General features: G+C 41.5%; 1 pseudogene; it reads right to left on the bottom strand.

Annotated features, from left to right (window-relative positions):
* Nucleotides 1-38,503: 38,503 nt before the first annotated feature.
* LOC136381858 (ubiquitin-conjugating enzyme E2 C-like) lies at nt 38,504-47,349 on the bottom strand (annotated as a pseudogene).
* Nucleotides 47,350-72,089: the final 24,740 nt, after the last annotated feature.

Genomic DNA, 72,089 nt, shown 5'->3' with positions numbered 1-72,089 from the left:
AGTTATATTCAGTGGGACACTTGAATTCATGTAAATACAATAAATTAAAAATTAGTAAAAGTTAAAAAAAATGCCACGTTTATAGCTGCTTCCTTTCACAGTGAGCTCCCAAGAGAAAAAGATTTTAAAAGTCATTGACTGCGGAGACCTGAAGATGGCAGTGGAGTAGGCAGATGCACAAACTCCCAGCTCACACCACCGAACTGGATTCTAAACTAATTTATGAACAATCAGCGTGAAAAACCAAATCTGGACTACAAGAACAGCTTTCAAAAATCAAGGAGCAAAGAAGCCACAACAAAACTGGTAGGGAGCGCCAGAATCTCCCCTGCTTACAAGAACGAGGGGGTGGGGGTGAGGCTGGGCTCTCATTCCAAAGAAAAGAGCAGTAAATACTGCTCACAGCCACTTGCCTGGTGACCAGGGAACAAGGTGTGTTGAAAGGGCAGGCTTGTCTTCCAAAAAGAAAGGAGAAAGAGATAGACGGATGGTGACGGGAAGAGGAATATAGGTGATGACATAAAAAGCTGACTCATTCAGTGCTGGAGGCGGCCATAACTGCGGGAGGGATGGATCCTTCCACAAAGCAAAATACAAAAGTACTTCCAGGTCACAGAGATACAGACATCTCTCCAGCTCCAATCAGTGCAACAAGACACAGCTTAAAACAAGAAGTGGGGAAGAGGGGCAGTAACTCAGGTCTCCATGGAGATCTGAGATACACCTCCCCCTACTGAAGCTGAGAAAGCAACCCGCCCCCAGAGAGATTAACTGGCAGAAGAAGACTTCAGAGCCTCAGGTCACACCCACCGCATTCCTGGATACAGTTTCAAATAAGCCCCCTGCTGAGATCAGCAAACAAGACAATCACCTGTTAAGAAAACAAACAAATCAAGACCTCAAAGTGGCCCAAATCCAAAAGTGGATTACAAATAATAGCTGATGCCAACCCAAGAACTTAGAAACAACACAAGTAAAAATGAGAGGCAGACAACACCAAGCCTAGACTCAACCAGCTCTACAAAGAAAACACCCAGGCACAATGAGAAGACAAAGAAGTGCAATCCAAATGAAACCACAAGAGACCTTCAGGAGGTGAACTGAGTGATATGGAAATAATCAAACTTCTGGATGCAGAGTTTAAAATAATAGTTGTAAGGATGCTTAGGGATCTTAGAACAACAATAGATGGTCATCACGAACACCTAAATAAAAAAATAGCAAGTATAAAAAAAGATATCGAAATATTAAAAAAGAATCAGTCAAAGATGAAAAATACAATATCAGAAATGAAGACCACAATGGAAGGAATTAAAAACAGGATGGATAGAACTGAGGATCAAATCAGCGAGTTGGAGGACAACTGGAATGAAGGCATGAAAGCAGAGAAGAAAAAAGAAAAGAGACTCAAAAAGTCTGAGGAAACTCTTAGAGAGCTCTGTGATAACATAAAGAGAAATAACATCCGCATCATAAGGGTTCCTGAAGAAGAAGAGAAAGAACAAGGGATAGAGGCTTTGTTCAATCATATCATAGCTGAAAACTTCCCAAAATTAATGAAGCAGAAACTCTCACAAATTCAAGAAGCACAGAGAACTCCACTAAAAAGGAACCCAAAGAAACCTACACCAAGACACATCATAATTAAAATACCAGAGCTAAGTGATAAAAAGAAAATATTAAAAGCTGTAAGAGAAAAAAAGGCTATCACTTACAAAGGAGCCCCCATAAGGATGACATCAGACTTCTCAACAGAAACACTTGAAGCCAGAAGGGAATGGCAAGAAATAATCAAAGTAATGCAAAACAAGAACCTACAACCAAGACTACTTTATCCAGCAAGGCTATCATTTAAAATTGAAGGAGAAATAAAAACTTTCCCAGACAAAAAAAAAAAAACTCAAGGAATTCATTACAACCAAACCAATGCTGCAGGAAATGTTAAGGGGCATGGTATAAACAGATCTAAGTAAGAAAAGAATATAGCAAAAGAGGAATACAGCTTTATAGAATAAAATGGCAATAAACAACTAAATGTCAATAATAACCTTAAATGTAATGGATTAAATGATCCAATCAAAAGACATTGGGTAGCAGCATGGATAAGAAAACAGGACCCGTACATATGCTGTTTACAAGAGACACACCTTAAAACAAAAGATGCACATAGGTTGAAGGTAAAAGGATAGAAAAAAACATTTCATGCAAATGGAAATGAAAAAAAAGCTGGGGTAGCAATACTTATATCAGACAAAATGGACTTTAAAACAAAGAATATAGTAAGAGATAAAGAAGGCCACTACATAATGATAAAGGGAGCAAGCTAACAGGAAGATATAACTATTATAAATATCTACGCACCTAATATAGGAGCACATAAATATATAAAGCAGACTTTGATGGATATAAAGAGCAAGATAAACAGCAACACTATAATAGTAGGGGATTTTAATACACCACTAACATCACTAGATAGATACTCAAGAAAGAAAATTAACAAAGAAACAGCAGACTTAAAGAACACACTAGATCAACTCGATTTAACAGATATCTACAGAACCTTTCACCCTAAAACAGCAAAATATACATTCTTTTCAAGTGCTCATTCTACATTCTCTAGGATAGACCACATGTTAGGGCACAAAAGTGGTCTCAACAAATTTAAGAAGATTGAAATCATGTCAAACACTTTCTCTGATCACAATGGCATGAAACTAGAAATCATCTACAACAGAAAATCTCAAAAATTCTCAAACACATGGAACTAAATAGCAGGTTGTTAAATAATGAATCGATTAAAAATGAGATCAAAGAAAAAATAAAAAATTTCTAGAAACGAATGATAACGAGCATACAACAACTCAAAATTTATGGGACATAGCAAAAGCAGTCCTGAGAGGGAAGTTGATAGCAGTACAGGCACACTTTAAGAAGCTAGAAAAAGCTCAAATAAACAACTTAACACTGCATCTAAAAGAACTAGAAAAAGAACAGCAAACAAAGCCTAAATGTAGTAGAAGGAAGGAAATTATAAAGATCAGAGCAGAAATAAATGACATAGAGACTAAAGAAACAATACAGAGGAGCAATGAAACTAGGAGCTGGTTTTTTGAAAAGGTAAACAAGATTGATGAACCTTTAACTAGACTCACCAAGAAAAAGAGAGAGAGGTCTCAAATAAATAAAATTAGAAATGAGAGGGGAGAAATAACAAATGACACAACAGAAATACAAAGGATTGTAAGAAAATACTATGAAGAACTGTATTCCAAAAACTAGACAACCTAGATGAAATGGACAAATTCCTTGAAACATACAATCTTCCAAGAATCAGTCTCCAAGAATCAGAAAACCTAACCAGACCAATTATACCAAATGAGATCAAAACAGTTATCAAAAAACTCCCAACAAAGAAAATACTGGGCCAGATGGCTTCACAAGTGAATTCTACCAACTGTACAAAAAAGAACTAACTCCTATTCTTCTCAACCTATTTCAAAAAATTCAAGAGGAAGGAAGACTTCCAAGCTCCTTTTATGAGGCGAGCATAATTCTGATTCCAAAACCAGGCAGACAACACAAAAAAAGAAAATTATAGGCCAATATCCCTGATGAATATAGATGCTAAAATCCTCAACAAAATATTAGCAAACTGGATCCAACAACATATGGAAAAAATCATACACCACGATCAAGTGGGATTTATTCTGGGGAGGCAAGGCTGGTACAATATTCGCAAATCTATCAATGTTATTCATCACATAAATGAAAGGAAGGAGAAAAACCACATGATAATTTCAATAGATGCAGAAAAAGCATTTGATAAAATCCAGCACCCATTCATGATCAAAACTCTCAGCAAAGTGGGAATACAGGGAACATACCTCAACATGATAAAAGCCATCTATGACAAACCCACAGCCAACATCATACTCAATGGGCAAAAATTAAAAGCAATCCCTTTAAGATCAGGAACAAGGCAGGGGTGCCCCCTTTCACCACTCATATTCAACATAGTCCTGGAAGTCCTAACCACAGCAATCAGACAAGAAGAAGAAATAAACGGCATCTAAATTGGAAATGAAGAAATAAAACTATCATTATTTGCAGATGATATGATATTGTATACAGCAGGGGTCCCCAAACTATGGCCCGCAGGCCGCATGCGGCCCCCTGAGGCCATTTATCCGGCTCCCGCCTCACACCTGGAAGGGGCACCTCTTTCATTGGTGGTCAGTGAGAGGAGCAGAGTTCCCATTGAAATACTGGTCAGTTTGTTGATTTAAGATTACTTGTTCTCTATTTTAAATATTGTATTCATTCCCATTTTGTTTTTTTACTTTAAAATAAGATATGTGTAGTGTGCATAGGGATTTGTTCATAGTTTTTTTATAGTCCGGCCTTCCAACAGTCTGAGGGAGGGTGACCTGGCCCCCCTGTGTAAAAAGTTTGGGGACCCCTGGTATACAGAAAACCCTAAAGTCGCAGTAAAAAAACTACTGGACCTGATAAATGAATTCAGCAAGGTGGCAGGATATAAGATTAATACTCAGAAATCAGAGGCATTTTTATACACTAATAATGAACTGTCAGAAAGAGAAATTAAGGAATCAATCCCCTTTACCATTGCAACCAAAAAAATAAAGTACCTAGGAATAAATTTAACCAGGGAGATTAAAGACTTGTACTCAGAAAATTATAAAACATTGATAAAAGAAATCAGGGACAATACAAACAAGTGTAAGCATATACCATGCTCATGGTTAGGAAGAATAAACATCATTAAAATGTCTATGTTACCTAACGCAGTTTATAAATTCAATGCAATATCGATTAAAATACCAATGACTTACTTCAAAGATATAGAACACATATTCCAAAAATTTATATGGAACCAAAAGAGAACAGGAATAGCCTCAGCAATCTTGAAAAGAAAGAATAAAGTGGGAGGTATCACACTTTCAGATATCAAGTTATACTACAAGGCCATTTTACTCAAAACAGCCTGATACTGGCATAAGAACAGACACATAGATCAATGGAACAGAACTGAGAACCCAGAAATAAACCCACACTTTTATTGGACAACTGATATTAGACAAAGGAGGTAAGAGCATACATTGGAGTAAAGACAGCCTCTTCAACAAATGGTGTTGGGAAAATTGGACAGCTTCCTGCAAAAAAAATAAAACTAGACCACCAACTTACACCATTCACAAAAATAAACTCAAAATGGATAAAAGACTTAAATGTAAGTCGTGAAACCATAAGCATCTTAAAAGAAAACATAGGCAGTAAGCTCTCTGACACCTCTCTCAGCAATATATTTGCCGATTTGTCTCCATAGGCAAGTGAAATAAAAGACAGGATAAACAAATGGAACTTTATCAAACTAAAAAGCTTCTGCACAGCTATAGAGAATAAGAACAGAATATAAGGACAAACTACACAATGGGAGAATATATTTGACAATGCCTCTGATAAGGAATTAATAACCAAAATTTATAAAGAACTTGTAAAATTTAATACCAGGAAGACCAACAATTCAATCCAAAAATGGGCAAAAGTAATGAATAGACACTTCTACAAAGAGGACATACAGATGGCCAAAGGCATATGAAAAAATGCTCAACATCACTAATCATTAGAGAAATGCAAATTAAAACCACAATGAGTTATCACCTCACACCAGTCAGAATGGCGCTCATCAACAAAACAACACAGAAAAAGTGCTGGCGAGGGTGTGGAGAAAAGGAAACCCTCCTGCACTGCTGGTGGGAATGCAGACTGGTGCAGCCACTGTGGAAAACAGTATGGAGATTCCTCAAGAAATTAAAAATCGAACTGCCTTTTGACCCAGCTATACCACTGTTAGAAATATACCCCAAGAACACCATAGCACTGTATGAAAAGAAGAAATGCACTCCCATGTTTATGGCAGCATTGTTCACAATAGTGAAGATCTGAAAACAGCCCAAGTGTCCATCAGTGGACGAGTCTATTAAAAAGCTTTGGTTAATATATACTATGGAATACTACTCAGCCATAAGAAATGATGACATCGGATGATTTACAACAACATGCATGGACCTTGATGACATTATACTGAGCGAAATAAGTAAATCAGAAATAACTAAGAACTCTATGATTCTATACATAGGTGGGACATAAAAATGAGACTCAGAGACATGGACAAGAGTGTGGGGGTTACAGCATGGGGGAGAGGAGAGGGAGGGGGCTGGAGGAGGGGAGGGGCACAAAGAAAATCAGAAGGTGACGGAAGACAATTGGACTTTGGGCGTTGGGAATGCAGCATAATCAAATGTCAAAATAACCTAGAGATGTTTTCTCTGAACATATGTACCCTGATTTACCAATGTCACCCCATTAAAATTAATTAAAAAAAATAATTTGTCTCACTGCTAATTCAGGCAGTTAGAAGAATATTATAAGGATGCTAATTCTGCTTCTCAGGCCACATCCTGCAAAAGGGGCCCCAAGAAAACTGGTGATTTGGCTCCTCTGATTTTGCCAATTGGATTTAAAAAAATAGACCAGGAATGCCCCAAAATGAAACTAACAATAAATGGGCATAAATTTAAAGGACTTTTAGATACTGGAGCTGATGTATCTGTTATTGCTAAGCTACATTGGCCTCCTTCCTGGCCCATTCATGCAGCAGCCACAGAATTACAAGGGATAGGACAGAGTGAATCCCCTCAACAAAGTTCTAGTTTTTTACATTGGGAAAATTAAGAAGGTCATTCTGGATTTTTTAAGCCTTATGTGCTCCCTGGATGGCCAGTTAATTTGTGGGGTAGAGATTTTTTGAAAAATACGGGAGCATTGCTTGTCAGTCTTAATGGTCTAGTAGTACTCAGATTCTTGATCAGGGATTTTTGCCCACTAAGATACTAGGGAAAGAACAGTGAGGAATTCTCACCCCCATAGAAGTGGCACCCAATACCAGAAGGTGTGGATTAGGATATCAAAATTTAGCATAGGGGCCCTGGCCGGTTGGCTCAGCCGTAGAGCATCGGCCTGGTGTGCGGGGGACCCGGGTTCAATTCCCGGTCAGGGCACATAGGAGAAGCGCCCATTTGCTGCTCCACCCCCCCCCTCCTTCCTCTCTGTCTCTCTCTTCCCCTCCCGCAGCCAAGGCTCCATTGGAGCAAAGATGGCCCGGGTGCTGGGGATGGCTCCTTGGCCTCTGCCCCAGGCGCTAGAGTGGCTCTAGTCGTGGAAGAGCGACACCCCAGAGGGGCAGAGCATCGCCCCTGGTGGGCAGAGCGTCGCCCCTGGTGGGCATGCCAGGTGGATCCCGGTCGGGCGCATGCGAGAGTCTGTCTGACTGTCTCTCCCCGTTTCCAGCTTCAGAAAAATACAAAAAAAAAAAAAAAAAATTTAGCATAAGGGCCTTGGTAGCTCCTGCTACCCCAATAATGCATTGTGCAGACCCAATTACTTGGAAATCAGATAATCCTGTATGGGTAGACCAATGGCCTCTTCCTCAGGAGAAACTTAGGGCAGATGCTCAATTGGTACAAGAGCAGCAACAGCTGGACACATTGAACCATCTAATAGCCCATGGAATACACTTCCATATTTTGATCTTGTCACCTCCTGGATTATCAAGGGGCATAGGCGACCCTTACAGTTTATAGGTTTTGAGCCTCAAAATTATTGTTGTTCCTTTTTTCAAAGGATCAACAACAATGGCTCTGGGAAACTTCCACTAAATGGCAAATCGCTTTTGCAAATCAATGGACAACTTTATACTGAAACAGTCAACTTAAAATCAGCTCAAAGACTAGAATTATATGCCATTATCATGGCTTTTCAGCATTTGCCATATTCCTCCTTTAATCTATATATAGACAGCAAATATTTACTTATGGTTGTTTTCACTATAAAGACTGCTGTCTTAGGGACAACTGCTGATGAACTATTTCAGCAGTTCCTCCTTCTTCAAAGACTTGTATGTCAACATAGAGCTCCATGTTTTATAGGACATACTCGAGCTCACTCCATGCTCCCTGGAGCTTTAGCAGAAGGGAATGCCATTGTTGATCAAGTTACCCAAAAGAAAATTATTTGGAGCAACCAAGACAGATCGAGCAATTCAGTTTTATACTATTCATCACCAGAACGCTGCAGCCCTGTGTAAACAGTTTCAACTTTCTTGGGAAGCAGCACAGCAGATTGGTAAATCCTGTCCAAGGGGTCCTATACTACAATCTGTCCCTTCATTTGGAGTTAACCCTAAAGGACTCCTACCAGGACAACTTTGGCAAATGGATGTTACTCATATACCTTCATTTGGCAAACAGTCCTATGTCCATGTTATAGTGCATACCTATTCTGGATTTATAGTAACCTCTGTCAGAACAGGAAAGGCTGCTAAGCATGTTATAGTTCATTGTCTGTATGCATTTTTCTATTATTGGATTTCCTAAACTAGTCAAACTGACAATGCTCCTGCATATGTAGCAAAGCATTTACTGTATTTTGTCAAACCTTTCAAATTATGGGTATTTCTTACAAATCGTTAAAGTCAAGGTATTATTAAAGTGTACCCAGCAAATATATTAAGGTCAATTTAAAAAAATTTAAAAGGGGGGAGTCATATCCTAGAACTCCTATGGATCTACCATATCATGCTTTTTACTTTAAAAATTTAAAATTTCTTTTGAATGCTGATGAACAGGATCACCAAATCTTTTTCTCCTGCAAATTTCTACCTTCTTTTATTTGATCCAGCTAATAACACTGTTTTGTCTTTTTCCAAATAGCTCCAGATATACGGAAAAGGTTTATATAGGCAGATGGGGATCCTCAAACCCCTCAGTGAGATCTTCTGAGCATGGCTTTTAAGGTACCAAGAGGCAGAAAAGGTCCAATAGAGAGCAGGTGAACTACCAGTTTTTAGGATACGCCCTCAAAGGCTTCAACGCCCCAAAGGGGTCTCATAGGATTCCGTCTGGGTCCTGCTTCAATAGTGAATAGGAAGGTCATTGAGCAAAGGCTTACATGCCTTTGCTGTGAGGAAAAAGGGACACTGGAAGGTAGGCTTCCCCCTCGCTCCTCTAAGGGAGGGTTCAGTCTCTTCCAGCCCTGCTCCAGCCACCTATGACCTAACCTAGCCCAGAATGCTGGGGTTTGCCACTGAAGGCTGAAGGTGCCCAGGGCCATCAGCCCCATCTATGACATTGTGGACGAGCCTAGAATATTTCTTCCAAGAAGCAGGTAAACTGATCTCACTTGCACAAGAGCCACTTAACTATGTCTTGCCTGAATAGTCAGGATTTTTATTCTTCCCTCGAAGATCTCTGTTGTGGGTGTTGATAGTCCTATTTTCAGCTGCTTTGTTTAATATATAATGTTTCCTTTATTCCTCCTACCTCAATGCCCCACTCATATTTCAGGCTGGAACCTACTCCTAATTTAGAGCTCTCTTTCCCCATTTTTTCAACTTCTATTATGAATTTACCTTTGCCACCCAGCTTAGTGTATCCCAAGGTTCTCTATACCATGCCACAGTCGCAGAGCTCCAGGGAAAAGCAACCTGGTCTCATCTCTCCAGGCAAAGGAGAACAGAAGCTCCATCTCCACACATGCTGCAAATGGCTTTTCCAGTCTACCTGAATCATTACCAGCTAGAAGCAGCAGTCACTGGGACTTGGACATGAGCTGCAAAGTATAGAATTGTGACAATTCCAGTGCCATGGGGATTTTTCCTAAATGTGGACTTTTCCTGGACTCCTGCTCCTTGTGACAGCTCCTAACAGACTGAACTGGGGTTGGGTTGCATTTTCAGGGATTTGGAATGGTGTTGGTGCCAACTTGGACTTGGTGAACATGTTAAGGACACTACTCTTTTATGGATTGTTGTTGTATTGGCCAAGAGTTTGCTTAAAGGCCTTAATCACTGTAAAAAAAATAGAAGACTGGATAAAGAAGATGTAGAACATATACACTATGGTATACTACTCAGCCATAAGAAATGATGACATTGGATCATTTACAGCAAAATGATGGGATCTTGATAACATTATACGGAGTGAAATAAGTAAATCAGAAAAAAAAAAAAACAAGAACTGCATGATTCCATACATTGGTGGGACATAAAAATGGGACCAAGAGACATGGACAAGAGTGTGGTGGTAATGGGGGGGTGGGGAGGGAGGGAAGGAGGAAGAGGGGGAGCAGGCAGGGCACAAAGAAAACTAGATAGAAGGTGACAGAGGACAGTCTGACTTTGGGCAATGGGTATGCAACATAATTGAATGACGAGATAACCTGGACATGTTTTCTTTGAATATATGTACCCTGATTTACTTATGTCATCCCATTAAAATTAATAAAAATTTATTTATAAAAAAATTATGTAGGTTTCAGGTATACAATTCTATCATACATTATCTGTATATTGTATTTTGCATTTTATGTTCAACACCCTAAGTCAAGTCTCCTTCCATCACCACTTATCTTCCATTTACTCTCTTCTCCTTCCGTCCATCCCCTCTTTCCTCTGGTAATCACCATACTATTGTCTGTGTCTATGAGGTGTTTTATTTTCTATATAATTTTATTTTTTATTTTTATTTTTTTTATAAATTTTTATTAATGTTAATGGGATGACATTAGTAAATCAGGGTACATATATTCAAAGAAAACATGTCTAGCTTATCTTGTCATTAAATTATGTTGCATACCCCTCGCCCAGAGTCAAACTGTCCTCCATCACCCTCTATCTAGTTTTCTCCATGCCCCTCCCCCTTCCCCTAACTCCCTCCCTCCCTCCTGCGTCCTCCCTCCCCTCACCCCTGGTAACCACCACACTCTTGTCCATGTCTCTTAGTCTCGTTTTTATGTTCCACCAATGTATGGAATCATGTAGTTCTTGTTTTTTTCTGATTTACTTATTTCACTCTGTATAATGTTATCAAGATCCCACCATTTTGCTGTAAATGATCCGATGTCATCATTTCTTATGGCTGAGTAGTATTCCATAGTGTATATGTGCCACATCTTCTTTATCCAGTCTTCTATTGAAGGGCTTTTTGGTTGTTTCCATGTCTTGGCCACTGTGAACAGTGCTGCAATGAACATGGGGCTACATGTGTCTTTATGTATCAATGTTTCTGAGGTTTTGGGGTATATACCCAGTAGAGGGATTGCTGGGTCATAAGGTAGTTCTATTTTCAGTTTTTTGAGGAACACCATACTTTCATCCATAATGGTTGTACTACTTTACAGTCCCACCAACAGTGGATGAGAGTTCCCTTTTCTCTACAGCCTCTCCAACATTTGCTATTACCCATCTTGTTGATAATAGCTAATCTAACAGGGGTGAGGTGGTATCTCATTATAGTTTTGATTTGCATTTCTCTAATAACTAATGAAGCTGAGCATCTTTTCATATATCTGTTGGCCATTTGTATTTCTTCCTGGGAGAAGTGTCTGTTCATGTCCTCTTCCCATTTTTTTATTGGGTTGTTTGTTTGTTTGTTGTTGAGTTTTATGAGTTCTTTGTAAAATTTGGATATTAGGCCCTTATCTGAGCTGTTGTTTGAAAATAACATTTCCCATTTAGTTGGCTGTCTGTTTATTTTGATATCAGTTTCTCTTGCTGAGCAAAAACTTTTTATTCTGATGTAGTCCCATTCATTTATCTTTGCCTTCACTTCTCTTGCCATTGGAGTCAAGTTCATAAAATGTTCTTTAAAACCCAGGTCCATGAGTTTAGTACCTATGTCTTCTTCAATGTACTTTATTGTTTCTGGTCTTATATTTAGGTCTTTGATCCATTTTGAATTAATTTTAGTACACGGGGACAGGCTGTAGTCGAGTTTAATTCTTTTGCATGTGGCTTTCCAGTTTTCCCAACACCATTTGTTGAAGAGGCTTTCTTTTCTCCATTATGTGTTGTTGGCCCCTTTATCAAAGATTATTTGACCATATATATGTGGTTTTTTATCTGGGCTTTCTATTCTGTTCCATTGGTCTGAGTGTCTATTTTTCTGCCAATACCATGCTGTTTTGATTATTGTGGCCCTATAATATAGTTTAAAGTCAGGTATTGTAATGCCCCCAGCTTCATTCTTTTTCCTTAGGATTGCTTTGGCTATTCGGGGTTTTTTATAGTTCCATATAAATCTGATGATTTTTTGTTCCATTTCTTTAAAAAATGTCATAGGAATTTTGATGGGAATTGCATTAAATTTATATATTACTTTGGGTAATATGGCCATTTTAATTATATTCATTCTTCCTATCCAAGAACAAGGAATATTTTTCCATCTCATTGTGTCTTTTTCTATTTCTCTTAGCAATGCCTTGTAGTTTTCATTATATAGGTCCTTTACATTCTTTGTTATGTTTATTCCTAGGTATTTTATTTTTTTTTGTTTCAATTGTGAAAGGGATTATTTTTTTGAGTTCGTTTTCTAATATTTCATTGTTGGCATATAGAAAGGCTATGGACTTTTGTATGTTAATTTTGTATCCTGCGACCTTACTGTATTGGTTTATTGTTTCTAGTAATCTTCTTGTGGAGTCCTTCGGGTTTTCGATGTATAGGATCATATCATCAGCAAAAAGTGATACCTTTACTTCTTATTTTCCGATATGGATGCCTTTAATTTCTTTGTCTTGTCTGATTGCTCTGGCCAGAACTTCTAGTACCACGTTAAATAAGAGTGGAGAGAGTGGACAACCCTGTCTTGTTCCTGATTTAAGGTGGAAAGTCCTCAGTTTTACGCCATTTAATATGATGTTAGCTGATGGTTTATCATATATGGCCTTTATCATGTTGAGATATTTTCCTTCTATACCCATTTTGTTGAGAGTCTTAAACATAAAATTGTGTTGTATTTTATTGAAAGCCTTTTCTGCGTCTATTGATAAGATCATGTGGTTTTTGTTCTTTGTTTTGTTGATATGGTGTATTACGTTAACCGTTTTACGTATGTTGAACCATCCTTGAGATTCTGGGATGAATCCCACTTGATCATGATGTATTATTTTTTTAATATGTTGTTGTATTCGATTTGCCAGTATTTTGTTTAGTATTTTAGCATCTGTATTCATTAGAGATATTGGTCTGTAGTTTTCTTTCTTTGTGCCATCCTTGCCAGGTTTTGGTATGAGGGTTATGTTGGCCTCATAAAATGTGTTTGGAAGTATTGCTTCTTCTTCAATTTTTTGGAAGACTTTGAGTAGAATAGGAACCAGGTCTTCTTTGATTGTTTGATAGAATTCACTAGTATAACCGTCTGGGCCTGGACTTTTATTTTTGGGGAGGTTTTTAATAGTTTTTTCTATTTCCTCCCTGCTGATTGGTCTGTTTAGGCTTTCTGCTTCTTCATGACTCAGTCTAGGAAGGTTGTATTGTTCTAGGAATTTATCCATTTCTTCTAGATTGTTGTATTTGGTGGCATATAGTTTTTCATAGTATTCTACAATAATTCTTTGTATATCTATGATGTCTGTGGTGATCTCTCCTCTTTCATTTTGGATTTTATTTATTTGAGTCCTGTGCCTTTTTTCCTTGGCGAGTCTTGCCAAGGGTTTGTCAATTTTGTTGATCTTTTCAAAAAACCAGCTCCTTGTTTTATTGATTTTTTTCTATAGTTTTTCTGTACTCTATTTTGTTTATTTCTGCTCTGATTTTTATTATCTCCTTTCTTCGGCTGCTTTTGGGTTGTCTTTGCTTTTCTTTTTCTAGTTCCTTAAGGTGTGAAGTTAAGTGGTTTACTTGGGCTCTCTCTTGTTTGTTCATATAGGCCTGAAGTGATATGAACTTTCCTCTTATTACTGCTTTTGCTGCATCCCAGAGATTCTGATATGTCGTATTTTCATTTTCATTTGTCTGTATGTATCTTTTGATCTCTGCGCTTATTTCTTCTTTGACCCATTCATTTTTTAGAAGTATGTTGTTTAGTTTCTACAATTTTGTGGGTTCCCCCCCCCCCCGTTTTTTACAGTTGAATTCTAGTTTCAAGGCTTTATGATCAGAGAATATGCTTGGTACAACTTCAATTTTTCTAAATTTGCTGATATTGTCTTTGTGGCCCAACATATGGTCAATTCTTGAGAATGTTCCATGTACACTAGAGAAAAATGTATACTCTGTCGCTTTGGGATGAAGTGTCCTGTAGATGTCTATCATATCCAGGTGTTCTAGTATTTCGTTTAAGGCCATGATATCTTTATTGATTTTCTGTTTGGATGATTGATCTAGAGCCATCAGCGGTGTATTGAGGTCTCCAAGTATGATTGTATTTTTGTCAGTTTTTGTTTTAAGGTCAATAAGTAGCTGTCTTATATATTTTGGTGCTCCTTGGTTTGGTACATATATATTAAGAATTGTTATGTCTTCTTGATTCAGTGTCCCCTTAATCATTATGAAATGACCATTTTTGTCTCTGAGTACTTTTTCTGTCTTGTAGTCAGCATTATTAGATATGAGTATTGCTACACCTGCTTTTTTTGGGGTGTTGTTTGCTTGGAGTATTGTTTTCCAGCCTTTCACTTTGAATTTGTTTTTATCCTTGTTGCTTAGATGAGTTTCTTGTAGGTAGCATACAGTTGGATTTTCTTTTTTAATCCATTCTGCTACTCTGTGTCTTTTTATTGGTAAGTTTAATCCATTTACATTTAGTGTAATTATTGACACTTGTGGGTTCCCTATTGCCATTTTATAAATTGCTTTCTGTTAGTTTTGTATCTTGTTTGATTCTTCTCTTTTGTTTTTCTATCATTTGTTTTTGTTTGTTTGTATTCCATACTTCTTTCCTCTGTTGCTACCTTTTTAAGTCAAGTGTTTTTGTGGTGGTTTTTTCAAGGGTGGTTACCATTAAGTAATGAAAAGGGTACCTACCATATTCATTGTAGTACCCTATCTTATGAGTATTTCTGCGCTTCATCGTCCTTTGCTACTGTTAATCTTCATCCTTTCTCCCCTTTTTTCCTTCTGTTGTCACAGTTTAAGTTTGGTTTTATTGTTTTCTTGGTGGAGCTGTTACTTGTGGTTTTGTTTTCTTTTGTTCTTTGAATCTGGTTGGAAAACCCCCTTTAGTATTTCCTGGAGTGGGGGCTTTCTGATGATAAATTCTCTCATCTTTTCTGTATTTGTGAATGTTTTTATATCTCCTTCGTACTTGAAGGATAGCTTTGATGGGTATAGTATTCTTGGCTGAAAGTTCCTCTCTTTCAGGGCTTTAAATATTGGGGTCCACTCTCTTCTAGTTTGTAAAGTTTCTGCTGAGAAATCTGATGATAATCTAATAGGCCTTCCTTTATATGTTGTATTCTTCTTTTCCCTGGCTGCCTTGAGAATTTTTTCTTTGTCATTGGTTTGTGTCATCTTCATTATGATGTGCCTTGGATTGGGTTTGTTGGGGTTAAGAAAACTCGGTGTTCTGTTTGCTTCTTGAATTTGAGGCTTTAGTTCTTTCCACAGGCTTGGGAAGTTCTTGTCTATTATTTGTTTGAGTATATTCTCCATTCCATTTTCTTTCTCTTCTCCCTCTGATATACCTATTATTCTTATGTTATTCTTTCTGATGGAGTCAGACAATACCTGTAGGGCTTTCTCGTTTTTTATTATTTTTGAGTCTTTCTTCTTCTCTCTGTTGTGCCTCAAGTTGCTTGTCTTCTATTTCACTAATCCTATCTTCTATCTGGGCTGTTCTATTAGCTAAGCTTGTTACCTCGTTTTTCAGCTCGTGAATTGAGTTTTTCATTTCTGTTTGATTTGTTTTAATCGTTTCAATTTCCTTGGTAATATATTCTTTGTGATCGTTGAGTTGTTTTCTGATTGCCCTAAATTGCCTTTCTGTGTTTTCTTGTATATCTCTGAGTATTTTTAAGATTTCTATTTTAAATTCTCTGTCATTTGGCTCCAGGTCTTCCAATATGTTAAATATTTTCTCCATAGATTTTTTCACATCTATTTGTGTTACCTCTCTAACTTTTGTATCCATAATATTCGATTTCCTTTTTCTTATTGGCATCTGAGGGTGGTCTTGTTGATAGTGTTAATTAGAATTAATAAAGAATAAAAAGGAAAAAAATAAAAAAATAAAAAAAAAAGGAAAACACTCCACAGAAAAAAAAGTAATAATTTATTATTTCCCCTTTTTTCTTTCTTCTCTTTCCCTCCTCTCTCCTCCTTAGGGAAATATCATGATGACCTGTGAATTATATTATGCTAAATGGAACAAAAACTGCCTATAATGGAGGGCCTGATTTGGGGTGAAGAGTTCAAGGGGCAAAAAAGGGAGTAGGGACCTACTAAATGCAAAAAAGAAAAAAGGAGAAAATCTTAGACAAGCATAAAATGATTTGCTTGTAAGTGATGGTTGACTAAGAGATATAATGAGAGGGATAAGAGGGAAACAGAAAAAAGGAGAGAAAAAATAATAATAATTAAAGAAGAAAAAAATAAAAATAATAAGTAAAAATCTGTTGTATTAAGTGGAGCGAAGATTAAATACAATGGAGACCTTGGGTTGGGAGGAATGCTAGTGAGTTAAAAAGCAATGTAAGAAGTACCCAAAATGCCACAAAAACAAACAAATAAAGGAAAACCAAGAACAAAAGCAAAAAAAAAAAAAAAAAAAAAAAAAAAAAAAGAACCAAAAAAAACACACTTGAGTCCCAAATTAAATAATTTGTTCATGATTGAGGATTGAATGGGAGGAAAAGTAAAAGGAGAAAAGAAGAAACAAATAGAAAGGAAAAAATAAGAAAAAGAGAGAAATGAAGGAAGAAAAAAAGGAAAGGAAAAAAAAAAGGGAGAGAGTGAGAGTTAAGGATTTTGGAGTGTAACCCTAAAGGAGAGTAAGGATGAAGAAAAGATAAAATGTAACACTCATGGGTAGTGTAGTTCAAGAAAAGGGAAGCATAAGATGGGCAGAGAATAAAAGGACTGATGTGGAGGAAATAGAAATAATAATAAAGGCAATAAGATAGAAGAAAGAAACAACAACAACAAAGAATTAGTGGAACAAGTTATAAAGTCTGTGGATTTTTCTTGATTTTGAGAGGTTAACTTCTTCCTTTTTCTTTTCTCTCCCTCTTCCTGGTCGGTGACTCTGTACCCCAGGCTCTGTCCCTGTGTCACGCTTAGGTAGGGATTTGCAGTTGATGGGATTCTATGGCAATGCCATATAATTGGCTTTAGTCTCGCTGGTAGTCAAGGCTTGTTGGCGTTTGCAGAGTCCAACAATGAGAGAGTTTGCTTTCCTGGAGTCTCTCTCCTAGTCTCCCCTTCCTGAATTAGCAGCCTGGTGATCCAGCTATGAGGCTGCCACTGCTTCTGTCTGGGGAGTAAGAGGTTCAAAGAGCTGGGAAATCCCCACTCTATCTTCACTCAGTGCAAGGCTCTGGGTAAGGCTCTGGCAGTCAGAGCCTCCAGCGTAATCAGGTGGGGCTGGGAGACAATTGTTGTCAAGGTGACTGTTCAACGCCTAGCATTCAGTTGGACCACTCAACCCAGGCTTTCCACACTTTGTAGCCTGTTTTGGCTGGGAAGAAGAGGCACTAGTTGCTGCTTGCTGTATAGATCTTAATATCTGCCAATTCCCTCTTGTTAGCGTATATCCCTGAATATGGAGGCTCTGTCAATCAGAAGTTGCCCCCGCCCCTTTAGTGAGAGGCACTGAAAAATATCACGCCTCTTGTCTTGGATTGCTGAACTGAGAGAGATCTTATCAATTAGAGCCCCGTGGGTGCTCAGATTTCGTGGGTTAAGCTAATTTCAGTGATTGGATACGCAGCTGTGCTCCAGAAAGTATTTCAGGCTGCCTGCGCGCCCCTCCCCCAACGCTTGATTGTTAGCTTGAATGGCTGGGTGAGGTGCCCCACCCACGGAGAGAATCTCCCGATTAGGGAAGACAGCCTTGGTGCCCCTCCTGGACCGCGGCACGGGACGCGCGAGCGGTCTCTCAGGGCACACCGGTGGCTGGGGACTCTCACTCGCAGTGTGCGGGCTGCTGGGGACGCTGGCGGTGCAAGGGGCTCTGCGACCGGACCACAGCACGGGGGCGCGCACGGTTTCTCAGGGCACGCCGGGGCTGCTCGCAGCGCCCAGGCTGCCGCTCCCGAGTGTGGGTGGGCAGTTGCACGCGTGGGTTGACTCACCACAGGCGTACTCCCTCCTCGGCTTGAATGAACGTCCATGTGGTACTTAGCTTCCTTCACACCGTCAGCTCTGACCCGTCTCTCAGATTCAAGTGATAACAGTCCTTTCGCTTTCAGTGTGTGTGTGGAACTCCGGAATGCTCCGAGGATAAATTTTTCTGTTTCTAGTTGATAAATTTGTTGAGATTTTGGGGAGATCTGTCGGACGCGCTGCTCACGGCGCCATTTCCGTGACGTCACCTATTTTCTATATAATTTTAAATGGGATTGTTTTCTTTGTTTTCATTTCTGATAGCTCATTATTGGTGTATAAAAATGCAATTGATTTGTGGATATTTATTTTTTATTCTGCTACATTTATCAGGTCTAGTTGTTCTGGTTTTTTTGTATGGAATCCTTAGGGTTCTCTAAATTTAGTGTCATGTTATCAGCAAATAATGACAGTTTTACTTTTTCCTTTCCAATTTGGATGCCTTTATTTCTTCTCTTTGTCTGATTGCTGTGGCTAAGACTTACACTACTATGTTGAATAAGAGTGGACATTCCTGTCTTGTTTCTGATCTGAAGGGAAATGCTTGCAGTTTTTGCCTACTGAGTATGATGTTAGCTATTGGTTTGACATATATGACCTCTATTATGTTGAGGTATGTTCCCTGTATTCCCACTTTGCTGAGAGTTTTGATCATAAATGGATGCTGGATTTTATCAAATGTTTTTCTGCATCTATTAATATGATTATGTGGGGGGTTTTTTGTTTTTGTTTTTTTCATTTTTCCGAAGCTGGAAACGGGGAGGCAGTCAGACAGACTCCCACATGCACCCGACCGGGATCCACCCAGCATGCCCACCATGGGGCGATGCTCTGCCCCTCTGGGGCCTCTCTCTGTTGCATCCAGAGCCATTCTAGCACCTGAGGCAGAGGCCACAGAGCCATCCCCAGCGCCCGGGTCATCTTTGCTCCAATGGAGCCTTAGCTACAGGAGGGGAAGAGAGAGACAGAGAGGAAGGAGAGGGGGAGGGGTGGAGAAGCAGATGGGCACTTCTCCTGTGTGCCCTGGCCGGGAATCGAACCCAGGACTCCCACACGCCAGGCCGACACTCTACCACTGAGCCAACCGGCCAGGGCCGATTATGTGGTTTTTAATTTTCATTTGGTTTATGTCGTGTATCACATTAGTTGGTTTGTGAATATTGTTCTAATCTTGCATCCCCAGAATAAATTCCACTTGATCATGGTATTATCTTATTAATGTATTGCTGGATTTGTTTTGCTAATATATATATATATATTTAACATTTTTAAAATTCATTTTTAGAGGGGGAAGAAAGAGAAAGAAAGAGAAAGAGAGAGAAGGGGGAGAAGCAGGAAGTATCAACTCTCATATGTACCTTGACCAGGCAAGCCCAGGGTTTCAAACTGGTGACCTTAGTGTTCAAGGCTGATGCTTTATTTACTGTGCCACCACAGGTCAGGCCAGTTTGCTAATGTTTTGTTGAGCATTTTAGTATCTATGTTCATCAGGGATATTGGGCTATAATTTTCTTTGTTTGTAGTGTCTTTATCTGGTTTTGGAATTAGGACAATATGGCCTTGTAATATGAGCTTGGGATTCTTCTTTTCTCTTGAGTTTTTTAGAATAGTTTGAAAAGGACAGGTTTATGTCTTTTGTGAATGTCTGGTAAAATTTGCCTGTGAAACCATCTGGTCCAGGACACTTGTTGGGAGTTTTTTGATAACTGCTTCAATTTCACTAGTTATAATCTGTATATTCAGAGTCTCTGACTCTTCCTGATTCAGTTTTAGAAGGTTATATGGTTCCAGAAAATAATCAATTTTATTCAGATTGTCCAATTTGTTGGCATATAGTTATTTGTAAAATTTTCTTACAGTCTTTTGTGTTTCTTTGGTGTTAGTTGTTACTTCTCCTCTTTCATTTCTGATTTTATTTATTTATGTCCTCTCTTTTTTTTCTTGATCAGTCTAGTTAAAGATCTATTGATCTTGTTTATCTGTTCAAAGAACCAGCTCTTGGTTTCATTGACTCTATTTCACTTATTTTTGCTATTTCCTTTCTTCTACTCATTTCAGACTTTGTCTGTTGTTCCTTTTCAAGTTTGTTTAAGTATAAAGTTAGATTGTTTATTTGACATTTTTCTTGTTTTTTTGAAATAGTCCTGAAATGCTGTGAATTTTCCTCTTAAGACTGCTTCCTTTTGATTTTTTCCTTGATTTTGTTATTGACCCATTCATTGTTTAATAACAGGTTATTTTAGCCTATCTGTCTTTGTGTGTTTTTCAGGTTTTTTTTCTTATAATTGATTTCTAGTTTATACCATTATGGTTAGATAAGATGCTTGATATGTTCAATCTTCTTAAATTTATTGAACCTTGTTTTGTGTTCTACTATGTGGTCTATCTTAGAAAATGTTTGCTCTGAAGATATCAGTTAAATCCATTTGACCTAGTGTGTCATTTAAGGCTACTTCTGTCTTCTCTTGAAACATGAGAACCTGTTCATGCTGTGTTTGTTTACTGTAGTACCTACAATGTGCTGGATCTGTAATGTAGCAATCCTCACAAGGGGCTTGAGCTTCCTCTTTCCCCACATAGCCTACCTGGCCTATTTTATCCCTTTTTATTTCTTGCCTGGTCCCTGATAGCATTTGAGTTTTTAGCTCTACCATAAAAACTTTGAGGACTGAAAGTACAGTATTTCCTTCTTATGCAGGGGACATATTCTAAGACACCCAGTGGATGTCTGAAACCACAGTAGTATTGAATCCTAGAGATACTATGTTTTTTCTATTCAGATATACATACCTGTCACAAAATTTAACTTATACATTAGGCACAGTAAGAGATTAACAACAACTAATAATAAAATACATAGAACCATTATAACAGTATACTGTAATAAAAGTTATGTGAATGTGGTATCTCCCCCCTTCTCTCTCTCTCCAAATGTCTCATTGTGCTGTATGTATACCACAAATATGCTGGACAAAGGGATGGTTTGTGTCCTGGGTGAGGTGGAGCAGAAAACTCCTCAGAATGGCATACAATTTAAAACTTATGAATTGCTCATTTCTGAAAATTTCTATTTAATATTCTTGGACCACAGCTGACTATGAGTAACTAAAACCACAGAAAGAAAAATCATGAATAAGGGCCTCTACTGTATCCCTTTTTAATCTTCATATGTTATGATAGTTATAAACATGGATTTTGGAACCAGAACACTAGTGGTCCTGCTTAATGCTGATGCTCACTAGCCCTGCGACTTTCCTTGATTTGTATCCTCTTTGAATAATAACACTGTAGTGCCTGCTTTATAGAATTCCTGTGATGATTAAATGGGTTAATAAATATAAAGTACTTAAAACAGTGCCTGGTGTGTTCGAAGCAACCCAATGTCAGCTTTATGTACTAGTTAATGGTTACAGTAGAGGAAATAAACTATTCTTCACAGAACCTACTACACTCAGTAGTTATGAAAGCACACTTGGAGAGTAAATGATGGAATTCAATAATATTCACAAGGGCCTCCCATAAACTCTGTGCTAACACAAGTGATAGCCTGATATGACTGAATGCCCATCAATATTGGTAGCCTGAATGAAACATTTGAGGGACGACTGGATATTATGGAGTTCTCTCTGTCTTGGCCTATGAAAAGATGTCTATGTATAAGAAAATACCATTTTGTTGAATGGTAGAGATTATGCCCTAATTATCAAAGTAGCAAATAAATCTTCCATAGATTATCTGGATTTGAACCAGAGGTTCTACACAATTTCTATCCAGAGGTGTTTGGGGACAATATGGGGGCAAGTAAGGGGATGGTTTAGGCCCTTGGCATGGACGTGAATCTGCAGAGAGGCTCATTAGTTTTTTTCAATTGGATGGCCATTTGGAATAGCTGGAGGTGGGTTAGTTGATGGAAATTGTGGGGAAAGAGAAGTTCATCCCTACACCAACTCTCTCCCAGGTGCAACTTTCTTTCTATATCAATCAATGGTCATATACTTGTTGAAGGAGCTAAATAGTAATAACAATAATACCTACATTCAAATGCAGAGCAGACACATATTCAGCTTCTGAAAACATCCAGCTCTGCAGTGTCCTCCAGAAGGAAGATGCAATGGAGCACATGGAGATTTTCTTGGCTCTATCCCTGAACCTGTGGTAGGAATTGTAATTAAAAAGTGATTTGTATTCCTATAGTGAATACTTTTCAGATGAGGTTTGGCTAAGCTAAACCTCAGAGGAGGAGTACTCAGTAAGGGAAACTTTACCATCCTCACAAAGTCCAACAGCTGGAAGAGATTTCAAATTTTTTTTCATTAAGGTAAATGCTTTTTTTTTCTTCTTGGGATTCCTTCAGGAATAACCTCAGGGAGAATTATGTCAGTGGATGTGGGCCAAAAATTTTTACTTCTGACAATGAAACCCCAGAACCTTGTCTAGAACTAATCATCCAAGACTCAATCCTGACTTTTAAGAGGTTGAACTATCATCATTTTCAAATCCACAGTTGGTATAGCTTGAAATCCATGTGATAAGTTCTCAGCCCCAAATTTGGAAGATCTCCAAGGAAATTTCTCTCCAGAGTCTCAAAGGAAGCCAAGAGGGATTACAGCATCTGGGACCACTGCTGAACATCTGAAGGTGATGATTGTTTGGACAAGTGATTTACTAGTGACCTGCAGGAAAAACAGTCAAGCGAGGATGGGACTGACGTGGCAGGGAGAAGCCAAGGAAGGCTATGCATATGAACCATAACTGGCGCTGGGCCATGATTAAGAACCTGAGAGAGGAGTTAAAGAAAACTGGATTCTAGTCCCAGCTATGCCACTTCTTTTCTGTGTGGCCGTGTGTGAAACACCTCTCTGGTCATTGCTTTATTCCTCTATAAGGAGAAGACTAAGACAGCAAGTAAGTCTCAAATGCCTTCAGGGACCAGGCTGGGACTACCTGAGAAGCTACCTACAGGTTCATCTGTATTCAGACTGCTCAGTAGAGCCCAGTTGTCCATGGTGATAACCTGAGCTCTAACGCCAATAGGAATCACTGGCTTTCTCCTCTCCATGCCCCACTTCCACAATCTCAGTGCTTCCTGGAATCTTTTCCCAAATAAATCCTCTGCACTAAAATTTCTGTCTCAAGATCTGCCTTAGAGGAACCCAAACTGAGACATGGCAGCCAGGCTTCCTGCATCTGGGAGACAGGAATCCCTGATAATCTGAGTTGCTATAATAAAGGAGGTTCATGACTGGGCAACAGCAGGGGACAAACAGTCACCACAATCATTAACAATAACAGTAAGAAATATATACTTTTAAGATTTTAAGAAGGGGAAACAATTATAGAAGATGGCCCCTAATAGAAACTTTTATTTAGCTACTTTATTTTAAAATGAATCAAATAATATTCTCAAGTTGTATCACCATGATTTTAAAAATACACCTGGATTAGTTATCTATACAAATTGTAAAATATTACCCCCAACCTTAGTGGCTTCAAGCAACAAACATTTACTTTCTTGCAGTTTTCTGTATCAGGAGCTTGGCTGCTGTCCGCTGAGTGGTTCTGGTCCAGGGTCTCTTGTGTGGTTGCAGTCAAGACCTCGGCTAGGACTGCATCACCTGAAAGCTTGACCAGGAACTCCTGATGGCTCAGTCACATGGCTGTGGAAAGGAGGCCTTAGTTCTTACCCACACAGGCCTCCTTGTAGAATTGCATGAGTGTCCTTATGACATGGTAGCTGGCTGCTTGGCATTAGGGACCCGAGAAGGGCATGATGACAGCAGCTGCACTGTTCTTTATGACATAGCTTCAGAAGAAACAGTACTTATTCTACAGAATCCACCTGGTCACACAGTGCATCCCTAATCAGAGTGGAAGAGGTCTACACAGGGTGTAAATACCACAGTTTGTCTACACAGCACCATTTCTTCTACAGCAGTCAACTATTGCAGAAGTCATTATAAAACTGACTGATAAACAATTCTACTGAGGAGTAGAGTCAAGGACTTCCATCCCACATCTAGTTGCTCCACAACTAGATGCCTCAGAGTAATAGTTTAGTAAGTAGACAATTTTGTGTGTGTGTGTGTGAAAGAAAGAGAGGAAAGACAGAAAGGGAGAGAGATGATAAGCATCAACTCATAACTGTCACTTTAGTTGTTCATTGATTGCTTCTCCTATGTGCCTCGACTGGGTGGAGGGCTTCAGCCAAGTCAGTGACCCCTTGCTCAAACCAGTGACCTTGGGCTTCAAGCCAGTGACCTTTGGACTCAAGCAGCGACAATGGGATTACGTCGATCATTCCATGCTCAAGCCAGCGATCCTGTGCAGTCAAGCTGGTGAGCCCACACTTAAGCCAGCAACCTCGGGGTTTGAACCTGAAACCTCAGCATCCCAGGTCTCTATCCACTGCATCACCACCAGTCAGGTGCCAAATTATTTTGTGAAAATAAGGATTTCAGTGCAGTTCATTTGATGTGTGCTTATGGTTCTGGCCCAGAGTCTGAGGATAACCACATCTCCAGAATTGGAACCAAAGTGGGACTTGTGCTGGACAGATATGTATTTAGATAGACAAATCTCTCTCCTGCCAGTTCTTCCCCTCTTCCAGGAGGATTAGCACTTAAACTGCAGCATGAAATAAACAAAAGAGGGGAAATTTCTTTGTAAACCCACCAGAACCTAGTGAAAACAGAACCATATGCTGCAGAACCCAATCCGGAAATTCCAGTTTAACATAAAGAAGTATAAAATACCCTCCTCAACGTGCCAAGCTTTTATGAAGATGAGTGACTGCCAATCCAAACAAGAAGGAAGGCCAATGAGTCGAAATGCCAAGCACGTTTTAGAACTTCTCTCCCCTCACCAAACCATAAATCCAGTGTAAAAGGCCTATGGATTAGGGACTGGGAGATTACCTTTCATGAAGTTCCTTTTATTTACCAAGAGCCCAGGGTTTCATGTATGCATGTCAGAGACTGTACTGACCTAGACCTCAAAGAAATATTAACATCCTACCTGAGAATCAACACCTAAAAATAAACTCTAACGAGGCCATTTCCCTTAATGAGAAATGGAAAATATAGCAACATTTAGAAAAGAGGTGAAATTTATCATATGCACTGATTTGAAAAGTAGGTCATTTCATGCAAGTTTGTGACATAAGTACACTGATTCATATGGCAAAATGCCAGACCCAAGCAGCGTGACAAAGCTGCTTCACAGGAACATCCATTGTGTGCTCTCTGGCTCACTGTTCCAGTAACTCACAGCCACGGGGCTGCACAGGCTGGAAGCTGGGCGGCAGCCCTGACGTTTCTTACTCATGTGCTCATTCTCCACGTCTAATTTATTACAGAGGATTCTTCATCCTGTACTTTTCTCAATTTGGTCCACATCTCTCCATGCCCCCCCTCCCCCTCAGGCCTGCTGCCCAGAGAGCTGAGTCATCTGCTCAGTGGTTTCCCTGCTTCTAGTCTGTGGTGCTCCTCTCCCAATGTCTGCTGCAACAGACCAACTCAAAATGAAGGAACAGGAAAGTGTGGGCACCACATGGAGAATGAGGGGAAGAATTGGCAGGGGAAAGATTAGCTTATCGAAACATAAGTCTGTCCGGCACAAGTCACATCTTGGTTCCAGCTCTGGAGATCTGCATTCCTCAAATTACCAGAGCCCCCGCCATCTTCATTCTTGTGTTCTACTGTGTGGCTCTGTCTTCAGTCACCTTGGTGCTCAGAATGGCTGCTCCAGTTTCAGCCATTACATCTGCACTGCAGCTGCCAGTGGTGAGGAAAGGTTGAAGAAGAGCATGCCTTCTCCTTTAAAGGACACTTACAAGAATGGTACACACAAGCCTTTACATTGCACACCTGGTGGCAAAGGAGACTGGAACAATTAGCTTTTAATTTTTCCCAATACAAATCAAGGTTTTGTCACTAAGGAGGAGAAAGAGCACATCGGCAGTCTTGTGTCAGGGACATGACTCTCTCCTTCTTCACAGAGCCTGGCTAAGGTGCTTTAGTCTGGGGTCCCCGGAGGCAGACTTGAGGCGGTGTCTGCTCCTCCCTTTCCACATTGCCTCAGCCAGACCGTGTTTCCTCTGTGCCTTGCTAGGACATGCTTATGGAGGCGCCATAGACATGGTAAGCGGTTAGTTTGACTGTTTAGTTTGATTGAAGGTCACTATAGAGTTCTAAGCATGAGAGTGACAAGATCAAATCTGTAGTTTTCAACATTCACCTGGATACTTAATGCAGTGAGGCTCTCATGAAGCAGAGAGACCACCACAGAGGAGGCGCCACCGTGCTTCAGGGACTGCTGAGGACATCCAGACAAGGAATGGCAAAAACAGAGATGCTGCAATGAGGTTTAACACGAGTCCCATTGTGGATAGAGAGCCAATAGCACTTGGTTGTAGGTGTGATAAAGTGAGGAGCAGTCAGGAAAGCCCCAAGATTTTGGATGGAGATGTCACTCACTGAGAGGACACTTATTGGAGGAAAACAAACCAGTGGAGGAAGAAATAAAAAGTTTTTTTCCTAAATGAGTGTGCAGTGCTTAGCAGGCATCCAAATGCATATGTCAGGTAGGCAGTTGATACGTTGAGTCTGGTGTACAAGGGTTGGGTTGGGGCTAGAGGTATATATAGTTTTTGGTTTTATATGCACATAATGATACTTAAAAGCATGAAACAGGGTCAGATCACCTATGGAGGGTACAGATGAAAGAAGATGAAGGAGAAGGGAGGTGCTAAGGACAAATCCTTCATACATTCATACATGTATGAATTCTAGAAAGCTCAATTCCTTCATCTGTAAAATGGGAACATGTCTGGGAAAGTGCCTGAGACACTATGTAGTACTTTATAAATAGAAGACAGTTCATATGTCTGCATCTAAAGGTAAATAGTTTGAAACAATTGATTACCTGCATCCAGTCACCCAAAATGTTTTATAAGCAGCTGTTATAAACATAACTTGTGGTTTGGTTGCGTTTAACATATTCAGTTTTGTTCTTGTTTTGTTTTTATTATCAGTTTATGCATTTGAGCATAACCAGTCCATAAAACACCTAATAAATGTAAAAATTTATATTAAAAATATTTATAAAACCTCCCTCATAGTTTTGTTTTATGTTACAGTGACACTTCTAAACATCCCAGGGAAAAGGATTTGGGAGATAAACTTCTAAAAGAAGGGAAAAGGGGAGGGGTGTCTTTTTTTTTTTTGTACATTAAATGCTAGCCACTAAATTTAAACATTTTACCTATCTCTATCATAATTAAAAAATGAAAAGAAAAATGGCCAACTCTTTTTAAACATTTGCCATACACAAGGCACTGTGGTGATTATTATATATATTATCTCATTTGATTTTTTCCATCTCAGATAAGAGGTGGGTAGTAAACGCCTGTAACAATGGGAGAGGCTGAGACCCAGAGAGCGCGAGTCACTTGTCATGCTGGACAGTGGCCGAGCTGGTCGGTAAACCAGGCCAAGCTGACCCCAGAGCCTATGCACTTCCCCTTCATTCGACATTCATCACTGTGAGCTAAGTTTCTTCTGTCCTGTGCTAATGTCCTATTGTAGATATAACAAATTACCACAAACTTAGAGGCTTAACATAGATGAATTGATCTTACAGTTCTACAGTTCAAAGGCCAAATGTGAGTCTTATGAGCTACAATTAAGGTGTCAACCAGTCTGCATTCCTTCTGGAGACTTTAGGGCAGAATTCCTTCCTTGCTTTTTCCTGCTTTTAGACCTTTCAGATTTTCTGATTCAGTAGGTTTGAGGTGAAGCCCAAAGAATTTGCTTTGCTACCAGGTGCTGAAGATGCTGCTGACCTGGGGACCCCACTTTAAGAACCACTGCTGAACATTATATTTCTTCTGTTAATAGAGCATGTATTCTGTTTTTTCTCTGCCCCTGGATTGACTCGTGGCCTTCACTGAAATAGCACACCCCCTGATCCACCAGTTTGGTTTGATAGGTTGGATGGGTAAATCGTCTCAATACTCACTTTTAACCTGGACCTTCCCATGAGATTGAATCACACTCTTCCTTGGCTAGTGCCCCTTCTGGCAAATAAACCACTCTGGTGTCTGCTTCAATCATCACATCTCCTATTCTGATGCTAACCCTGATCCTGCCTCCTTCTTAAAAGGACACTTGTAATTGTATTGGGCCCCCTGGGATAATCCAGGATCATCTTCCCATCTCAAGATCCTTCACAGAACCACACCTGCAAAGCTCCTTTGCCATGCACAGTAACATACAATGCGGACAACTTTTGGAGTCATTATTCTGTCTATCACATCTAGCCAACTGCTTTTTTATGTTCCCATCTTCCCATTTGAAAAATGATAAGTCATGTCAAGGTCTTCTATCAGTGGCAGGTTTTCTTTCTGGGCCTTTGTCCATCTGTATCTGTTAGTCTTTGCAGAATGCAGTCCCTTGCTCCTGATGAATGGCTCCCTTCATTTACCCTCTTCAGTTTGGGTAAGAGGGTATTGGGGAAATGGTGCCTATCATATGACAGTCTGGAGAATGAATTGCTACTACTTTCAAACACTCCTCTCACCCCCACACCTTCTTTCCAAGGGAAGTGGACACGAAAGCAGAGGACCCTAACTGAGGGGAGGGACACTGCCTTGGCATTCAAGGCCCTTTGTTGTCTGATTCTGACTTTTCAACCACTATCCACCATCCCCAATAACATGGTCCGGGTCCAACCACAGCCACCTCCTCACAAGCCTGAACAGACCCTGCCTTTTCATATGTCACTGCCTTTGCACATACACCTCCACCTTCAGTGCTGCTGGGATACTTTGCTGCTTAAGAACTGACCTATCTTTAAAGATGGCCCATGTATCATGCCTTTCAGGAAACCTAAGTTGATTCCCCTTGTCAGGATTAGTAAGACTGTCCTCGGGGTTCCAAATAACTTTTTTCATATTCATTTTTATACATAGATCCTTCAGCTACAAATACCTGAGCCCAGCTCAAATTAGGGTGATAGAGGGAATTCACTGACATTCAGAAGTAGGTCTAGAGCTTCAAGCATGGCTGGATCCAGGGTCTCAAACAATACTGTCAGCTTCATTAGTTTCCTTTCTCTTTTTCTCTACATCTCCTTATCTCTTAGCTCTGTCCTTTTCTTCATGTCTTCTATGCAGCTCAGGGCAATGACTGCCATCTACACACCATCCCAGTTTAGCAAGCCCAGGGGAAAATAAGACCTTCTCTCCCAACACACAAAAGTCACTTCTGGGGAGGCATCACTGGCCCTGTTGCTCCCTTACATATAGTGAACCCATCACTTTGGTCAGGGAGGATAAAGTTCTTTGTCATTAGCCAGCCTAGGTCATTGGCCCAACCTTGCATTGAGGGAGCAGGACACTTCAGGTCAGATTTGGTGAAACCCACAGTGTAGGCAGGAAATCTCCAAAGAAACAGCTCGGACAGACCAAAATCACACTTACCATAGACTTCCACAACCTAGGGTAGCACTTGTCACTTTGTATCATCCTTTATTTGTTTATACAATTAGCCTTTATAATTATTTCGATTCAGTTATGTGAACACATACATTTCAAACATTAAACAGACATTGACCAAATGCCTATTGTGTGCTGCACACGGTGGTGGGTGCTTAATTAAATTCTGACTCACAACAATCCTGCAGGCTGGGATCTTCCGGCAACCCACACCGAAGATGAAAGAAGTAAGGCTCAGAGACATCACGGGACAAGCTGAAGCTGCACATCTAGGTAAAAATAAATGCAGAATTTGAACCATAGGTCACTTGACTCTTAAAGACTAGAGTCTTTCCTCAGCCCTGTGTGAACTTAGTGAGGGTGGGAGCTGGGCCACCCTCTCTCCTTCCCCTAGCATCTAGCTCATTGCAGGGTAGCCAGAAGGTGATAAGTAAATGTTTGTTGAATGTGTGAGCAAAAGAATGTTACTCCTCTGAAGACTTGATGCTTCTCTGCCTGAGATACTCAGAAAGGAGATATAATTGAGCAAGTTGGATTCCTCAAGAGCAACTTACAGAGGCGCATAAAAGGTGACGTGGGAAAGAGCAAGAGCAGTGGCTGTATCTTGGTCTTGCTGAGACTCTGACTTATTCTGGGTAATACAGAGCTATAGATTGAACTGTGTCCTCCTGGTACCTCAGCGTGAGACCATGTTTGGAAATAGTCTTTACAAAGACAAGTCAATGAGGTCATTAAGGTTGCCCCTAATCCAATATGACTGCTGTTCTTTTAAAAAGGGGGAATGTGGACACAAACATGCATAAGGGAAGACGATGTGGAGACAGGGAGAAGAGGGTCTTCCACAAGCCGAGAAGAGAGGCCTGGACAGGCTCCCCCTCACAGTCAATTCTGCAGACACCTGGATCCACACGTCCAGCCTCTAGACCTGGGAGACGATGGATCTGTATTTCACAAGCCACACCACCTGTGATCCTCTCATACAGCAGTCACAGGGAGCTGTGCACAGAGGCTTATTGTGTGTGTGCCTGCACACTTGTTTCCATTAAAGTATAAAAAGCCCAGAGTGAAACAATCAAACAATCGTGGATTCTTCACAAATAAACAAATTTTATTTCTAGTCATCACACCCTTCCCTGCCACCATTAGGCTTCATTTAATGGAAGTAAAAAAAAAAAAAAAAAAAAAAAAGATTCCAAAACTTTCTGGTCTCTCATCTTCTACATAAAAGTTTCACTCTGTATATCTACCATATGAAATCAAATTTTTATCTGGTTTTACCTAGAAACAGCATCACCGGAATGTGGAAGTGGGATGGGAGACGAGAGAGAGAGAGAGAGAGAGAGAGAGAGAGATCATCTGGAACCCATTTGCTCAGGAAGGAGGCGGGTCAGAAAGCCAGGTGCTGCAGAGGCAGAGACCCCGAGAGCGATGTCGACTGCTCAGTGCCAGGACAGCAGGTTCACTGGGGTGTGGTACTTGCAGTGCTAAATTTGAGAAGGTAGTGGTGACAATATTTTAAAAAGTGGTTGTATTTAGATACCAATAAGACTTCATTTACCCAAACAGAAAGTGCTCAGATTTGATCTGGCAGCCATATATTGCTGACTTTGGTAAAAAGCACAAACACAGTGATTGGCACACAGTAGGAACTCAGTGAAAAGGTTGCAATTATTATTGCCACAACTTAGAATTCAAGTCAAAAGCTCTCCACAGCTTAGATAAGTTTCAGTTTCACCTTGCCATATTGTTTGTCAAACATTCAAAGCACAAATCTGTGTGTTCTAGACCTTGCTACTTAATTGGTCTTAATGCTACTTAATGTGTCTACCAGAAAAATGTCAATGATATATACGACTTGCATTGCAATTCTATTGGACAGTGCTGATCTGGTGGGGATGCGAAGATGAAGAATGCAAACACCAGAATCCAACTGCCTATACTCTCTTAAAGAAGAATTATTCTGGTGCATGTTAAAATGGTACAAAAGCCTATATCAAGACTATCGCAATAAGAGTGAGAGATTGGGCTCAACAAAGAACCCACAAAAGCAAGGGTACTTACAGCCAACCAGCAGGCTGAGGGAGCCCATGGACGGAACAGTACTAAGGGGGGATGTCAAGGGCAGGGGCATTCTTGCTAAACTGATCTCACAGGATTCTTGCTAAAAGCAGACAAGGACTTAACTGTCAAAGATGTAACTTGTTCAGATATTAAGTAAGAGTAATCAGATATAGGATGGAAAATGGACTCAGCAAGATTCTTTGCTGAGACTGGGATAGGCTTAAGAAGTTTGGTCAAGAAGAAGGTCTTTATCAGTTCAAATCCCAGCTCTGCCACTGTCCAGTTGGGAAGCCTTGTTAAGCTGGATAACCTCTCTGTAGTTCATCTAGAAAAGGGTGATCAAAGCCTATGCCCCTCTAGGGTTACTGTGCTGGCTCATTGAAGTATGTTAAGCTCTGAGCACTTTACCTGACACATAATAAGCACTCAATAAATTTGAGCTTTTGTTACTTTTTTCCCCTACCACCTAACAGGCAGTGGACTAGAGATACTCAGGAGGGCTGATTCTGAAACCTTCAGGAACTCTGGGTCCTGAGCATCGGAAACGATGACAAGGACTACCTGCTTTGTCCTGAGTCACAGTTGACAGTTATTTCTATATTCTCTGAAATTCTTTTTCTAAGAACATGACCATTTCACAAGTAAACAAAACTGCCACCATGCAATGAGTTCCACAGAGCTAGGGTGTCAGTGGCCATCTCTGCCCTGCCCTAGCTGCAAGATCTACTCATTGCAACAGTCCTAGACTCTCTGTCCAAATTTCTGCCTCATCAAAAGGGCCATCAGCTGTGCGTCCCAGACCTCTGGCTCTTTCAGAGTTAATTTGTGAATGCCAAGGTCGAAGTAAAGTTAAAATAGTTTTCTCTCTCTCTCTCCCACTCCATCCTAGCTCCACCTTTCCACTTTGAAATTCTTGGTACCCCAGATGGAGCCCATTGCAAAGGAGCATTTGTCATGGGCAGACACGGCAGGTCAGGACCACTGGCCCATGTGGGGACATTAATCATTCAACATTACTGAGATGGGCAGCTTAATCTTCAGTGAGGAGCTCTAGAATTCTCCAGAGAGAAGAGAAGTCTATTTGTTTTCTTTGCCAGCAATTCAGCTTATCCTATTAGAAAGGCCTTAAAAACACATCAAGACAAAGCCAGCTGAGTATGAAACCCAGGATCACATGAGCAAAGTCAGCTCCATTTATTGGACCCAGATGTAATTTTGTTACAAGTTCAGGCTCTTATTTTGGGGGAAATTTTTTTTCTGAGAGATCCTGTGCCCAGCAGGGACCCTGCTTCCTCTTTCTAAGCCTCTCCTTGCTCCCGTAGCTAGAACCTTCATGCAAATGGTTCTTGGATTATAATACACATTAGTGTTATGCAGATGTCTGCTTAAAATGCAAGTTCTAGGGTCTTACCCCAGGTTTAGAAGGATGAAATAACACCAGAGAATCGGCTTTTCAATAAAAAACAATAACTCAAGTGAGGCAGTAATTCTAGCAGAACTACCCCCTTGTTCCCTGAAAAGCTACAGAACTCCAGTTGCACAGGGCTTGCTCCTGGGCTGGCAGGGGCACCCCCGTCTCTGTCATCTGGGGGAGGCAGGTCTGGGGCCTGCAGAAGAGGTTTCTACCTTCCCTTCTCTACCCCAGCAAATGCCTGTCCTGGTCAGTGAGGAAGAAAGTCTAAGTTGACAGTTGTTTTTAGTATAATGGCAAGAAATGTGTTTTGATTATATTTTCATGAAACTGTTATGCTACTGTGACTTGCCTTACCATTGTCATTGATTGTGGTGACTAAAATAAATCTGGCCCAATCCCTGGGTCACCCCCCACACGCACCTTAATTCGTCTCCAGGTCGACTGCTCCTGAAACCCTTTCTGCTAGGGCAGCAAGCCTTACAGCCCTGCGCCCAGGTGCCTGAGAGTCACCTGAGGCTTCTGTTTCAATGCCAATGCCCAGGTTCCACCCCAAATTCCGAGGAAGCCTAGGAAGGGGAGGGGCTCGGCTGTGCTGTTCTTCCTCCCTCCATGGGTGATTCTAATAGTTGCCAATGTTAATAACACTTACGTGTGTTTTCTGCACATTGGACTCCCCAGTAAAACTTTAAAAAACTCTGATGATGTTCAAGTCATCCTCCCATCCCTCTCCACAGTCTAAATTAGTTGGTTTAGCATTCTTGTCAGACAGGGGTATTTTTGAAATCTCACTAATTAAGAATAATGGTCTAGGCCCATCCTTACAATAGGGAAGGCCCAGAACAAACTCGTCCTGGAGTCATTGTTAACCCAGTGACATCTTCAGGTTCCTTTGTGGGCCTTAGAATGAAGGTTTGGCCCCCAGAATTTGCAATGCCTGAGGACTTGGACTATGTCGCTCAGCTGGGGCTCCATACATTTTGTTGACAAGTGGGACTTTGCTCAGCCTGAGTGCAAACCCTGTGTGTAGTTCAGTGAGGTTTGCAATCTTGAGCTCACTGCTAGTCAACAAGTAGTCCTTGGACCAGCAGCAGCAGCAGCAGCAGCAGCAGCAGCTGGGAACCTTGTTAGCAACGTGCGTGTGCGTGGCAGCCCAGACCTACTCAGTCAGGGTGGGAGGTTCCTGAGTTGGGGACTCGCAGTGTTGAGCAAGCTCTGGGGGTGATTCTGATGCATGCTCAAGTTTGAAAACAATGGCGTTAGTGTGCACAGAACTCTCCCTGAAGCTCTATTAAAATGCACGACTCCTGTACTCATGTCCAAGGAATCGGATCCTGGAGGTGTGCGGTAAGAAATAGGAATCCATAGGAGTATCCGGAACCCCAGGGTAAAAATGGTTCCAGGGTCCCATTCTAAGAAACCCCGTAGAAACTGATCATCCACATAGGCCTGTGTCCATCTGGTCACGTTTTCTACAAGTTTGTAAAAACTCCTGTCCTCTCTCCCAGCCTCACACCCTCAAGCAAAAGCTTCTAGAAACTTAAACTTTCACCACTGCCTGGCCTTCCCTAGACAATGGGCTGCACTGAGCCATAGGCAGTGAGCTGCAGAATCAGCACGTGGCGCCGAGGTCCCGGGGCTGTGCCTGAGAACTGTGTGTGAGGGGCCCCGACACAGGTTCCGGGGGGACGGAAGCCTCCACTGACTCCCGGAAATGCTGGTATGGACACATTTATCTGTAGTCATGGCCCTGGCCACACACTTACAGATGGACAACAGTCCCAAGCAGAATGATTTGTTTGCTCTCGTCCTCTTCCACAGTGTATTTTAGATCAGAGAGGCCATGCTGGCCGTGTCAGCCCCTGATCTGGAAGTGCTCTTGCACAGGCTCAGCTCTGGGCAGACCCCACACCTGCTGAGGACAGCACACGCAGTCAGCAGCTGGCTCCCACCTGGCCTCCGCTTGAGCGTGGAGTTTGGAGGTTAGCAGCCGATGAAGCCGCATGGGCTCTCACTTCCCACTTCAGACTTTCAGGGTGTTTTGCCCCTTCTTCTTGATTGCTGTTATCTTTGAGGGCATCCATGCTAATAAGTGGGACAGAGCTGAAGAGCTGTCTGAGCAACAATAGCTGCTTGGCCAATTGTGTAGAGCACTCTTGGTTATGAACCCTCTGAGTCCATTAACCCCTGAACCCAGGAGATGGTGTCTCACCAGGGATGAATTACCTTTATTTCCAGACATAAGTTTGCTCATTTACTACCCTATTCATAAGGGCTGCCCTAATTCAGCCCTGTTTTACACAAATGGAGAAGAGGAGCCTCCTCTCTCACAGGAAGGCAAGGCTGACCAGCTGGCTACACCTGAGGGGATAGCTGATGTACACTGAGCAGTTACTTTACATCAGGCATGTTGCTAAGTGCTTCTCCATATATTGCTGTTTAATTCTCACCATATTCTTGGGTCCTGGGTGGGACCATGAAACCTCCTTTTGCACAGGGAGACATCCAAAACACAGGGAGGTTAAATGACTTGCCCAAGAGCTCTTGGCTTCTAAGAGATAGAGCTGGGATATGAAGCCAAGCTCTTGCCTATTTTAAACAAGCTCTCTCACTCACTGGCAGAGCTTCTATCCTTGGTCCTTTTTCATTTGGGCTGGGGACAGGAAGGGACATTGAGATCATCTCAAGGAAGAGAACATTGGCCTTTAACAATCTTACCAAAGCATTTTACTTTCAGAAATATTGACAAAAATTTATTGACAAAAATTCCACATCTGAATAGTTCAAATTTGAATGCTTATTTTAATCCTGCAATTTATTTTACTTATACACACTGTTTAATTTATGTGCATAAAGGCACAAAAACCATAATGTTCCAAGCTCTGTCACATTCAGCTTAAATTGACCCCTACCTTGAACATGGTAGGGTGTGACAAGAGCTCCTGCTGGGTGTGGGTGGTTCTTGTTCTGTAAATCTTAGAGGATGGAAGGATTGCGTCTCTCAAAAGTAGATGTCTGATTGTTAGAAGTTGTGTTAGTCTCCTATAACAAAACTAAAATACTGTACTTTAAAGTATAGTTTATTCTAGCCTGACCTGTGATGGCACAGTGGATAAATCATCGACCTAGAATGCTGAGATCCCTGGTTTGAAACCCTGGGCTTGCCCAGTCAAGGCACATATGAGAAGAAACTAGGGAGTTGGTGCTTCCTACTCCTCCTCCCCACTTCACCTTTCTGTCTCTTTCTCTCTCTCTATTTAAGATTAATAAATAAAATCTTAAAAAATATTTTAAAAAGAAAATATAGTTTATTCTCTTACATGAGAATTTATTCTTTAACACAGTGTTCATAACCTTAATACATTAGAATCACCAGAGGAGATTTTTAAAAATCATGATGCCTAGGCTGCCAAGAGACAAATTACATCAGCACATCTGGGGGGTGATACCCAGCATTAGTACTTTCCAGATTATTCCAAAGTGCAGCCATAATTGAGAACCAGCTCTCTAATATAAAGCAAATCCTAACATAAGCATACCAGTGATACTATATGGTGGCTCCAAACAAAGTCAACCTAAGTTCTTTTCATCTTTCTGTATGTCCATCCTCAGCACCTGGTGCTTATTCTCAAGGTCACCACATGTTCTAGGATAGCTGCTAAACTTCCAGCATCACATCTGCATTCAAGGTGGAAGAAATAAGGAAAAAAGGGAAAGACCAAATGTAATGTCTGGCTACTATGGACTGAATTGTGTATCCGAAAATTTGTATTTTGAAGCTTTAATCGCCAATGTAAGTGTATTTGGAGATAAGGTTTTTAGGGGATAATTAAGGTTAAATGAAGTACTGGAAGCCTTATAAACAGAGGAAAAGAGAGAGAGAGGGAGATTTCCTTTTCTCTCTCAGTCAGACCAGTGAGAGGGCGGCCATTTGCAAACCTGGAAGAGTGGTCCCAGGGAACCAAGCTGGCTGGCACTCTGATCTCGGACTTCTAGCTTCCAGAACTATAAGAAAATAACTTTCTGTTGTTTAAGCCGCCAGACTGTGGTATTCCGTCATATCTGCCTGAACAGACTAATCCACCAGCTGCATCAGCTCACATCATCCTTCCCAGAACTGTCATCATGCTCTGTTCATGTCCTATTTGCCAGGATATTGTCATACGGCCACCCTCACTGCAAAAGAAGCTGCAAAAGGAATCTTTTTGGTGGGCTCATTGTCACCTCAAAGAAAATCGAGGTTCTATGACCAAGGAAGAAGGGAAGAAAGGGTATTTGTTGGAAAACAAATAGTCTGGTGTCCTAATGAGAGAGGGAGATGAAGGGAGAGGTGGCACAAGGAGAGAACACTTCAGAAACAAAGAAACTAAGCTTGAGCAAGTTTATATCACAGATCAGGGAGCACTGGGAACAGAGGCAGGACTCCTGGACTGGAGCTTCCACAGGACTCAGCATCTCACCGCCCCTCCACAGCATCACAACTCTTGGTAAAGAGGCCCCATGTGGGGTCTAGCTGTTGGGAGAGCAGCCTTTCTCCTGGCTGGGCCTTGGGATGACAAATAAATTTGCACAAGAGTCTTCAGACAAGCATCATGACTCAGACAAGCAGCATTTTTTGGCTTAATCATACACACTGAGTGAGCTATATTGGGCACGACTTTTCTGGGCCAGCAAGGGGAGGGTTTGTAAAAGCTGGAAAACCTGGGGTGAGCAGACATCGGAACAGGCATTTTCTGGAAATACACGTAAGTATCCTCTCTTCATTTACTTACCAAAGATATGAGGACTTACGCAAATAGTGCCGTGCATGATACTTAGGGATGAACAGACAGATGAGGACCCTGCTGTCACGGAGCTGACCTGTCAGTTTGTGGATACACACAGTGAACAAAAATCAAGACAATTTCAAACGGGTTCATGGGAAGGGGGACAGCACTGATAGCTAGCAGAGGGGTTCTCTTTAGGGAGGAGGTATTAGAGTCGAGAGCTAAATGATGAAAAGGACCCATCACAAGAGACTAGGGGAAATGTCCCAGCTGAAGTGTGAAGGGAGCGGAGCAGAAAGGAAACCAGGACTGGAAGCCCCGTGGACAAAGCCCAGAATGCCAGGGCAGAACAGGCAGAGCAGGCAGAGAGGCAACAGGGAGAAAGTGGATTTTTACCTAAGGGCAATGGGGAATCTACTGTACAACTTTAAGCCAAGGAGAGACACCATCTGATTACTTTTTTGTTTTTAAGGAAAACAAAATGTATTTATGTAATATATTCATCGCAGGGGCTCATCAGAGACTTAATTTAAAAAACAAAAACAAGACAGGTATGATACCATAGCTGAAGATACAGTCTGTTCCAGAAATCAAGGCAAGTCTAGACCATCCAAGGAAAGAACAAACAGCACAAGGAGAGAGCCTGGGCAGCTGGGCCAGGGCTCTTGGCTGGAGGCCTGCTGCGTTGCATGGAATTCTTGCAGGTACTTCCTAAAGACTGTTGTGTTTTTCCAAAGCTCGGCAGCACGTGTGCTCAGCAGGCTACGAGGTTGGGTTGTCCTGGCAGGCTCTGGCTGGAGAGCAGGACTGTCCTAATGTCACACAAAGCAGACCACTTGTCTTTCCGGATGTCCGTGTAGATGTTACCCTGGGTGTCTATGTTGGGGTGGTAGCAGAGTGTGAGGAGCTTCACCGTAGGCATGTTGTAAGGATAGCCACTGGTGAACTCCAGGGAAAGCTTTTCCTTCAGGTCTTCACTGATTGTGCCAGCTCTCCATGGACAATCCCCATCTATTTGAAAAGGTTGTCTGATTCAGAGAAAGTAGAAATTCCTTTGTCGCCAGGCATCATGAAAGACCTGAGCTCCTGTTGTAACTTCTTGCCCATAGGGCCCCAGGTGGTGCCCCCACAGGGCTCCACTCCTTTACACGCAGCAGTTGGGTTGTGGTTCTGAATAGCCACCCAGTCAGGGCTGGTGGGGACACAGGGACTTAAAGAATACGACTGCAATTGCTTGGTTACTTTTTAAAATATCAGTTCAACTGCTAGGTGGAGAGTGGAAGCAGAGAGACCAGTTTGAAGGTTTTGCCTTGGTTGACAGACACAGTGGCATTTAGGTTTGAACAGGGAGGGGTTGGCAGTTGTAGCCTGTGGCCACTGTTTTTCTCAAACAAGATTTTATTGGAACTTAGGCTCATACTTACATATTTTCTATGGCTGTTTTACACTAAAGGTTGAGTGACTGTAACAGAGATCATATGGCCTGCAAGGGTGAAAATATTTACTCTCTTGCTTTAAAAGAAAAAGTTTGCCAACCCCTGAACTATAGATTGAACTGTGTCCTCCTGGTATCTCAGCATGAGACTGTGTTTGGAAATAGTCTTTACAAAAACAATCAAGTCAATGAGGTCACTAAGGTTGGCCCTAATCCAATATGTCTGTCCCTATTTGTCCCTCTCTCTGACTCTCTCTCAGCCTCTATCAAAAAAGAACAAAAACAAAATCAAAAAACCCCACATACAACATAAATCAATTGATTTTACTCTAATATGGGGTAAAAGTTTACTGATCTGGTTTCAGATTTCATATTGCAATTAACCTTCAAAAAACTACCACTATTTTATGCACAAACACACTTTTCACTTAAAAAGTATCAAGGACATCCTTTCATGTCAATTATTATACGCAATAATAGAAAAGCTACCCTTTATTAAGTGCTTAGACTATTCCCAGAGATTGTGCCAAGCAATTTGTATACTTTAACTCATTTTATTTTACTCTTCTTAAATGAACTTGTGAGAGATAGGTGCTATTAACCCTGTACTTCAAATGAAGAAACTGACACAGAGTGGTTAAGCTACACGCCTAAGGATACACAGCAAATTAGGTGATCCAGCAAGTTACACCATGACTCTAGAGTTTATAGGCTTCATAGTAGTCAAAAGTATTAAAGTCTGAAGATCTCTGTGAATAAATGTACATTGAGTTGTTGTAAAAGAGTATAGTGATATATTGAGCTTTGATTAAGAATAATTACAGTCTGACCAGGCGGTGGTGCAGTGGGTATAGCGTCGGACTGAGTGCCGAAGGACCCAGGTTCAAGACCCCGAGGTCGCCAGCTTGAGCACGAGCTCATCTGGCTTGAGCAAAAAAAATAAAAAAATAAAAAAAAGCTCACCAGCTTGGACCCAAGGTCGCTGGCTTGAGCAAGGGCTTACTTGGTCTGCTGAAGGCCTGCGGTCAGGGTACATATGAGAAAGCAATCAATGAACAACTACGGTGTTGCAACGAAAAACTATTGATTGATGCTTCTCATCTCTCTCCGTTCCTGTCTGTCTGTCCCTATCTGTCCTTCTCTCTAACTCTCTCTCTGTCCCTGTAAAAAAAAAAAAAATTTTTTTAAAAGAATAATTACAATGTAGTTTTGGATAGTTGATTTATGTAACTATAAGTAATTGTGATTTTAGTGTACCTGTTGTTTTTGCACAGGCCTTATATTACCTGAAAAACCTCAAAGACCTGGGAGAACTAGCCACTTGCCTGCACATTATTTCAAGATCCTTGCTGAAAACCAGGCATTTCCCTGTCAAACTATGAGAAGTGCCTTCCCTAACCTCACTTCTCTGCCCAAAGCCAGCATCTGTCTTCTTTTATTTTTTTGTGTGTGTGACAGAGACAGAGAGAGAAACAGATAGGGACAGACAGGCAGGAAGGGAGAGAGATGAGAACCATCAATTCTTCATTGTGGCTCCTTAGTTCAGGGGTCGGGAACCTATGGCTCGCGAGCCAGATGTGGCTCTTTTGATGGCATCTGGCTTGCAGACAAATCTTTAATAAAAAATAATGACGTTAAAAATATAAACATGTATTACAATTTATTCATTTCCTACCGCTCATGTTCATGGTTGCGGGTGGCTGGAGCCAATCACAGCTGTCCTCCAGGACAACACCAAATTTTTATTGGATAATGCCTAATGTATACGAGTCATTGTATGGCTCTCACGGAATTACATTTTAAAATATGTGGCGTTCATGGCTCTCTCAGCCAAAAAGTTTCCCAACCCCTGCCTTAGATGTTCATTGATTTCTTTCTCATATGTGCCTTGATGGGGAGGGTGGGGGGGGCTACAGCAGAGTGAGTGACCGCTTGCTCAATCCAGTGACCTTCAGCTTCAAGCTAACGACCTTTGCACTGAAACCAGTGTCCATGGGGTCATGTCTATAATCCCACGCTCAAGCCAGCAACCCCACACTCAAGCTGGTGAGCCCCCGCTCAAGCCGATGAGGCCGCGCTCAAGCTGGTGACCTAGTGGCTTTGAACCTGGGTCCTCCATGTCCCTGTTCGATGCTCTATCCACTTTGCCACTGACTGGTCAGGTCCATTTGTCTTCTTATACACTTCTCTGTGACCTTGTACTTTTTCTTATGCCATTTACCCTAGTTTGTAGTAATATGCTTGTAGTCTGGATTGCTCAGACCCCTCGATAGACTACGTGCTCCATGACAACAGGAATACTGGCTACCCTCACCATTCTGTCCTCTGAAGCTAGGATGGTGCTTGGCACACAGTTGCTGCTCAGTAAACATTGGTGGGATGCATGACTGGAAAGCAGACACCCTCAGAGCTCTGCACCTAAACTCTCAGATCTCTTTAGCATTTGCACATTAGCTCTTGATGTGCTGTGGCCCCTACCAGCCTGGACCTGTGCCTCTTTGTTGAGGCAGCTGGAGCCAGCTTTGTCTGTATCAGTGGAGAGCTGAAAGTGCCTGAAAATTGATGTCCTTCTGGCGACAGCCCTTAACTAATGATTAATGGGTGAGGGTAGCAAGTTTAAATATTCTGGACTCATCCCCTTTCATCGAGACACTCTGAGTGTACACCACTACCTTTTTAGAGCCTTGCTGATAGGACTGAGTCAAAGGCATCCTCAGTGGGGCTTGGCTGATACCGCACCCTACCTGTTCCCTTCCCATTGTCCTTCCTGCCATCCTATTGGTTTTCTCTGTAACACTTCCTAATAAGTCACTCAGATCCTTGCTTCCAGGTCTGTTTCTGGGAAACTCAACCGAAGGTAGACAAGGACTGTATTTAATTCCGTCTACATCTTTCCTGGCTTTTTGACATTTCATATTTGTTGAATAAATGACTGTTGACATTTCATTTATAATCCTAGAGCTCTGGGGCAAGATTTAAAGAGTGGAATGACTAAGAAAGGATCTATCCAACAATATTCTTTAGAAATATTGATATATTAAGACCTTTGGAAGTGTGATATCAACAGTGGTATGCTGGAGCAATTGATTGTTAAACCCTTGGTATCTTGAAACTGGACATGGTGGGAGTATTTACACCACAGAAATTGGCAGATGCTACAAATTAGGGCTGGTCTCTACCCCTGCACACTGCCCCCCTCAGTTCCGAGAGCCAATTGCTATTACACTACTGGGTTAAAAAGAAAAAAACATGTACAACAAATAAAATATAGTGTGTGGTTAAAACTATGGGTTCTGAGGTCAGACAGACCTAAGTTTAACTTACTTATCTGTCCTATAATTTGGGGCAAGTTACTTAATTACTTTGTGCCTCAGCTGGGAAACAGTGGTACCACCGTTTATTTCTTGACATGACAGATACGAGAGGTGCTTAGCTCAGTGTCTGGCATGTAGCAACGGCTCAATAAATGACAGCTGTTCTCAAGTTAGAAGAACCAAGAAACACAAAAAGGCCCTAAACATGGTCTTGGATACTAGTGACACAGTCTCCACATGTCAGTAGACACTGATTTACTCTAGTTGTCAGCCCCCAGCACTATAAGGTCACCTTAACCAAAATCTGTGGTTCTCAGTGAACTCTGAAGAATATGAGTTGCTGGCTTCAGTTCAGTGCTTTCCACCTAGAAACCCCAGGCACCAGATTTTGGCTTGTTCAGTGGATATCTCAGAAGGGAATGAGCACTGGCTTTTGGCTTCTGCAGATCCCTTCAAGAAAAGACAATCTATTCAAGGCAGATTTGTTAGCAAATAGCAGAAATGGCTTTGAACCTGGGTCCTCCATTGCCCCTGAAATTAATGTTCACATTCCTGAGGAATTGCAATGACACAAAATCCTCCCATCAGGTTTGGCAGTTACTAAACATGTAATACACAATCTGACTTGAATACAAAAGGTTATATGAAACTTTGGCAACCCTAGTGTGGGGTAGCTGAAGCTGCCAGTGCCCTTCCATGTCCCTTTGGGACCAGCTTTCCCACACCTGATGGCTTCCTGCCACAGCCACCAGTGACTCTAACCACAGCAGTATGCTGGGCCTGTGCGCATGCCCTTGGAAGCAACCCTCAGCCAATGATGGACCCAGGTAGGTGGACAAATCCCCAGCTTCCTCCCCTGCTAGGTGAGGTGGCACTGGAGACATGTTTCACAGCACCCTCCAGACTTAAGGTGGGGTTGGCCGAGTTGCCCACAGCAGTGACCTTATTGGTTAAAGTACCTTTTCTTTCCTTCTTTCTCTGCTTCCTGGGTTCACTTCCCAAATAAAGTTCAGGTCATCACAGCTTTGTCCAGGATCAGTCTCTGAGGGAATTCAACCAAAGACAAAGAGATGCCAGCTATTCAACACCTGCTATGTGACAGTGCAGTGTTTGATCCTTCCTCTGCGGTCTGGCTCTACGGAGCAGCTGGGCTGTGGGTAAGTGAAAGGGAGGGAACTGAGCTGAAAGGGACAGAGCGGGCTGGACTGCAGATGAAGGGTTAGTGTCTTCTGCTCTCCCTCCATCCTATCTGGATTATGATGAGCAACATGTCCAAACTTGTAAATATTGACTGCAAGCATTTTACTAATATTCAGAGTTATGGACTTGCTGGAGAAATCCCAGAGAAAACAGAGCAGATGTTTAAAATGGAGCTTGCAGACGATCTTTTTTCTATTTGTAATAATAAGAGATAGCATTTATTAAGGTCTCACCCTCTGTCAAGTACTATGATCAAAGGCAGGGTTGCATTCATCACCAACAATGCTATGTGGTAGGTAGGTACTATTATATTTTATTTTATGGATAAAGAAACTGGGTCTCAGAGAAGTTAAGTCACCCATCTAAAGATATACAGCACAAGTAAATAGTTTTTAGGAGAAAGCCTCAAAAGCCTAAATTCAGGATTGATTCTAAAGAACTGACACATAGCCTTATCCAAATTCATAAGAGCTTTAATAGGAAAAACTTACATACGTGGGCTAAGCAGCTGCTTCCCTCTGTGGTGGCAGGCCAGGGGAAAAACCACACCCCTCCCAAAATGGGGTCCTTTTTTATATGATGAGGTTAATATAAAAAAAAACAATAGTAGGTAGTCACATAGACCACCAGAAAGAACAATGCATTTCTAAGGTAAAAGATACCTCTGGACAGTTGTCATATTTTATACATTTATTCCTTTCCCCCCTGGGACAGGATGTTTGCCGTTGGGCGGCACCATTCTGGCTTTCAGAGCTGCAGGCCCAGTGTGAGGTTGCAGCAGTCACAGAGACAGAGCCTTGAGAGCACCGCCCTCCCCGCCGCCTCTGCTGCTGGGGCCAGATTGCATCTCTACAGTGAGTTTCCCTATAATGGTGCAGCCAGGATTCAAACCCAGAGCCCACGGTCTTGCCCCAGGGCCACCAGGGTTCTGGGCCCTGAAGTGTGCTGATGATATATATGCATCACATTCCCCCTCTCCTACCCCTCTGGACCACAAGGTCATTGTTCAGTTATCCCAATGAAAAGCCTTTCTCTGATTTGTTGTTGTCAACAAAGAGCTGATACTCTTGAACTGTTACAACCTCTATTTTTTTTCTCTACCTTTCTGCTTTTTAGACCCCCCAACACATTTATTACAGGTACATCAGGTGGGGAAATGAAAGCCATTGTGAATAACAAAATAGACAGAGCCCACCACTGCCTGTTGCCAAGGACCTGAAAATATTATACTTTAGTTTTCCATGGAAGCAAACTAAAGATCACACGTGTCAGTTTGAATGTTGGCTGTGAAACTAATAATTTCTTTGTCCAAATGACTTTAGTCAAGACGGAAACAATATTTGGTTCACACTGGCGTGGGCCAACATTCCCCAAAGAAAACACTGCTCAGGATCAATGGAATCTTGGAATGAAATAGGATTTCCTTCCGCCCTTCAGTTTACAGTCCTCACCAAACTACTCTGGTCTCCCACTCACCACCCTTTGAAGACCTGTCAGACTTGCCCTTCTCCGTCTTTCCAGAGGTGTACATGGTCACACGACATTGAGGGGGTAAAGATGCTTACACTGGGTCCTCAATCCCTGTTCATTGAGAACTTCTCCTGGGAAGTGCTCGCTGTGTAAGCCGCAGCACACAGACTCCCAAAGAGCCACGTTCAGAAAGCTCTTGGCACTGCCCTGATTGTCTGGGAGACGGGGTCGGGAGGTGCTGATTTCAACAAGCTTGCTTTGATTACTTGGCGGTTAGTTCTGTGCTCTCCGTCCTCCAACCAGAGCATGGCCAGGTCAGCCTGACCCCAGGCTGTCACCCTAGAGGACTGCTAAATTACATGTGCAGTTAACTGGCTCCTGCTGAATAGGCCTGAAAGACAAACGTCTCAGTTGCTAGGGCTTTTGTTGGCCTGCTCTGGAGCTGGTTCTTTTGGCCTGCAAATTACCATGGCTCCTGAGAGAACAGTGCTGGCCCTGGGCCTCTGTCAGGCTGGCAGTAGGGGAACGGACAGACAAGCTGTGAAGCTGCTGGGCTCTGACCGCAGTGATGGGTGGGTTGGCCAGGGCAGGGATGAGCAGGAAGTTGGGGGGCCAGGAAAGGAGAGAGACAGGGTATCTTCCCAACTCTCTCTCCTCCTCAAGAAATCAAAATTTTAAGGAGTCAGAATCCAACAGGACTGGGGTTGGGATGAGATGAATGAGGTCAATTTGTGCAAATAGAGTCAGATACTGACTTTACTTAAAATACCAGTATTTTGTTCATCATGGAGTTTTTGCATTAATTGATACTTTAAAAATACAGTGTGTCCGTAAAGTCACCGTGCACTTTTGACCGGTCACAGGAAAGCAATAAAACACGATAGAAATGTAAAATCTGCACCAAATAAAAGGAAAACCCTCCCAGTTTCTGTAGGATGATGTGGCAGCGTGTGCGCATGCGCAGATGATGATGTAACACCGTGTATACAGCGGAGCAGCCCCTGGCCATGCCAGTCGAGATGTGGACGGTACAGAGGAAAGTTCAGCGTGTTCTGTGGCTACTAAATTTGAATCCGTGACCAAAGTGCAACGTAAATAGCAGCGTGTTTATAACGAAGCGCCACCACATAGGAATAACATTACTCGGTGGGATAAGCAGTTGAAGGAAACCGGCAGTTTGGTGGAGAAACCCCGTTCTGGTAGGCCATCAGTCAGTGACGAGTCTGTAGAGGCTATACGGGATAGCTACCTAAGGAACCCTAAAAAATCTGTGCGTGAGCCCACATCGAACTGCACTGAATAGGTATGAAACTAGGAGAGTTTTCCTTTTATTTGGTGCAGATTTCACATTTCTATTGTCTTTTGTTGCTTTCCTATGACCGGTCAAAAGTGCACCATGACTTTACAGACACACTGTATTTCATGAAAATACTAAGTATCTTGATTACTGAGTTTTTTTACTTTCCCTCAGGTGTTTATTTTCTGCAACTTCGCCCTGGCCTGGCCTTCCTTACAGGCTGGGCCAAAGTAGGTTTACAGTTGTTCATCTGGAAAATAATACAGCCATGAATAAATAATAATTCAAGAATAAACTCTGTGTTTTGCATACTCACAACTGTAAACGTGCTTTGCCCCACCTTGTAGGTGCGACACATTTCCACTCACAGAAGAATAATCCTATGGAGAGGGTTGAACTCTTCTTGATTTTCTATAAATTGCTTCTGTCCACAACAAGCACTGAGCAGTTCTGTGTAACAAATATCATTGTACATTATCTTTTGCTTGGAAAGATATGTTGTCCCTAACATTCCCATGTGCTCAAGCCAAATGCCACTGTTGACATTTGCATTTCTGGGTTGGAGGTCTTGTTCCAGAACTGCAGGGTGCCACTTCGCTTGTGAACGCAGCCGGAGGTCTTGTTCCAGAACTGCAGGGTGCCACTTCGCTTGTGAACGCAGCCGGAGGTGGCGGGAGCAGGACGCCCCCCAGGACTGGCCAGTGTCTGAGAGCAGTTCATGTATAGAAACCCCCGATTCTTTGCTCATTGCAACAGGCAACTCTGAGACGTGCCCCCCACACTGGGTTCCAGGGCTTCTCCATGGAAATAAGCTCCAAGTGCCTACACAGGTTTTTGGCTTAATAACACAGCTTCATGGCTGCCTGGTTTTGTCCCTGTCACTTTCCCATTCCCGTCTGGGGTTATACTCCTCACCAAAAAACAAATCAATTACACTTGAATATTTGTCTCAGAATCTGCTTTTATTGAAATGGGCATTGAGATTATTTCAAATGTTTTACTATTTAAATATCACCACTTTTATAGGTTCTAGCTATATTAATATGCTCTTTTGGGACTGTGATCTATACAAAAGAGGGTCTTTGGTAAAGTTGAGAAAAGTGACTCTATTATCTTGATAGCATTTCAGGGTTTTGTCATATGTAATGATTATTTCACTATGTGCTGTGGCATTCAGAACATTGAGAAGCAGTGGTTTTGTCTACCAGACTGGGCACTCATTTTTGTAGCATCAGGTACATAGTAGATAATCAATAAATATTTATGGCATGAGTGAAAAGAGGAGTAACTAATTAATGCTCTAAACCTCTGCTAAACTGAGTGCATGAGACCATGCCACTTACTTGAGCCACAGAGCTTCTAGGCCTCAAGATTCTCTAATTCCTCAATCAAGACAGCAAATGGTGCAACACAAAGGTTAGCAAGGTGAGCTAGGAGCTGCCCTGGAGACATAAAACGGGGGTCCAGTCTTTGGAGATGGAAATGTGCTCTGGTCCTAATTAGCAGTGAAAGAAGAATCAGAAGGACCCTCAGGAAGTAAGAGTCAGGCTTTAGCACCTCCCTTGGGAGGACTTCTATGCTTGCAGATGCTGGCAGGAAAAGGAGTCTTCATTTCAAGTGAGTCAAGAGGCTGCATTCACCATCAGCTTCATCCCCCTCCCTGTTTCCATCCTGGCTGCAAAGGGCCAAGCAGACTTTCTGGGATTCCTAAGCTCCATAAATCAGCTCTAGACCCAATATGCAGGGCTGCAATAAAAGCAGGATTTCAACAAACTTTGGATGCCTCTACTATTCCAAATGCTATCACTTGACTTTAGTAGCATTTTTCTAAGATGATGTTTCTCCAAGACCTGATGAGCAAGGCTGTAACTTTATCTAGAATGTCCTTATAGGAGCCTGGCTTACAAAACATAATGTGCTATCCTCTATCCTCACCAAGCTACCAACCTAGACTGAGGTTGAATTTGTTGACATTGGTCTTAAACGGCTTCTCCCAGACAGTGACCTGTCTGGTCACTCACTCTTTCTTTGGTTCCTTCCCATATTGAAGACCCTACCTTCATGCTGGGACATCAGGCTCTCCCACTCTGGGGCCACCAGGCTTGCTGGGAGCTTGCATCCCAGGGGTCAGCAGGCCCTTTGGGAGGAGCCAAGGTGGTAGCCAGCCTCCCACCGCTGCGTTGAAAGGCTCACCATTTCATTTCCTGAGTTTTGTGTCTCAGCTGGGCTTCCTTTTTCTTCATGTGTCAGGTGTCAGCATATTTACCTTCACTGTTGTCCACCCTTGAGTATTTGCCCACAGGGGGTCCACCTTGGAAACGAGAATCTGACCTGACCTCCCACTAAACAGACATCCTAGACTCTGACAAACATGACTGTCCTTTTACTTGGGACTGATGAGGAAAGACAAACTCAGGGTTTCTGTCATTGAAGGCTTAGTCCCAGCAGCCTGGCTCCTCTCTTACCAACAAAGCAACTTTTAGCTTTCCACACATCCATCATCTATACATTTTCACCGTATCACCTTTGTAGGACAGCTGTATAGAAGTGGCTTTCCAATGCAAGCCCGACCTGAGCAGGTAGAAGACTTTCCTACATAACCTCGTGATGGTCTGCTGCGTCCAGGATGTTAGAGGTCAAGTCTGTCACATCAGGTCTCTGCTTATGTCACGGTTGCTCACATGCCATTGACTAAAGCAAGTCACCAGACCAAGCCTCAAGTCAGTGGAACAGGGCCATACCCTCACCCCTACAGGGGAAGGAGGAGAGTGAATATTCGCTCACCTATTACACAACCTATCACACTACCCTTCCAGCTTCATTTTTGAGACCTTTATTCCTGACTTCTTATTCAGGAATGCATCATTCTGTCTCCAGCTTCAGGGCCTTTGCACAAGCTGCTTTTTTCTGCCTGGAAGTTTCTTTCTCTTTTCAGTCCCCTATTACTCCTTCTGACCCTTCAGGTTTATGTTTTCCTTTTCCTCCCTCAGAGAAGCCTACCCTAATCCCCAGACGAGGGGGCTGCCCTGGCTAATCCTGCACCGTGGACCATTTTTTCTTGTCTTACAGGAAACTTCTTTGTTATAAAGATTGTCACAGCTTCATATCCCTGTACTCTGTCTCTTGTTTCTCTGTCTACCTTCACAGCTCAGCCTAAACATCACTTTCCCTGAGTATCCAATTCAATGTAGCACATTACACCCAGAATCAACACTTATAACTGACATGTTTTCTTAGTCACTCAATTGTTGTACTAGCATGCATGCCCCAGGAAAGGAAGGGTCCTTGTCTAACTTGTCCATCCCTGTGTCACCAGAGCCTGGCACGATGCTTGTCACATGCTAAGAACTCAAATACTTTTTAATGGATTAGCAACTCTGGTAACCTTGCTTCAACAGTTAGCATATCTCTTAGACGATAACCTTCATGCTGTTGTGGGTCAGGCCTGTTTGCTGTCACACCTCTACCTGTAAGATGGAGCCATGCAGATGTTGGATGATGAGAACGTCAGTGTGTTATGATCAACTGAAAGGCCATCCTGGTTGAGTCTTGCTGACAAGAAGGCAGTTGCCTTAGTTAATTTGAGAGGTGACCCCATAGGGAAGGGAAAGTGTTATAACGGGCATGTCTGTGAGTGCTGGGCAGGGCTCAGATACACAGGATAGAGCTCTGCCCAGCGCTCCTTTATCTGCTAACTTCCTCCAGGCAGTGGCTGAGGACTGTTGGGCTGCTGAAGCACTCACGCCTAGAAATTCTGTCCTAGTCTGGGAATCCCTCAGCAAAGACGGCATCAAGTCAGACGGGCCTGCCCAGGAATGAGGGGAGAGGAAGGTGCAGGACACCATCAGTGTTGGTGAGAGAGGAGCTGAATGGACCAACTGAGGTCCAGGTGAAGGAGCTGATAGCAGGAGAGCAGTGGGACGGTCAGGGCAGAGGAAGGACAAATGCCGACCTGTGCTCCTGGACCTGCGCTCCTGCGGCTGCGCCTGGAGCAGCTCAGAGCTCTCAGTGGGCGGGTCTTCCCTGTTAGCGATGATTCATCAAGCGGGGGCTCGGCGTCCAGGCTCAGAGCCATCAGCAGTTACTTGGCAATTATTCCTGGTTTCTCAGAGGTAATAGACAAAACAGAAACAGAGACAGTTACTGCCCTTAAAAAGCTGAGAATATGCTAACTTCATAGCAGGGGAGCGGGAGGAGGAGGACTGGTTGGAAAATCTAGAGGGAAACCAAGAATTCGCATTCTTCGCCTAGGCCTCTTAGGGTATGTGGACATGTCTGGGTAAGCTCCTTCCGACCCCCAGCAGCCCCTACGCTAGAGATACAAGCCAGGCCCTTTCCTCATCCCGGTCTGTTTGGGGCTCTTTGTTACCTCTTAACATTTACATCCAAGAAGGAAAAGAAAAAACTCAAAGCCATCAGCCTCTTTGATTTGTAAGCAGCTCAGACCAAGGACTGGTGGTTGGGCCAATTCCTAATCAAGGCTGACCAGCCCAAGTCCTGCCCTATGGGACAAGGGACATTTGGGAGCTGAGTCAAGGCCTCTCTCCGCCCATCACCTTATTTCTGTGGTCATCTTTGCTGTGTGTCCACACCTTCTATCTTCCTGTCTTCCATCAGCTTGTTGTTCTTCAATCAGGCTGATGTTCCTAACACTGCTTTAACCCAGGTACTGCCCTAAGGCCGTATACAAGAGTAATTAAGGGCTCAGCCTTTGGAGTCAGGTGGCCAGGGTTCAAATCCTAGCTGAGTCCATGACCCAGATTAGGCCTTCTCGTGCTTTCTGTAAGGCATAATGATACAGATATACATGGATTCAAGTGTGCACTCTGTGCCAGGCACTAGTACTTAACACACTGCATGCATTTCCACTTGCATGAGAGACCTAGCAGGTGGGCACCATCCACCTGTTCCAGATAAAGAGATTGAAACAGAGAGGTGATGTGGCTTACTCAGGGCCACCAGCTGGTAGATGGCATGGCTGGAACTCAAATTCATGTCTGTCTGATCTCAAAGCCTATATATTTTAACATCATTATGATCAGATATATTTTTGAACACTTATAGGGTATCAGGCATTGTATATACTTCAGATCCTATTAAATAGGTATAATTGACTCCATTTTACTGGTAAGAGGAAGTTAGCAGGTCCAATGTCACACATTCAGTGATTGAACCAAAATTCTAACCCATAGATATAGGTAAGATATTTACTCCAAAGATGGGGGTCTAACAGTTCTAGCACTGAGACACCCGCTCTGGAGCTGAAACCAGCGCACCGTGTGTGCCCTGCTCGCGGTGCTGGGCCTTACCAGAACAGTGGGCGTCATGGACTTCCGGCTGTCAGAACCTGAACCTTTCTGCCTGACGGTTTTCTCAGAAGCCACACAAAAGAGGCTGCTCTGTCTGTGTTCCCGGAAGGCCAGCAGAGCCAGGAAATCACCAGCATAGGACCGGACCCCAGCCTCCCCTCAGCTCTCAGGGACAACGGGAGTGGGTGTACAAATACTCCAGTGCCCTTGCCTCCTGGGGCAACAGCTCTGTGTGTGTGTGTGTGGGGGGGGTCCCACAGAGCCCCCAGCAGCATAAAGCTCTGTCACCCCCAGCAAGAGCTGACTGGGTCATGTTCTCATTATTGGCTGTCATCGCAGGCTGTCAGATGTAACAAATAAGAATTACAAGATTCCTCATTAAATGTGAATTTCAAAAAAAAGTGATGTGTTTTTTAGTATAAATATTCCCCAGGCAATGTTTGGGACATATACAAAAAAATTATGATTTATCTGAAAAACATTGCACAGGACAAGCTTATTTTGAAGAAAAAGTCATTGTTTATCTGAAATTCAAATTTAATCAAAACCCTGTGTTTTACCTGGCAACCCAACTGCCACTCCTTCCTTGTGTCATATCTCCACTCCCTACCTTCGTCTCCTTTATAAATGGTTTGCACTTGAATCTTTGTCTCAAAGTCTGCTTTATGCTGAGTGACATAATGAGGAGCAAAACATTCTGCACACAGCAGAAATTTTACTGATATTTTAGGGACCATCTGTACTTGTAAGCGAGTGAGAGCACTGGAGTCACTAGCCAGCCTCCATAAGACTATTTTGAATGCAGATCATATGGAGAAAAGAAGTCCACCTTGCTTCTGCAACCACAGCTGACACATACTGCGGGAGGCAGCCCTTTATCTTCTCCTTGTTTGCTCTTCCCTTAAGCACTGAAAGATGCAGGCAGGCATTTCTAGATACATTTTTATCTGGGATTCCTTCCTCTGTGTTCAGCATCAATAGATCAGACAAATATTCAGGATGACCTTGTTGTCAATGAATAGCCATCCCATTCTCCATCTTCCTTGCTAACATATCTGGGTTCCTTTACTGTCTTCAGAGCAGTGACATCTTTCAGGAGAAACCCAAGCTGTCTCTAGAGTGTGACTCTTTTTCAGTAAGAGTCAATCATGGCAACTTTGTTGCATTTACCAACAAGTGGTTTAGAAATGGGTATGAGATGCAATGCTGGCCAGGGGCACAAAAGGGCTGTAAAGGAAACAACTTTGTTCATGAAAAGAAAATATGTAGTGGATGGTGGGTGTACCACCCAGATTTCCCTTTAGGACAGAGGCACTCATTCTTGTACATTCCAGTGGGGCATTACCCAAAGTCAGCCCAAATCCAGTGTCCTGGTCAATACCATGACGCTGAGGTCCGGCCTTTTGCTTCCACTTGGGAAACTGAACAGCCAGCCAGCCTCAGAGTGCTCTCTGAGGTCACCTGCGGCCTCTGTTGCATCTGCACCTCAGCTGACTGCTGCCTCTGCCAATACTGCCTCTCACGCTCCATCAGTCCTTGCTCCTGAGAGTGTTTGCCAGTAACTTCCCTGGAAGCAAATTTCCACCTCAGGCGATTGTTCTATGCCAAGGTGTGAGGACCAAGTTCCCCTTTTCACTAGAAGATATTGCTTTCTCCACTTAGAGCTACAGCAGCCATGAGGAGACCACGAGGAGAACAAAAAAAAGCCAGTGCTCTGAGGATTAGGGAGCAAAAAAGTGGAAAGAACATGGGTCTTTAATGTCACTAAGCCACTAAATTAAGCAACTCTTAGAACTGCCCTACTTCTAGGCTTCTGGTTATGCCCGCTAATACATTTCCTTGTCTTAAAGCCTCCTTTACTTGGGTTTACATTACTTGCAGCCGGAACACTTGAAATTATATATTGCGTATCACTCGGAGACAAAGGAAAATACTCTGTGACAAAGAAGAAATCCTGCCAGCATTGTGCAGGCCCCAGGAGTCCAACATTTAGGTGAGGTGCCAGGACACTCCTCTAAATCCCCATCCTAACCATTTTTTTTTTCATGGCACTGGTGCCCAGTAAGGCCAGAGACTAAGAAGTGGGCAATTCTTTGCACAACCCTGAGAGAGAAGGAATCTCCAGATAATCCTGGACACCTTGCAATTCGTAGGCCAATCATTCTTTTTTACTTTCTCCTTTCTCTTGTTACTTCAACAAAGGCAGTACAGAAACGTGTCAGGCCAAAAAAGGCTAAAGCATCCCAACTGATGTTCACCTCATATTATAGAATGAATACTGTACAAAGCTCAGAAATATTTATACAGTATTTTTCCCATTTTTTTATTTTTTATTTAATTTTTTTTGTATTTTTCTGAAGCTGGAAACGGGGAGAGACAGTCAGACAGACTCCCGCATGCGCCCGACCGGGATCCACCCGGCACGCCCACCAGGGGCGACACTCTGCCCACCAGGGGGCGATGCTCTGCCCCTCCAGGGCATCACTCTGCTGTGACCAGAGCCACTCTAGCACCTGGGGCAGAGGCCAAGGAGCCATCCCCAGCGCCCAGGCCATCTTTGCTCCAATGGAGCCTTGGCTGCGGGAGGGGAAGAGAGAGACAGAGAGGAAGGGGGGGGGGGTGGAGAAGCAAATGGGCGCTTCTCCTATGTGCCCTGGCCGGGAATTGAACCCAGGTTTCCCGCACACCAGGCCAACGCTCTACCGCTGAGCCAACCGGCCAGGGCCTTTCCCATTTTTGATGAAAGCAACCATTCAGCTGCATCCACAGGCCAGGAGACATCTCAGTAGTGCTCTCTTAAGGGTCAGGGATGCCTTTGGCACACTCGCTGTTGTCCGTGAACTAAATATCAGAGCATCCGCGCATCAGGGAGCTGTTATGGATGGCATCTTGGCGTCATCTCCAAGTTCATATGTTGAACCCTAAATTTCCAAAGTGATGGGATTTGGAGGCTAGGCTTTTGAGAGACTAAGCTAGTTGGAGCCCTCATAATGGGATTAGTGTCCTTATAAGAAGAGACTTTTTCTCATTTTTAATTTTTTAAAATAATTTTTCATTTTTCAATTACAGTTGACATACAATATTATACTAGTTTCAGGTGTATAGCATACTGATTAGACTTTTATGTAACTTACAAAGTGATCATCCAAATAACTCTAGTATTCAATCTGACACATTACTTAGTAATTACAATATTATTGACTATATTCCTTATGCTCTGTTTTATGTCCCCGTGACTACTTTGTAACTGACAATTTGAACTTCTTAATCCCTTTACCTTTTCCACCCATCCCTCCTGTCCTCCTCCCATCTGGCAGCCATCAAAGTGTTCTCTGTAACTATGAGTTTGTTTCTGATTTATTTGTTGACTTTTTTTTTTTAGATTCCACTTATAAATGAAATCATACGGTATTTTGAGTTATTTCACGTAGTATAATACCCTCTAGGTCCATCAATGTTATTGCAGATGATTATTTCATTGTTTTTCATGGCCAAGTAATAGTCCATTGTGTAAATGTACCACATCTTCTTTATATACCCGTCTATTGATGGGTACCTAGGTTGCTGCCCTATCTTCATTAATGCAGATGATGCTGCCGTGAACATAGGGTGCATGTTCTTTTGAGTTAGTGTTTTGGGTTTCTACAGATAAATACCCAGAGGTAAACTTGTTGGGTCCTTCTTTGTCTTTTGTTATAATCTTTTTAAAAAAATCTATTTTGTCTGGTGTAAGTATAGCTACCCCAGCTTTTTGGTTTTGTTTCCATTTTTATGAAACACCTTTTTTATCCCTTTACTTTCCTTCTGTGTGTCTTTGGATCTGAAGTGAGCTCTTGTAGACAGATGTGTAGGGTCTAGTTTTCTTATCCTTTCAGCTCCATGTGTCTTCTGAAGGGAGCATTTAACTCATTTATATTGAAAGTAATTGTTGATAAATATGTCATTATAGCCATTTTTTGCAATTATTGCCATTTTCTTATTCACTTTAAATTATTTTTTCTTCCTCTTAAAGAAGTCCCTTTAACATTTCTTGTAATACTGATTTGCTGGTAATGGGCTCCTTTAGCTTTTTATTGTCTGGAATATAAGAAGGGATGAGAGAGAGCTTGCTTCTCACTCTCTCTCTTTCTTTCTCTTCCTCCCTCTTTTGAAACCTCCTTCTTTCTCATCCATGTGAAAACAAGCAAGAAGGCAACTGTCTATAAGCCGAGGAGTGGGCTCTCACCAGACATCGGATCTGTTGGCATCTTGATCTTGGACTTCCCAGCCTTCAGAATTATGAGAAATAAATGTTTATTGTTGAAGCCACCCAGTCTATGGTATTTTCATCATAGCATCCCCAAATGATTAAGACATAGCCAAACATACAACACAAGTATGTGGCTTCTCTTGCCGGAATCTTTATTTTCATCAGTTCTGTAAAAAACTAGAAGTTAAGCTCAAGAGCTCTGGAATTAAACAGACTAAGGTTAATTCCCAGGCCTTGCACAGGCTATTTAACTATTTTATACTTGTTTTAAAAATCAATAAAATAGGAAAAATAATAGTACCAGTCAACTAGGTTAAGTTATGCCACTGTAACAAACAACTCCAAAATTGTAGTGCTCTTGCAACAATAAGCTTAGTGCCTGCTCCAGTCACATATCTGTTAAAGGTTGGCTGTGCTCAGCTCCATGTGGTCTTCATTCTGTGAAGTGGGCTGACATGGCAGCCTACAATTAGGGACACTGACAATTGCATGGCAGAGGAAAAGAAATCCTGACAGAACCACACAATAGTTGTGAAAACTTCTATTTGGAAGTGGCACACATAATTTCTGCTCATGCTTCATGGCCTCAAATTTGTCACACAGCCAAGATTGAAGGTATATAGGGTGGGAAGCATAATTCTCCACATCGAACAGAGGCCAATGTTTTGGACAATAATGCAATCTACTACACTAATGTATATGACTGTAATAAGGATTAAAGGTAAGACACACATAGTAAGAATTTGAAAGTTAGCTATTATAAATATTAATGCCATCATTTTAAGTTCTAAGTTACCCAGTAGGATAAAGAACTTTTCATAAATAACCTATCAACTCAGTAGTCATTTAGATGAAGTACTAACTCTATTTAGAGCTAGTATATGGATTAGTAGGGACTGTGAACAGTGACTAATAAATTTTATTCAACTCTAAAATGAGAATAAAAATGATGTCTACCTCATAAGGATGTTATGAGGATTAAATGAGATAATCCACACAGTGGAAAATGAAAGGTGGCTATAAACTATTTGTTACTTTTTCCATTAAAAGTAGAGTTTAATTCCCTTCACCTTGAATCTTAGCTGACTTTAGCTGTCTGCTTGACCAATAGAACATGTCAGAAGTATGCTTTGGGACTTCTGAGGCTGGATCATAAGAATCCTTACAGTTTCTGCCCAACACCCTTAGATCACTTGTTCTTGAAACCCTGAGCTGCCACATAAGTGGGACAGGAGTATGACAGAGCTCAGTCTTTTATCTGTCTGTGCTGACATTTGAGAAAGCCATTTGGAAGCCATCAGACTAACCTGTCAGCTCAATACCACAGTTGGTCTTGTAGAGCATAAGAATCACCCAACTGAGTCCCACTTGAATTCCTGGTCCACAAAATTATAAGATAACAAAATGGTTGTTTTAATCTCTAAGTTTTAGGGTGGTTTGCTGTTCAGCAATGGATAACCAGAACACATGCAAACTTTAGCACTATGTCTGACTCATAGTTGGTTCAGAAAATATCACTAGTATCATTAGATCATAAGTAAACTTTCAACTCATTTTTCCCATTGAGTTTGGAATGCTTATGACTTAGGACTAAGGAGGGAATGGTAAAAACACATCCTTAGTCAAATGTTTCAGAAACAATAGTATCCTCAACTTTCCCTAAATGTAAAGAAAATAGAAGAAATATCTCTAAGACCCATAAGGAGAACCTTAAACATGGAAAACGATTAACCTGAGGAATAACTTGAGATTCTTTGGTTATACTTGTGTCTAAACCTTTTAAGAAAGTCAAATTTTAATATTTTTAATTCCCTTAATACTTCAGGTTAAATTGCTTCACCTACATGACACTATATGTTGACCCAGTGGGTACATGTGCCCTTTGGTATCTAGCACATACCTTCGGAAGACATTCTGAGCAGCAATAGCCTAAACCAGGGGTCCCCAAACTACGGCCCGCGGACCACATGCGGCCCCCTGAGGCCATTTATCCGGCCCCCACCGCACTTCCGAAAGGGGCACCTCTTTCATTTGTGGTCAGTGAGAGGAGCTCATTGACCATCTCATTAGCCAAAAGCAGGCCCATAGTTCCCATTGAAATACTGGTCAGTTTGTTGATTTAAATTTACTTGTTCTTTATTTTACATATTGTCTTTGTTCCCATTTTATTTTTTTACTTTAAAATAAGATATATGCAGTGTGTATAGGGATTTGTTCATAGTTTTTTTATAGTCCGGCCCTCCAACGGTCTGAGGGACAGTGAACTGGCCCCCTGTGTAAAAAGTTTGGGGACCCCTGGCCTAAACTATGAGTTGGAACATTCTCTTATTCAAGATTAAATAAGCAAACATGTCTGGGCTGATGTTATTCCTTTTGTTGTTGATTTGTTTTCTTAACATAGAAATGTCGCCATTTTATTTTATTTTATTTTATTTTTAATAATTTTATTTTTTTAATGGGGTGACATCAATAAATCAGGATACATATATTCAAAGATAACAAGTCCAGGTTATCTTGTTGTTCAATTATGTTGCATACCCATCACCCAAAGTCAGATTGTCCTCTGTCACCTTCTATCTTGTTTTCTTTGTGCCCCTTCCCCCCGTAACCACCACACTCTTATCAATGTCTCTTAGTTTCACTTTTATGTCCCACCTACGTATGGAATAATGCAGTTCCTGCTTTTTTCTGATTTACTTATTTCGCTTCGTATCATGTTATCAAGATCCCACCATTTTGCTGTAAATGTTCCGATGTCATCATTTCTTATGGCTGAGTAGTATTCCATAGTGTATATGTGCCACATCTTCTTTATCCAGTCATCTATTGACCGGCTTTTTGTTTTTTTCCATGTCCTGGCCACTGTGAACATTGCTGCAATAAACATGGGGCTGCATGTGTCTTTACGTATCAATGTTTCTGAGTTTTTGGGGTATATACCCAGTAGAGGGATTGCTGGGTCATAAGGTAGTTCCATTTTCAGTTTTTTGAGGAACCACCATACTTTCTTCCATAATGGTTGTACTACTTTACATTCCCACCAACAGTGGATGAGGGTTCCTTTTTCTCCACAGCCTCTCCAACATTTGCTATTACCTGTCTTGCTAATAATGGCTAATCGAACAGGTGTGAGGTGGTATCTCATTGCCATTTTGATTTGCATTTCTCTAATAGCTAAAGAAGATGAGCATCTTTTCATATATCTGTTGGCCATTTGTATTTCTTCTTGGGAGAAGTGTCTGTTCATATCCTCTTCCCATTTTTTTATTGGATTGGTTGTTTGTTGTTGAGTTTTATGAGTTCTTTGTATATTTTGGATATTAGGCCCTTATCAGAGCTGTTGCTTGAAAATATCATTTCCCATTTAGTTGGCTTTCTGTTTATTTTGTTATCAGTTTCTCTTGCTGAGCAAAAACTTCTTAGTCTGATGTAGTCCCATTCATTAATTTTTGCCTTCACTTCTCTTGCCATTGGAGTCAAATTCATAAAATGCTCTTTAAAACCCAGGTCCATGAGTTGAGTACCTATGTCTTCTTCTATGTACTTAATTGTTTCAGGTCTTATGTTTAGATCTTTGATCCATTTTGAGTTAATTTTTGTACAGGGGGAGAGACTGTAGTCCAGTTTCATTCTTTTGCATGTGGCTTTCCAGTTTTCCCAGCACCATTTATTGAAGAGGCTTTCTTTTCTCCATTGTGTGTTGATGGCCCCTTTATCAAAAATTATTTGACTATATATATGTGGTTTTATTTCTGGACTTTCTATTCTGTTCCATTGGTCTGCGTGTCTATTTTTCTGCCAATACCATGCTGTTTTGATTGTCGTGGCCCTATAATAGAGTTTGAAGTCAGGTTTTGTAATGCCCCCAGCTTCATTCTTTTTCTTTAGGATTGCTTTGGCTATTCGGGGTTTTTTATAGTTCCATATAAATCTGATGACTTTTTGCTCTATTTCTTTAAAAAACGTCATTGGAAGTTTGATGGGAATTGCATTAAATTTGTATATTGCTTTGGGTAATATAGCCATCTTGATTATATTTATTCTTCCTAGCCAAGAACAAGGTATATTCTTCCATCTCATTATATCTTTTTCGATTTCCCTTAACAATGGTTTATAGTTTTCATTATATAAGTCCTTTACATTCTTTGTTATGTTTATTCCTAAGTATTTTATTTTTTTTGTTGCAATCGTGAAGGGGATTATTCTTTTGAGTTCATTCTCAATTGTTTCATTGTTGGCATATAGAAAGGCTATTGACTTCTGTATGTTAATTTTGTATCCTGCGACCTTACTGTATTGGCTTATTGTTTCTAGTAGTCTTTTTTTGGATTCTTTGGGGTTTTCGATGTATAGGATCATATCATCTGCAAAAAGTGATACCTTTACTTCTTCTTTTCTGATATGGATGCCTTTTTTCCTTTGTCTTGTCTGATTGCTCTGGCTAGAACCTCTAGTACCACATTAAATAAGAGTGGAGAGAGTGGACAACCCTGTCTTGTTCCTGATTTAAGGGGAAAAGCCTTCAGTTTTGTGCCATTTAATATGATGTTAGCTGATGGTTTATCATATATGGCCTTTATCATGTTGAGATATTTTCCTTCTATACCCATTTTGTTGAGAGTCTTAAACATAAAATTGTGTTGTATTTTATCGAAAGCCTTTTCTGCGTCTATTGATAAGATCATGTGGTTTTTGTTCTTTGTTTTGTTGATATGGTGTATTACGTTAACCGTTTTACGTATGTTGAACCATCCTTGAGATTCTGGGATGAATCTCACTTGATCACGATGTATTATTTTTTTAATATGTTGTTGTATTCGATTTGCTAGTATTTTGTTTAGTATTTTAGCATCTGTATTCATTAGAGATATTGGTCTGTAGTTTTATTTTTTTGTGCCATCCTTGCCTGGTTTTGGTATGAGGGTTATGTTGGCCTCATAAAATGTGTTTGGAAGTATTGCTTCTTCTTCAATTTTTTGGAAGACTTTGAGTAGAATAGGAACCAAGTCTTCTTTGAATGTTTGATAAAATTCGCTTGTATAGCCGTCAGGGCCTGGACTTTTATTTTTGGGGAGGTTTTTAATGGTTTTTTCTATTTCTTCTCTACTGATAGGTCTGTTTAGGCTTTCTGCTTCTTCTTGACTCAGTCTAGGAAGGTTGTATTGTTCTAGGAATTTATCCATTTCTTCTAGGTTGTTGAATTTAGTCGCATAAAGTTTTTCATAGTATTCTACAATAATTCTTTGTATATCTACCGTGTCCGTGGTGATTTCTCCTCTTTCATTTTGGATTTTGTTTATATGAGTTCTTTCTCTTTTTTCCTTGGTAAGTCTTGCCAAGGGTTTGTCAATTTTGTTGATCTTTTCAAAGAACCAGCTCCTTGTTCTATTAATTTTTTCTATAGTTTTTCTGTTCTCTAATTCACTTATTTCTGCTCTGATTTTTATTATCTCCTTTCTTCAGCTGGTTTTGGGTTGTCTTTGTTCTTCTTTTTCTAGTTCCTTAAGGTGAGAAGTTAAGTGGTCCACTTGGGCTCTCTCTTGTTTGTTCATATATGCCTGAAGTGATATGAACTTCCCTCTTATCACTGCTTTTGCTGCATCCCATAGATTCTGATATGTCGTATTGTCATTTTCATTAGTCTGTATATATCTTTTGATCTCTGCACTTATTTCTTCTTTGACCCATTCATTTTTTAAAAGTATGTTGTTTAGTTTCCACATTTTTGTGGGATTTTTTTCCTCTTTTTTGCAGTTGAATTCTAGTTTCAAGGCTTTATGATCAGAAAATATGCTTGGTACAACTTCAATTTTTCTGAATTTGCTGATGTTGTTTTTGTGGCCCAACATATGGTCAATTCTTGAGAATGATCCATGTACACTGGAGAAAAATGTATACTCAGTCACTTTGGGATGAAATGTCCTGTAGATGTCTATCATATCCAGGTGCTCTAGTGTTTTGTTTAAGGCCACTATGTCTTTGTTGATTCTCTGTTTGGATGACCAATCTAGAGCCATCAGCGGTGTATTGAGGTCTCCAAGTATGATTGTATTTTTGTCAGTTTTTGTTTTAAGATCAATAAGTAGCTGTCTTATATATTTTGGTGCTCCTTGGTTTGGTGCATATATATTAAGAATTGTTATTTCTTCTTGATTCAGTGTCCCCTTAGCCATTATGAAATGGCCATTTTTGTCTCTGAGTACTTTTGCTGTCTTGTAGTCAGTATTGTCAGATATGAGTATTGCTACACCTGCTTTTTTTTTATGTTATTTGCTTGGAGTATTGTTTTCCAGCCTTTCACTTTGAATTTGATTTTATCCTTGTTACTTAGATAAGTTTCCTGTAGGCAGCATACAGTTGGATTTTCTTTTTTAATCCATTCTGCTACTCTGTGCCTTTTTATTGGTGCGTTTAATCCGTTTACATTTAGTGTAATTATTGATACTTGTGAGTTCCCTATTGCCATTTTATATCTTGCTTTCTGTTAGTTTTGTGTCTTGTTTGATCCTTCTCTTTCGTTTTTCTATCTTTTGTTTTTATTTGGTTGTATTCCATACATCTTTCCTCTGTTGCTATCTTTTTTATGTCATGTGCTTCTGTGGTGGTTTTTTTAATGGTGGTTACCTTTGAGTAATGAAAAGGGTCCCTACCCTGTTCATTGTAGCGAACTATTTTGTGAGTACTTTTGCACTCCATCGTCCTTTGCTACTGTTAATCTCCATCTTCTCCCCCTCTTTCTTTTTGTTGTTGTCACAGTTTAAATTTGGTTTTATTGTGTTCTTCTTGGAGCTTTTACTTGTGGCTCTGTTTTTTTTTTGTTCTTTGTATCTGATTGGAGAACCCCCTTTAGTAATTCCTGGAGTGGGGGTTTTCTGATGATAAATTCTCTCATCTTTTCTGTATCTGTGAATGTTTTTATTTCTCCTTCATATTTGAAGGATAACTTTGATGGGTATAGTATTCGTGGCTGAAAGTTCCTCTCTTTCAGGACTTTAAATATTGGGGTCCACTCTCTTCTAGCTTGTAGAGTTTCTGCTGAGAAATCTGATGATAATCTAATGGACCTTCCTTTATATGTTGTATTCTTCTTTTCCCTGGCTGCCTTTAGAATTTTTTCTTCGCTGTTGGTTTGTGTCAATTTCATTATGATATGCCTTGGAGTAGGTTTGTTGGGGTTAAGAAAACTCGGAGTTCTGTTTGCTTCTTGAACTTGAGGCTTTAGTTCTTTCCACAGGCTTGGGAAGTTCTCATCTATTATTTGTTTGAGTATGTTCTCCATTCCATTTTCTCTCTCTTCTCCCTCTGATATACCTATTATTCTTATGTTATTCTTTTTGATGGAGTCAGATAATTCTTGTAGGGCTACCTCATTTTTTTAAATTTTTGAGTCTCTTTCTTCTTCTCTCTGTTGTGCCTCAAGTTGCTTGTCTTCTATTTCACTAATCCTCTCTTCTATCTGACCTGTTCTATTAGCTTAGCTTGTTACTTCGTTTTTCAGCTCGTGAATTGAGTTTTTCATCTCTGTTTAATTTGTTTTTGTAGTTTCAATTTCCTTGGACATATATTCTTTGTGTTCATTGAGTTGTTTTCTGAGCTCCCTAAATTGCCTTTCTGTGTTTTCTTGTATATCTCGGAGGATTTTTAGGATTTCTATCTTGAATTCTCTGTCATTTAGCTCCAAGGTTTCCAATATATTAAATTTTTTCTCCATAGATTTTTCCTTATCTAGCTGTGTTACCTCTCTTTCTTTTGTATCCATGATATTCAATTTTCTCTTCCTTAATGGCATCTGAGGGTGGTTTTGTTGATAGTATTAATGAGATTTAATAAAGAATAAAAAGTTAAAAAAATAAAAAAAATAAAAAATCGAAAAGAGTTGTTTTTTTTTTAAAAAAATAATGAAATAAAGAAAAATAAAATAAAATAAAACTTTTTTATAAAGGAAATTATTCCCCCCCTCCTTTTTTCCTCTCCTCTCCTCTCCCCTCTTTCTTGAGAAAATCTTGTGGTGAACTGTGAATTATAACAAACAATGACTGTGATGCAGGGCCTGAATTGAGGAAAAGTAATAAAGGGGCAAAAAAAAAAAAGAAAAAAAAAGAAAAAGAAAAAAGAAAGAAAAAAGGGGGTATGGACCCACAAAAAGCAAATAAGGAAAAAATTTGGGTCAAGAATAAAATGATTTGCTTTTAGGTGTTGGTTGTCTAAGAGTTATGATGAGAGGAATAAGAGGAAAATAGAAAAATGGGGGGACAAATTAAAAAATTACTATTGTATATAGTGGAACAAGAACTAGATAAAATGGAGAGCCAGGGATGGGAGCACTGCTAGTGAGTTAAAAAGGTGAAGAAAAAAAAACCCCAAAATGCCCCAAACATAAGTTTGAGTCCCAGATAAGATAATTTGTTTGTAATTGAGGTTTGAATGAGAGGAGATGTAAAGGAGAAAGGAAGAAACTAATATAGAGGAAGAAAAGAAAAAGAGAGAGAGAAAAAAAAAGAGGGAACCACTAAAAGAAGAAAAAAGAAAGGAGAGAGAGAGAGAGAGAGAGTTAAGGGTTTTGGAGTGCAACCCTCATAGAGAGAAAGGAAGAGGAGAGAAAAGATAATGGGAGATGTAACACTTATGGGTAGTGTAGTTCAAGGAGAGGAGAGAGTAAGACCAGCAGAGAGTTAATCGGCCAAATTGGAGGAGGAAAAAAAGTATCAAGAATGAAGATAAGAGAAACAGACGAACAAATATAATAAAATGGGATAGGTTATAAAGTCTGCAGATTATTCTTGATTTTGAGAGATTATCTTCTTGCTTTTTCTTTTCTCTCCCTCTTCCTGGTCGGTGACTCTGTACCCCGGGTTCTGCCCCTTTGGCACGCTCAGGTAGAGGTTTGCAGTTGATAAGTCTCTATGGCAATGTCATGTATTGTGCTTTAGTCTCGTTGGCTGTCGAGGCTCATTAGCATTTATAGGTTCCGACAGTGAGAGAGTCCGTGTTTCTGGAGCCTTTCTCCTAGTCTTTCCTTCCTCAATTAGTAGCCTGATAATCCAGCTATGGGGTTGCTGCTGCCTCTACCTGGATAGTAAGAGGCTCAAAGAGCTGGCAACTCCCCACTCTATTTCCACTCAGCACAGGGCTCTGGGTAAGGCTCAGTCAGTCAGAGCTGCTAGCGTAATCAGGCGGGCTTTCCACCCACTCAAAGACCTCTGGCTCTGCCACTCTGTCCGGTAGCACAGGTGGGCGCCCACTTCCGGGGCGCTTGGAGGAAACTTTCGCTCAGTATCTGCATGCGCAGACCAGGATATCCGGCCAGCAGTCTCACGCTCTGAGTGAAACCCCCAACGGCATGGAAAAGTTGCAGCGTTGGAATTGAGTCTCGCTCCATCCCCGTGCGCGGCTTTTGCAAGGCGCTGGGGCGGCCCGAGATTCCGCTTTGGCCCACACAAAGGCCCCTGACTCTGCCCCTCTGTGCAATAACACGGGCGCGCACTGCCGAGGTACTCGGAAGAATCTCTCACTCACTATCTACGTGCGCAAACCAGGATATGAGGCCGGCCGCGTTTCCCTCTGAGTGAAACACCCACCAGCACGGAATATTTCCACCGTTGGAATTAGTTCTCACTCCCTCCCATGCGCGGCTTTCCCAGGGCACTGGGGCTGCCCAGAGATTCTGCTTTCAGCCCACAGAAAGGCCCCTGACTCTGCCTCTCTGTGGGGTAACACGGGCACCCACTTCCGGGGCTTAGGAAGAAATCTCTCGCTCAGTAGCGGCGCGCACCAACCAGGAGATCGGGTAAAATGGCTGCCCCGCTTGTCTTTCTTTGTTTGGGTTTGGCGCGATTATTAGCTTGTATTGCCCAGGTTGCCACAGGATCAGTTTTTCCTCGGCTTGGATCTCCGTGCCACAGCCTGGTTCGGCCGTTTGTGCCGCAGCCTGGATCTATTCACCCCCTTTGCCCGCCTCAGTTTCTATGTTCAAAGTTACCAGAGAAAGCCGCCCTGTTTAGGTTAGTGAGGAAGACGGAGCATTTCTTACTCCCTAATTCCTTCGGGGTTTGGTTATATATTTAGCCAATTTTTCACTCGACCATACCTTTGGGTGTATTGCGAAGCATCTGGAGGCTCCAAGTATAGGTTTTTCTGTTTCTGGTTGAAGATCTTGTTGAGTTTTGGGGGAGATTTATCGGTATCGCTTCTTACCCCGCCATTACTCTGACGTCATCTCTTCCAGTCAAATGTCGCCATTTTAGATGGAGATTGAGACAATAATGCTGTTAGTTCACCAAACTCCATCTCCTTTTCCCTGGGGACACAACTAGATCATATTTCCCCTACAGAGACATATGATTGGTGACTGAGATCTGACCATTGGGATATGGGCAGCCATGATGGACTGACACTTTGCAGACTTCCTTCATGCTCTCTTTCTCCATCTGATAAACAGTTCAGGGGAGAACTCTGAGACCCTAAGGGATGGTAAGAACAAGGGTGGAAGTGTCCCAGTCCCTGAGTGACTGAGTGGGATAAACCCCTACTTCCCAGCTCCATCATGTAACCAGCATTGAACTGTGAGAAATAAGCCACTGAGATTTGAAGGTTATTAGTTGCAGTAGTGAGCCTTTCTCAACCAACCCAAAGGTATGGAGTGGGGATCAGGTTGTGACATTTCCCTTTCTTCAAGAAGAGCAAACTGCGGAGTCAAAGGCCTTTGTTGGAGAATTTGCTGACAGCAGTTACACGGTATATCACAGCTCCCAAAAGAAAGGAAAGGGTGGCTCAGAGAGCTGTCCCTCTTCTCCATGATCTCCTCAGGGTGTGAAGCAGGACTCTACTATTGTATCTTTCCCTCTGCAGGGGAACAGCAGGAAGATATCTAGCATATCATGTTCTGCTGGCTCCAGTGACAAGCAGATGAAATTCTATCTCTTGTCAGACAGAAGACCACTGAATTGACTAATTTAATCCCTGAGGCTTCTTTAGAAGGAAAATCTTTTGCTTTTTTGTCAACTCCTCCCTGTGCTCAACCTTGTTTCCAAGAAGCCAGACAGCCACACTCAGATCAGCTCGGCAGGGAGCAGGTATTCTTGCAGAAACTCTTCCCCAGTTTGGCTGACTGAATTGAATTTATTCTACTGACTTCTTCAGCCTCAGATCTTTGGATATTTTTGGCCACCAACCCTAGAGACTGGGATCCTAGAGGTTAATGTAGTAGTGGGTGACTCAAAAAGGAGAGAACCCAGATTTGAAGGTCACCCTGACCTAGGTTTGTATCTTAAACTCTAAGTAACCCCAGAACTTACTTAGGTCTAAAATTTCCAACCCTGGGCCTTGAAGTTAGTTTCACCAAATTACAGATATGTCAGGGATGGGTAGTAAATCCTAGAGTATTTAGAAATGTTTATGTTAAGTATGCAAAACATTTATCACTACTGTGTTATCATGTTCAGAGCTTACTTACGGTCTTAGTGTGTAGAAATATTTTTTTCTTTAAATTTATCCTATAGATAAACATTGTAACAAGACAGTAAGATTTAATGAGCTTGTTAGCGAGATTAATAAATGTTTTACTGCTTTTGTACCATGCTTCGCTGAGCTCCCCCTCCTTCCCACCCCAACCAGTATGTGATTTTGTCTTTAAAAGCTAGCCCCAAACTGTGCTTGTCGCCGCTTTAAAATAAAGACTCCTTAATTTGGCTACTTAATTGTGTGGCAAAACATCTGTTTCTCACTGTTCCAATACAACAGTTTGACACGCAACTGCAGCACATACTGCCAGCTGTGCACCCTAAGACCATAACTCACCCTCCTGAGCTTCCATTCCTATGCCAGGAGAATGGGGACTGATGAACCTTAAGAAGGGTAAATAAAATAAATGCATAAAATTCTTGGCATCATAGTAGCTCCTCTTCCCACCCCCCTCTTTCACATCTGGAACCACACATTTTGGGATCTTGGAAGCCACTCACTACTCTCCAAATCCCTGAAATTGACATCACCATCTTACTGTTCCTCACTCACCAGGGCCTTTGCTGGAGAATTTAGTGACAGCAGTTACACTATCACAACTCTCAGGAAAAAGGAAAGAGTGGCGCAGAAGGCTGTCCCAGAAATTTGTAGTGACAACAAGTTACAAAAACAAGCTTGAGATTTCGTAGTAGGAGCCACTGGTAGACCCGAGAGCCGGAACTGCATAACACCATAGGGAAGAAGGGGATATCACCTTCACCTAATGCTTAAAAAGGCCCTCATACACCCCAAATTCTGCAACCACCCCAGTCTCTACTCTGCATTAGCAGAACAGGAAAGAAACGTCAAAGGCTTGTTGGAAAGCCATGCCATACCCTCCTGTCACGTATGAGTGCACTGCCAGACTGCCTAGCAGGCTAGGATTGCAAATAGATGGCATGTACCCCATTACTCTTTAGTCTTATACTGGCAGTAGACAACATTAATTAATCACAGCACTATTCCCCATTGAGCCCACACAGGCAGCAGAATCTTTCTCCACATAGCTCTAATAGCAGACACTACCAAACCATCAGAGATGCTGTGCAAGTCAGAACCTATTTATAGATATTTGCCCTCTGGAGTGACCAAGACTTGGTGAACAAGAGCAAGCTAGAGAGAGAACTCAAGAGGAAACCAAGATGGATCCTTGAGCTGCCAAGTGCTCACAAGAACCCAGTGCATGAAAGCTAGCAATAGATCAAACAATGCAATTAGCCATGGAATCCCGGTTTGAAGAACTATATCCAAAGCACATCTTCTGCACTTTCTATGGACTGCTTTGCTGGGCAAGATTTCCTCAGGAGGAACTGCGCATATACAGAGGAGGGCCGTTTTCACACAGTTCCAAGATTTGTTAGCCCATCCTTTAACTAAACACCCAGAACTCACCCACCTCCAGAACTATTAACAAGACATTGACATATACGGCTAGGTGTTATATCTTCCAAAGCAGGAGTCATTGTCTTCAGTGAATGGCCATGAATCAACTAAACAGGATATACCAAGATGTTTAAGACAGCTGTATATTTATTTATGAGACTGATCAGTTCAGTATTTCTTCCAGTTACTTTTATGGTTTTTATGAAATTTGGGTAACATTTATTTACCACCCATACTGTTTCCTTTTCACAGTGGAGCTTTGTTCAACTTTTAGAGATGTTTCTAGTATTTTCTGTTGATCTCTGTGGCTTGAAAAGGGTAATCTTTTTTCTTTGTGTTTCTGAAAGGAATCCATAAAAAGCTAATTTGGATGATAAAATAACATTTCAAGCATCCTCATGCATAGATTATATTATTTGAATATTTTCATAGGAAGAGATTAATTATGTGGTTTGCATCACCAACCTTATCATTCTAAAAAGAAGGCTGGTCAGATAAAATACAAAAATTTATCTTTAATGATGGAATATGCTACCTTGCGGGAGTACCTTCTGTTCCTACTGTTGGACTGTGCCTATGTCATTGGCAATCTGAGAGATGAATTTGTTTCCAGAATGGGCAATATAAGCCCAAAATGAAACTCTGTCATTTCCTACTGTTGTTCACTATAATATTAAGAGCTCTCATTTTTGAAAGTTCATTATGTCTCAACTCTATGCATGGTGTCTTAGGACAGGGAAGTAAGAACCATGATTCCATTTTCTTAAGCAAAGGAAACTAAGGCTCAATAGTTATGAGTCACACCCCTAAGTGCCCTGACTGGTAACAAGGGAAAGACTCACAGGCAACCTGGTGTGATACCCAGTGCTGTCCTTGTGCCCAAGATGTTCTCCTCCCCAAGATTGTTTTATGTGGTCAAATCCATGAGAAAAAAATAAAACAAGCTGCCAAATACCAGGTAGACAAAACAAAAGCCTACCTGACTGCAATTCTTACTGTCCAGAGTACTCTTGTGGTTTTAGAAGTACTTTCAGCAATGGAGATGATGACTGACTGGTTTGAAAGGGCCCAGGGGCTGCGTAGTCCAGCTCAGAGGAGCCAGGCAACAGAGACTCACTGTTCTAAAGTAGCTTAATCCATGGGTTATATAGAGACACCAAAGCAGGATACAGAAGAAATTTTAGGAGATTTATTAATAAGCCGGCTACATATATGACTTACATGGGGTACAGCTTACCCAAATCATGCAGCCTTGAATATAGCTCTGAGTCTAGTTATATAGACATGATCACATACAGGTTGGGGGGAAAAGAAGGGGACTCATGATACAAAAGTTATTTACTGATAAGCTTGCAACACTTATCTATAAGATCTATTAAAAGGAAAAACATTCCTACATATCAAGACTACAAGATAACACAGTAGTGATAAATGTTTTATATACTAACATAGCAGCATAAATGTCGTTTTACATATAAACACAGTAGCAGAAAAACGTTGTTTTACATATCAAAGACATTCCCAGATCTTCTAGGGTTTTCACTTATCTTTGTCACCACAGTAGTGGGAAATGAAATGTTTATGTTTAATCTAGGATAAGGAGAGAAGCTAAATGAAATTACTTTTGCTGAAAGTGTTGGGGCTAGCTTAGGAAACCTAATAAGCTAGTCCCCGCTTGCTTAGTTGTACATATAAAGAATCTCAGAGGGATGATTACTAGAAAGTATATAAAATGTTACAGAATACAGGTTTGCTCTTTTGTTTTGTCTTGTTTTTCTCTCAGAAAGGAGGATAAGGAGGCCTGGCTCTTCTTTTTGAAATATCAGTATCAACAGTTTTGTAGTTCAGAGGAGCCAGGCAACCGAGACTCACCTCCTCCCTCCTCTTTGCCAAGGACACTAATCTCCCCATGATATCTCTCGAATCTGGCTTCTGCCAGAATCACAGTAGTCTTCCTAATCACCACACAGCACACTCAGAGCTTCACACAGCTTGCTCTGTGGCACATAGTGTATGCCAGGTAGGGCAGCACTTTACACACAGTACAGTGCTTTATGCTGGACAGGCAAGACCTCATTCTAGTCTCCCAACATCTCTGGAAGTAAGAAGAGAATTCTACCTCTTTACACACCAGCAAACTAGATGATCTGGGGACTAGAATCCAGGTTTCTAACCCCAGAGGCCAGACACTTAACCTCCTATTTTTAGAAACTGAGGACATTTCCAAGGGGGCAAAGTAACACACACCAGGACAAACCCATAAGTGGTCTCAGAGGTGAGATGATAACCAGGGTGCTCTCCTCATCCTAGAACTTTCTCCACCATGTCACAATGCCCCATCCTTTCTTCCTGTTTGTTTCCCAGCAACCAGGCATAGACCGTTGGCTATCACAGGACTCTCAGCTGCAGTGACCTGAACTCAGCTCACACTGGCTTAATAACAACAAAAATGTGGGGACAGTGTAGGATTTATTGGCTAACACATATGAAAAGCCTAGGGCCTTCAGACATTGCTGTATCCAAGAGCTCAAACATCAGGACTCCATCTTTCTTTGTCTTTCTCTCTCTCTACCCTGCTTTCTCTCCTGTTAGAAGCATTCTCAGCCTCACTCTCTGCACATGGTAACCTCCTTCAGTTCCGGGTAATTTCTCTTATATCATTCATGAAAACAAAAACCACTTTGGCTATTTAACACTAGAAAAAATTTAATGTAGGCAATTGTTTATAGTGGTGATAAAGTTGCTTAGAAAACAGCCCAGCGGTGTAGCCCAATCCAGAGATTAGCCACAGCAGAAAGACACTGTCTCCCTTAAAGCACAGAGACAAGGATAGCTAGGTGATATAGCCCAGAGGCTGGGGACTAGTCTGGCGGGGGCTGGACTCAGAGTTGCTGCAGCTGCGGCTGGAGACAGTGCCCAGGACAAGGAGGAAGAACTACGCTGGCCTCTCCCAATTTTCACCCTCAGTCTTCCCCAGTGCCTTCTATTGGCCCAACACAGCTGGAAGCCAGCTGGCAGAC

Source organism: Saccopteryx leptura, chromosome 10, assembly GCF_036850995.1.
Source record: "Saccopteryx leptura isolate mSacLep1 chromosome 10, mSacLep1_pri_phased_curated, whole genome shotgun sequence".
NCBI classification, from domain to species: domain Eukaryota; kingdom Metazoa; phylum Chordata; class Mammalia; order Chiroptera; family Emballonuridae; genus Saccopteryx; species Saccopteryx leptura.
This window is presented reverse-complemented; position numbering and strand designations above follow the sequence as displayed.